Below are 72,089 nucleotides of genomic sequence, written 5' to 3' on the forward strand. Positions count from 1 at the left end.
TGTCGAAGATGGATGATGCTACCGTTCATGGCTTCCATCTGGGTAGCCATAATCTTCAGTTGTTCTTGGAGGCTTTCCATGCTTCGTGGGCTTGAAAATTTGCGATTCTAAGAAGATGGTTGGAAGTAATGTAAATTTTGAGTAGATGAATTTCCAAGAAATTCGATCCACAGACGGTGCCAATGTAAAGGTTATATTTCGTCTAACCTTATAGGTGTGGGTAATTTGGAGGAGATAGAATGATTGATTAGGTTTGACCAAGTTCGTATGGACGAACTGCCTACGTATCAAGTTCTCTCTCTCTGGGTGGAACTTGAATCAGGTCAGATGTAGTTCTTCATCCTCTTTATATAGGCAAGGGGTTAGCCTCCCCTCTCGTAGCGTCGAGTCAAATCCAGTCTTGTCGCTCTTTGAGATATGATGGCGAGTTATTGTGAAGCGTGCACGAAGCTCCGGCTTGATGGTAGTAATAAAGACATACGTTACCGGCCGTTGAGATGAGTGAGAGTCCGGGGAGATCGCTACCATGAGAAGTCGTTAGATGCGTAGCAAGTTACTATGAAGCGAAGCTCGTGTGTGCGAAGACTTCCGTGGGTTGACTATAGATTAGTCGGATCGATTGACCTAGTTGAGTCGCTATGAAATGAGCTATGAGGACCGAGGATCGGGGTTGATCTACATTCATATTTGTGTTGGACCGTGCTTGATATTCATTGGATGAATATTAATCCCTCACAACTAGCTTAGGATAACACATTTTTGGCCACTTATTATTTTAATGTCTTTTCTTTGCTTGAGGACAAGTAAAAGTCTTTGTTTTGGGGTAGGCGTGATAAGCACCCAAAACTGTAATATTAAACCCCCGAGACATAGCATTTTGGTTAATTATGTGTTTAATAATCATGTAATAATTATATTTTTGTACTTTTGCAAGTTTCCGCAGTTAACGTGAATATGATAATAAAACATGCATCGAAGTACGGGAATACTGAAACTCTTGAAGTCTCCCCACTAAGCCCCAGTGAAGCCTAACAAAGCCTAACTAGAGCCGAAGTTTCCAAAGGAACAAAACCAGTGCAGAATGGGTCCACATGTAAAGAAGCAGCAAACATCCGAAGCTCACATCTTCCAAACCTGGAAAGCCAACTTCGGCTAGTGAACTGCCAGAGCAACCCAGGGCGACGAACTCTACGCAAAGACAGAGAGTTGTAAAAATGCCAAAATCGGTGCTTGCCCTTTGGACACACCACGTGGACCCACTCTGAGGCCCAAAAGGCATGACGAGTCGGCATATCATGGTGGCAAGTGATGGTCACAATTTTGTGCCACCTTGCAAAAAGGAAAAGACACGTATCAATTCAATGTTTGAATTGAATTGGGCAAAGGGACAAAACAAAACACAAAAGAACAAAACATTAAATGAAAGATTTGTTTAAGTAAACAAAACTTTGGACCAAATACAAACAAGAAAAAAACAAAATGAAGAAAAAGCGAAAAGGAAATTAAAAGGTCGCATGAGAGGAGACCCTATATATATATATGGGGTCTCTTCAATATTTCCTCTTAAAGCTTTTACGGCTTTAGCTTTGGCTCATTAGTCAGTTAGTTTTAGTTTATAGTCCGTAGCCTTCATTCCAAAGACGTAGTTTACATTCGTTATTTTCCCTTCCAACAACCGCTATTGTAAGTCTTCTTTCTTAATAAAAGTCATTTCTTTTCAATTTTAATTTACGTTACGCATTTACTTATTTATTTTATACGACAAGTTCAATTATTCATCCAATGACCATGAGCTAAACCCCCACCCCTCTCGGGGGAGAGTCTTTGCTTCGTGTGAGAATCCGGATTAACAATTTAATGTTCTAGAATCACTACTTAAGAATTAGGTGTAGATTATACATCCAGTCCCAAAATGATTGAGACTGTCCAAGTTTGGATACTGATGCTCCAGAACAGTCTCGCGAGAGACTTAAAATGTCTCACGCGCGACTCTATGGTGTCAGACAGCTCTCCAATTTGTCCAGCTGATGTAGAATTGAACTAGGAGCTGAAATGATATTCTAGAGATGAAATATTAGTTCAACTCCTTATGCTAGTGAGATGCACCACTACTACAGAAAGACACATATACCACGGTATGTATGAATTTATATAACACTGTTTTTGTAATAACAAAGGCTAATATTTGTATACCACGGTAGAAATTGATCCCATTTTTGGGATCTTAGTTTATACCACTAATTTACAAAAATCGTGGCATCTTGATAGTTTATACCACGACACATTCATTTTCCACTAATCGGTTAAGGAGTATCCCACGGTTTTACGTGACAATTAATGGTTTATATTTCGCAAATTATAATTACGTGGGGATAGAAGTTATATCAAACCAAAAAAAAAAAAAGTTCCACTTGCTCTAAAACCGTTGGTGCTCAAGTTGCAATTTTCTTCCTGCGATTTATTACGTAGCTTTTCGTTAACTTTTAGGCATAATTCTCAAACCGAACTTCACAAGATCGTCTTTGCTTCTTTTTTAAAAAAATATCTTCATTCTCATTTGGTAAGAATTTCTCGATTAGACTTGAAATTGAAAGTGTGTTTCCTTTAATTACGTTATGTAAAATCTATTAGTTAAATTTATAATTTCCACTTTAAAATTTCCAATATTTAAGCTCTGCTTGTCGTCAATTTAATCGGTTTCTTCAAACTTTTCGGTAAGAATGGATATTTGACAATGGTGTTTTATTTGATTTTGGGAAGTTTGGTTTTCTTATTTCAGAGAAGTGTGAAATGGATATTTGACAATGCTTCATATCCACTCTACAATGAATTGGATTGCCCGTATATTTTTGTTCGGTTAGCATCTTTGGAAGCATGGGAGGACAGATTTAGAGTCTTGGAATTGGAGATGGGAACCTCATGACTACAATCTCAAGAGGTATTAGTTACATTTGTTTAGCAGTCTTATGCTAAATACCGAGAAAATTGCTTTCTCTTTTTGCTTGTGTTCTTTGGCATGTAATATTGCCTACCCGGATACCTAATAGGTGCTATAAAATGAGATTGAAGTTCATTATTTCTTGTGTCATTTAGGTGGAATGCAACTGAGATGTTAGGAGAAATTGAGAGGCAAGAGTCTTATGTTTGTGGGGATTCATAGCGAACAGAGGTCGATGGATATCAATGGTCTGCATTTTATACAGCCGGTAATTCCAATCCGACTAGATATCCATGTAAGCCTAATTACCCACTAACCATTTTCAAGGAAGAGGTAAGCCAAACTTTTCTTTTTAAGTTTTGTGGTAAATTTCATGTAGTCGGAGCCGCGATACTAACAATTAGTAGTCTTACTTGGCATTAAAAACTTTTACTAATTAAATTCAAGAGGGGGTTTTTTTAGAGGGTTGGATATTTGGCAATTTAGGTTCTCTTTGTGTTGTTTCTTTGTGATGATTCATTGTAGTTGGTTGGTTGTTCTCCTAAATAGCGCTTGTCTTGCTCTTAAATCGTTCGATAGAATGAATGTATGGGTTGGCCGGTGTGGTCTTGAAGCAGAAACAATGACCAAGTAGCACCCTCTAGATTCAGGACTTGGAGGTTCTTGGATATAGACATCTCTACGTCGTTCTTGGAAGTATCAAGAAAGAACTACGTCTGAAGAAGTGGTAAGTGATACGGATCTAATACTGTCAACGGAAGAGAACCATTCTTCTTCCTGTGCCGAGGAAGCTTTCTAGTCTCTCTTTAACCATTTACCACCAGATGTGGCTTGGTTTAACTATAAGTACAACACAAATGCCTCTTCTTGAATTCCGCCTGCGAGATTCAAGCTCCTCGTATTTGAATAGAATGGTGGCGGTGAGACAAGGTGAATTAGTTTCACTTATGCCGAATGGATCCAGTGCCCTCTGCTCTCTTGCATGGTGTCCCTCTGTCCTCCCCTTCGAGAGGAGTTCACGCCTTGAACAAATAGGGACCTGGGAGGATAACCGCCAAGCCGAACCCGGGAGACGCCACCAAATGAAATGAAACGAGGGACACCGGACAGGACCTTCTCCCCACAAGTACGAAGCCTTCCTTTCTCAAATTCCACTAGCGCGAATTCAAAAGCAGTCTTTCACTTTTTGAGTGATAGAATGAACTTTCCTTTCAAGCATTAGCTCTCAAAAAAAAAGAAACCAAAGTCGGTCGATAATAGATATCATTGAGCTCCTCAATTGTCTCACTAAGTAAATTGAATCTTGAATAGTCGGGCGGCTAATCTTGTTTCTCTCGGGTCATTCCCATCGGGTGGTTTTTATTGATCTCTTGCCGCTGCTAGAACGACCGGCTCTTTCTAATGTTTTGGTTTCTTCTTAGAAAGGGTCAATTTGCAGTTAAAGTCTGACTTGGTTATAGCATTTCTTGCTCCCGCTCTTCCTGTCCATCCAAAAGTGAAAAAACCCTCGCTCCCCGACTTCGCCTCCTCCTTCGATCTTGGGTAGATCAATGATTCTTCAACCGACATCGATCAAATCTTAGATTTTGTTCATTTTTTACCCCCATTTTAATTGATGGTGCTACTGAAACCACCGCCGATCATGAGCCCTTTAATATAATAAAGTGGTTCTTCAACAAATAGAAAAAATAGGCCAACTCGTTTCGTACTTATTTATAAAATGCTTACATCGATAGAGTGTTTTACAACAACTCACACTAATGTGGAAACAAACTAATGATTTTCTTATCCATTTTTGTTATGTCCCTCTTTGATGTAGCATTTTAAGTTGTCTTTCTTTTCTTTTCTTTTTTAGCTTTCTTTTAGTTTTCCTTTAGCTTATGGTTTGCCTTTGTAAAGATTGAAATTAGCACTTTTTCTGTTTGGGGTAATGGAACCCAGGCAAAAGGGAGTGAGCAATCAAGCACAATTCTTGGTAGGTCGAAGGTATGTAAGTCTCTCGGGATCCGATAAACCGAACAATGTGAGTGTCATATTGAGGCAAAATTGTCATATTAAGGAAAACAACATTTTACTCCACGGATCGTCAAATAATATGTTGGTGATACCATGCATATTAGATTTCCGTTTTTCGATGTTTACTTTAATTTCTGAATTTAATATGTTTTCGTTTTAAATGTGAATTTGTATGTGAAAATTGATTCCTTTTCGCTGCGCTATGTCCCTACATCTCTATAGGCGCCACCTTCTCCCATATATTTATTTGATAGTATCTACATTTTTGCAAAACTTTGAGAACACCATTCCCCCGACAAGATAGTTTTAATCGAGTTCTTATTGATGCGGATTTCTACAGGGGAACGACTTGCCGTTAGCCATTCATTCATGCTCCACATCTTAACACTCTTTCCATTGATGATCTCAATCACTTAATAGATGTAATAATTTGAGAAGAAATGGGTAGAAGAAAACATCTCTAGAACTTTTTCCCTTTGCACTAATTCATCCTTTTGGTTCACATCAACCCTCGTGATCTAAGCCTCCACATTTCAAATGGATTGAGTTCTTTGTTTTCATCGATTAGTCAAACTCTAACTTGCAGAGATGGGGTTAATCATGGGAGTGGAATGAAAACAAAAGCCGACAGCTTGGACTGAATGGTCCTAATGAAAGGAACAAAGTTAAGCGTGGGAAGTCCAAAAGTGAGATATTAGCAGATTGTCTAAACTCAGGTTGAAACTTTAGAGAACCAACCAAATAGGTCTGCATGAAATGCTTTCAAAACTATGTTTCTTTGAAAAATATGGGTGAAGACTTTGGATTATCGAAGCTTTCAGTACATTGCTAAAACTCTGCTGAGATCATTTAGGGAATTTCTAGTGGTTTGGGCATATTCTTGTAAAATTGATACAATGCACTCATTGAAAGCGAGGTAGTTAAGAACTCCGTTTTTGGTCACTTATTCTAATTTCTCATCTTTGCGAGGAATTGAGCAAAATCTTTGTTTTGGGGGTGGTTTGATAAGAGCCCAAAACTGTAGTTTTAACCTTAATAATAATCATCTTTATTAGACCAATTATGTGAATAATAAGTAGAGTTATCGATTACGTGTTTTATGTATTTGAGGGCTTCAAAGTCCATTTAATGCTTGAAATGTGCCACTTTAGCGAGATAAAAGGAGCAAAGTTGTATGAGGAGACTTCGAATGCCATATCTTTGGACTCGGACCTCGGAATGGGGCCTACCTTATGTCAAAACAGCCGGCTCGGAAAAGAGCTTTGCAATGGTCAAGCCTTATTGTCAATGAGGAGGAAGAAGTGGGACGAAAAGTCTGTGGGAAGCCAACTGCGGTGAAGAGGCCTTTTTGGATTTGGAAAAGAATTGGGTTTTGGTCGATTCTGCGGCCCAAAACATGGCTCCAAGCCCATGCACGATTTTGGATCTGAATGTATAAGAACAAAAGCTTTAACTTCAGTGTTAATGGAGTCAATGGCAGTTAGGTTAGGTAGATAGCTTAGAATAGAAAGTAGCCATTAGAATAGCTTCTAGATCTAGATTTAATTGTTTTATTTAATTAGTTTCAAATCCTTGTTTAGATAAAACCTTTGAATCTTTGTTCTTCATTTCATTAGACAAATAAATAGTTATTATTATTCAATTTCTTTTTGTCATTTTACAATTTATTAGATCTAATTTCAATTCTTGTTATCATTCAATTCTTAGTTATTAATTAGATTCCATTATTGTTTCATTAAGTAAATTTCAATGCTTTTATATTATGTTTAGTTTAAATTTAAATGGAAATGATTATGAATGATTCAAGGCTAAACCTCCATTAGAGGGGGTTGAGAAAACCTTGATGAAAGCTTGATTCCAATTATCGGAGATCATTTAGTTTCCTTCCACTCTTAACGCTTAGTTCACCATGAGAATGGGTTTAATCGCTCACATGCTAATTATTAATTGGTAGAAATGCCATGTGTAGTTAGGGATTAGGAAGAACCGATTGTCTGCGGAAGCTAGTTCAATTCGATTCTTGATCCACTGCCGCTAGTGGATTGTTGAAGTTCAGGTGGAATCAATCCCCTCTAACTCCTTAACATCGAATCAACGTGAAGATTCCCTTAGTATTCGATAACCGACTAGTGCATTTTCAGCGGGTAGTTGCATCGTAGTCTAGTCCCTTTTGTAAAGCTCTCATTGACTTTAAGTAGAGTATTGAGACTAGAAAACAAGCATCACGGAAGGACTAAAGAGTGGAACGAATCCTTTCTACTCCACTATATCTCATAGGATTGAGTAGAAAATATCTTTGATAAATAAGCAACAAAAAGATAGTTGTTAGTTTTTACTTACGTTGGAATTCATCACTCATTTCAGAGTAGGTAGACTAGTCATTTTACAATTATCATTTTCTTATTCATGCTCCAAAGTATCTATACATCTCACTAGCTATGAACAAGAATAACCAAGTCAAAAACCTCAGCTAATATATGCATAATAATCAATCATCTACAATAAACATATATACAATGAGTAATACTATGAAATGCAATAGCAGGTCCGTTTCTGAAACTCAGAATAGCGTCCTCAAGTAGGTTCTCACAATAATAGTCAAGATACAACACTGATTTTTCCACTCAAGTTTTCGGCTACTCTAGTGTAGTGGGCACACTTTACCTTACAATCCTCAATGACACATAAGAAAGCCGGAGTCCATCAAACACATCCGCCACTTTTTACTATCACACTAACCTATTCCTAATTGAGCTAGAGGTCTTTATTAGGTGTTTCGGGATTAGGAGATGGTTTAAGAAGGAAGGAAATAGATATTCAAAAAGGACAAGTCCTGAGATAATAAAGTCTTCATATTATGTAACTAGAGAAAACCTTGTTATTTACTTTTGTTTCTACACTTTGTTTCCATCCTTAGCCATATTTTTTTTTTCTTTCGCTTTTGACTCCTTTTATTCTATTTTTGGAGTTTTTATTTTATTTTTATTTTTATTTTTCTTTTCTTTGATGGAAACTTCTTTTCTTTTTATTTTCCTCAAGCAACTAACTAATTTTTGTTTACATTGTGTTTTTTCTTCTTCTTTCTTCCTCATTCTATTCTTTGACTTATTCTAAATTGGGTAGGTTGATTTTTTTATTTTGTTTTGTTTTTGTAACAGGTAAAAGGATTTGTGGTTTATGAAAGGCTAAAGAAAGGCTCGAGGGGTGACTAGCGGAAAATAATTCATAGGTTTGAATTTCTGGCTATATCGATCCAAAGAGGGCCTAAATTCTTTTTAGGATATGGTTTAGTGATCAAGCAAGTGGACGGGTGATTTCTCTATCCGGATTTTACTTCTCCCTTGTGTCATTTCTCAAATGTTTCCTCTTTATAAAGCTTTTAGGCTATATTCTCACGGGGATTTGTAGAATAAGTACTCTAGCCTAGATTTCAGAAACTTCATCGCTAACAATCATAGATACTCATGTAATATATTTTTAGATAGATGCAAAGATTATTACCTACATATTAACCTAAGTTTCTAAAAATTATTCTAATGCAAAAGCTACGGAGACTTCTAGATTGTTAAGAGCATAGAGAAAGAAAACAATACCAATATTCCTAAGTGTATAGCATAACTTATTTATTTATATTTTTGAATTTTAAAATTTTAACTAGAAAACAAGTGCATATTATACATATCTATATCCTAACAGATTTTAATTACACGTGTTTCTATGCCCACCCCCAAACAAGAAGCATGCTTTGTCCTCAAAGCATTTAAATAAAAAGGGTAGAAAAATACCATGGAAACGCCGGAAATTCTAGAACATCCGCGAAAACAAGGTTAAAACATACTAATATAAAAACTTGCGAACTCTATAAGAGTTCCACCCATTATGGGGTTAATGTAATTAAATTGTTGGGACATAAAGGCACACTAAATGGAATTAAAACTTACCTTATCTCCGGACATGCATATTATCTACCCAATAGCACCATGGGTCTTGTATTTCATGGCATGGCCACCCAAGAACAAATGCTAGCAAGAACCATAAGCGGTTCCCAAACCTACATGTGTGATCACCTTCATGAGACCAAGCACCATAAGTAGTGCTTTTGGAACAAATCTTTGAAAGACTGTTCTGGTATTATTATAGGAGATGTCATCTCAAACTACGCCTAGAACAAATTCGAAATGACCGGGAACAATCCGTAAAACCGGAAATTTTCGGGTCTACGGAAGTCGTGGCAGCTTTCGTGGGGGCTTTTTTTTTTTTTTTTTGACTTACAGTGTTTTGGCACCAGGCGCCTTGGTTCAACTTGGGCGCAGTGCTAAATTTCAGAAAATGTGTAGCAGCGCTTCTACTTAGGCCGTCGGGCCCCGAGGTGCCGATGATGGTTGAAAATTGAGATGAACAACGGAAACGGGGGAGTGAAAGGTGAGTGATGGAAGTTAGGGTGTAGTGTGGGTTGTGAGTGTAGAATGAATGAAGTTTATATAGGTTTTAAGTTGCTAAAACGAATCGAAGTTGCCAAAAAGCTTTTTCCGCAATTTCCGAAATACTAAAATTTAACCAAAACGGAAACAACTCATATTCTTGATTCTAAAACAACCCTAATATCTTTTAGGTTGAATTTAGGATAGAACCTACCTATTTTATCGAGATTTCATCCTACCATGATATTTATTCATAGATATGCCTATTCGCAATATTCTCACCCCTCGACCAAATAACTTCTAAAAAAGGAGGTCTTATAAAAATCATGTTGACTACATAATACCACCCCCAAACAATTTGGGAAAATGGGATCAACATTAAACAACCACGACAATGAAAATAACCACATTATATTAATATTGTCATTCAAACAACATTTCACTACAAAAAGTCAAAATTAACTACTTAAATTTAACAACGAACATCCTATCTACTAAATATAAAAACAACATCAAAACAACAAACAAGAAGAAATCTAGCTACTCTTCAAGGGAGCGAGGTGGGGGTAAGAATAGGAATTTGAGTGATCAAGAATGGAAAACTAACACTTACCCCCAAACAAATTTTTGAAAAACAGTTTGTAAAAATTTGTTTTAAAACGGGTGTTTTAAAGTCGATTCCCCGAGACTTGCTAGATTACTATTTTTATAGCTTTTAACTTTTTAACTTTTTATGAATTAGGTTTAATATAAAGGAAAACAATAAGCAAGAAAGACATAATTCACACCATAGAGAAACATGACTCAAAACCAAGAAAACATGCAAGAGTGGAAAACGCGGAATTATGTGGAACGTGGACTTAGGATCCGTACTTACAACCACACACTCCATCCGGGAGGTCCCGTTACCTGAATGGTGCATTCACCAATATATGGAAATGAAAGGAAATGCACCAAACACAAAATTGAGTGGTTTATAGTCGATACTCGAGACTTTATCTAAACATATGTATGAATATGCAGCTTTATCATATATCAACAACCTAAATAGTTGTGGATCGCTTTATAAATAAATATCACAGAAAACATATCCAAACACAATCAAGCTCCAAGATTTCCTACGACGCAGCCTAGTGGAATGAAAGCGAAGTCGGATAGACCTATAACATAACCGATCATGCACCTTATGTTTCATCTTTGAACGGTAGGTATCCTAGTGAACAAGTGTGGAAAAGTGAATGGTCATGGGAAGATATGGTGGATTGGGATAAGTTTTAGATGGAAAGCATGGAAAAAATGAGGATGTGGGTTTAGCACAAAACTCATTCATGGTGTAGTTATGGACTGTCTCAAGTCTGAAAATGAAGGTGTCAAATGGTTTATCCTTGGAAAGTATTTGTTTACTAGGTGGATTTAAAAAATCATGAAGCATGAGAGAAACTAAAGGATCGAAAGTGCAAACTCGAGGTTCGCTTTGAAAAGGTGGAGGGTGGGGAATATTGGTGATGGAAGGTGAATGATTCTCAGCCTAGAGCTCTCAAGTCCATATCATCGTAAATCTTGATATACGCAAGACATTCCTCAATAGGTGGGTCAAAAGGATCATTGGGATAGAGATTGAAAAATTCATCTTCCATCATAAGCATCAAGAGATGAATGGTTGTTGGCAAGGGGGACTCCTAAAGTGGTAAAAAGCCGTGCAAAAGAGTTGCGTGAATTCTTCTTCGATTTTGTCTACTACCGTGGAGTCATTGTTAACGCCGGATTTCCGGGAAAGGAATTTGTTAATCTGTTTCTCCGAAACATGTTTTCGGTAATCTTGAGCTAAGCTCTCGATCATGCTAACCTCTCCATTTGTAGATGAATCGATACCGTGGTCCTCATTTTGAATACATTTATCTCAAACGTAAAGATGGCCATAGGACAAGGACATCTAACCATCGCGGCAGCTTTATGAGCCGCTGGCAGAGCCAAGAAGGACGCCCTAAAATGATAGGTACAGAGTCGTTAGTGACTTCGTGGTCGAGGATAACGGTCGGCCGGGTAGTAAAAAATTTTAGACTTTAACCAAAGACGCTTTCAACCACACCCTTAGGATACTTAATAGACCGACGCCTAATTGCAATGTCATTTTAGTAGGTTGCATCTCCTCTAGACCTATTTGTTTATACAAATAAAATGGGAGTAGGTTAACACTAGCCCCCGTGTCTAGTAGCCGGTCGCCAGGTGAGAATCTCCTAAGGTGCATTGTACAAGAGGGATCTACCAGTGGTCCTTGTACTTAACAATTCCATTATTTTCGATAAAGTTGGGAACCGCTCAGTTAGAAAGGCGCCTTTAGGTATGTTGGTCTTATGCCTAGTAGTGCACAACTCCTTAAGAAACTTAGCTGGTTAGGTAGTTTTTATAGCTTCGAGAAAAGGAAGGTTTATCAATAGATTTTTGAAAACGCTCCTAATCTCCTCAAAGTTAGTATCCCTTGTTAGCATGGCTAATTCTCGAGGGAATGGTGGTTTCGCTTCTATATTTAGCGATGGCTCGATTTGATGTGTAACCTTGGCTTTCGCTTCTTAGGTTGTGGTTTTAACCGGTACCTCTACGATTGGTAGGTTCTTTCAGTTTCTATTTCGCATCTAGTTCGATATCCGTGTGGAGTAATGATGGGGTAACTATAGGTATAGTTACTTTTGTTATCAACCACTCTTCCAGAACGGAGAGTGGTGATGGCATTTAGCTCATCTACGGTTGTAGTTTCGCATACTAGTATTACCGCTTTTACCTCAAAGCGCTGTGGTTTGCTGTTCTAGGGTTGGGTATCGCTTGGCCCGAAACACGCCTTTTGGTTGGGCTTTTCTTGGGCTAACTATCGGGTTTAAATTATTAACGGATTGTAGAATGTGTTGGTTAGATTGAGCCATGGTTTGGAAAAGTTGTTGGCTCACTTGTATGAAGGTGTCAAGACGATCCGGTTGTGTGGGTGTAGTAGTCACGGGTGGTGTGGACTCGAACTATCTCGTGTTGATTATTTATGGGCGGATTGTGATAGTTATTATTTACCGAACGATACCTCTATTAGCATTATAATTATTATAACTACATTGACCTTGTGCTTGACCTTGTCGAGGTTGGCGCTTTGGTTGTTATAATTATTATAATTACCTTGATCCTTGTCCCTTGTTGTGGTGGAGTTTGGTTATAACCGTGCGCTGGCCTAACATATTGATTATTGTACCTCGCAGGTGTGACTTGTTGGTTATTTCTCCAACCGGTTGGGATTTTGTCTCCAAGGGCTGTTAGGTCCACTATTAATGGAACAAGAATGTTCATAGTATAGGACGGGGAGTCGGGATGCTCGGGGACTCCAACAGTAAACTACATGGATTTGAATTTACATTCATGACGGGATATGCTTTTGTTGTACGTAAATGGCCTCTACCTTTTTGTGAGGGATTCAATTAGAGTTTTAAGCTCGGGATCTGATTTAACATCAAACATACCGGTAGCTTTAATCTGCTGTTGAAGAAGAACTAGCTGAGCGGAGTAATCGCCACTACCCCCATTATTATTACGCTTTTAGTCCGATCTTCCAAAATTTATATGCCTCCGAGGCTCCTTTACTTAGGAAACTACCCCATTCATTATGTCTAGGACTTCTTTATGGTGGTGGTGTAGAAGTCCTTTGAAAAGGCACGAACTAACGGTCTTTTGCTAGGTGATGGTGTGGACACTTTATAAGGAGATCGGTGAAACGATTCCAAGCCTCTCAAAAATGATTCATGAGGATTCTGGCCGAAGAAGTGAATCTTGGAGAGCATTTCATCTGTCTTTAGGGTGGGTAAAATGTTCCATAAACCGCTGAACAAGTTTGGCCCACGAGTCCATTGAATTAGGGCTGGGCGCAGTTAACCAAGACGCCACCTTTATCAGCCTAAGGTGAAAGGAAATAACCTTTAATTTAATTTGTTCCGCACCAACCATAGGATGGTGGAATGTTGTAAGGACTTGTTCAATCCTACGACGTGTGTTGGTAAGGTTTTTCATGGTCTAAACCATGGAAAACGGGTAACAAATTAAATATGTTTGGGGAATTCAAAACCCCAATCGGGTCTACTAGAACGATGCAAGATTTAGGGCTATCGCCAAGGCTTTGTAAAAGTCGGAGAGAGGAGTCTCTTTCTTCAGCCATTATGTGGTGTGGTTGGTGGGGAAAGTAGCTAGAGGTGTAGTGATTGGTATACTCGATAAATTTGTTTGTTGACGTTGACGGTTAATTACGCTCGTGTTTTTCTCCCACTGCACCTTAATCTCATGCAAGTCTAAGTCTAAACCGACAACACTCCAAACAATCTTGATATAATAGTATAAACCTCTAACCGAGATGCGAGGTATGGAAGAAAGGAATACCTGACAAGGCCTTGTTTCGCTTTATGAATAGCGCCTTGTTTATTGTTGTTGTATATAACAAGTTAGAACACCAAAAAACTTAAAAATCGGGTTCAAAACAAACTTGTTGAACTGAAAATTTTAGCTTTAGTGCTGGTGTGTTTCGCTTTGGGCGCTGTCAGCCCTCGGTAACTTCAAGTTACAAGTGTTTTTTATGGTCTTAAAGGTTCCGTGTGTTTGGGCCTGTAAGCTTCCTTTTGAAGTCGAGTCGCTTCGTTGTAATTTTTCGCGAAACTTTTCAATGCTGAAACGGACAACCACAGTATGAATCAAACAAGGGTGGGTGGGATTAATGGGACTTAAAAATGACTAACTATACTATGAAAACAATGCTAAAGTGAAACTAAGATGGTAGCGACGCCATTTGATAAAACATAAAAATGATAGTTTACCTACGAAATGAATGATGAAACTCAAAACGTAAGTAAACTAAAACTTAATACGAGTCTATATTTATCAAGTTTTCCACTCTCAATTCTATCGAAATTGAGTGGAGTAACAAATTCGTTCCACTCCTAGTTCTCTAGCATGGAATGATTTCATAGTTAACTAATCGGTCTTAAGTCTAATGAGAGTTTTACGAGGGGGAATTATACTACGATGCAACTACCCACAACATACAAACTATAATTGATTCAACTACGGAAATACTACGTTGATTCTATAATAAGGAATTGTGGGGATTGATTCCACCTTAACTCAACTTAACTCACTAATCCACGAATCGTCAGAATCCGAATTGAATCGCTACGCTAACAATTGGTTCTTCCTAATCCCTAATTACACATGACATTTCTACCAATTCATAACTAGCATGTGAACGATTAAACCCATTCTCATGGCTAATTAATCGCTTCTAGAGTGGAATAGAAATTACTTACGACTCTACGATAATCGGAATCAAGCTTTCATCAAGGCTTTTCAACCCCCTCTAATGGAGGTTTAGCCGAGAATCATTCCGCAATCATTTCCATATGAATCTAAACTAAACATAATATCGATATTCGAAATTTACTAATCTAAATTAAACAATAATTAAAATCTAATTAACAACTAAGAAATGGTAACCAACAATAATTAAAACTAGATCTAATAGATTGAAATAACAAAAATTGAAATGACAAGAATAATAACTATTTTATTTATCTAATGAATGATATTCAATGATTCAAGAAATTAATCTAAAACAAGAAATGAAATTCTAAAACTAAGTTCTAAAACTCATTAATGGAGGCTAACTAATCTAATTCTAATCTAGGTCTAACTATCTACCATTAACAAAGAGCTAAGCTTTTTTTTTATACTTTCAGATCCAAAAATCGTGCATGGGCTTGGAGCCATGTTTTGGGCCAGAGAATCAGGCCCAAAACCCAATTTCTTTAGTCCAAAATGGGCTCTTCAGCTGCAGTTGGCTTCGACAGATGTTTCGTCCACTTCTGCTCCTCTGATTGGGTCAAGGCTTGGACCATTGGAAAACTCTTTCCGAACCGGTCGTTTTGACATAAGGTAGGCCCAATTCCGAGGTCTGAGTCCAAAGATATGGTCTTCAGAAATTCCACTGACTTTGTGTGTCAAGTTTCGCCGCGTCGACTTTTGACTTTTCAGCTTTGACCGGGCTTTAGAAAGGCTTTGTCTTCTTGAATCTTGGCCTTTAATCACAGAACTCCTTAGCAACCAACCATTGCTCCTTTATCTCGCTAAAGTGGCACATTTCTGCACATAATGGACTTTGAATCCTGGAATGCATAAAAACACGTAATCAGTATTAACTCTTACTTATTATTCACATAATTGGTCTAAAAGTATGATTATTAAGGGGTTAAAACTACAATTTTGGGCTCTTATCAGAGAGTGTTTGAGTTTGTTTGAATGTTTTGCTCTTAGAGAGCGTTCTGCACTTAGTTGACCCTAGAAATATTGGTCTCCAACTAGCGAGAAGTGTTAAGGCTAAGTAGCATGTGAGTTATGTAGCCCTGAGCTCTAGTGAGTGTTTTAATGAGGAGAACGTTTAAGCTCTGTAGAGTGTTTTAGTTCATAGACTTGACATCATTGGGATATTACAGTTCATTGATGCTGAATAAAACTATATGGATAATGCTAAGAGAAAGAATTCATGGAAATGGAGTTTTTATCGATAAAATTTCTTTAACAAGAAAGTATTCTAAGGACGGAAGTGCCTCGCCCATCCCGGGTTTTGATCCAATATGCTCCATTGCCAATGACTCGCTCCACTATATAAGGGTCATCCCAAGTTGGTGCCGGTTTCGAAGTTATCCTTAGTTTTTTTCAAGACTAGGTAGCCTGGTTGGAAACTACGAGGGTTAACTCACTTGTTGTATGTCTTCCTCAGAGTTTGTTGGTAGGATGCCACTCGAATGGCTGCTAGGTCGCATCGCTCTTCAAGTAAGTCGACCTCACGAGCAAGAATGGGGTCGTTCTGTCTAGATTCGATGATCTCCGATCGAGTCATTGTAATTGTCAGCCCAATAAGGATGACGGCTTCAGTGTCGTAGCATAGTGAGAATGGTGACTCGCCTGTACTAGAACGAGATGTCGTTCTATGAACCCATAGGATGTTTTCTAGCTGCATTGGCCACTGACTTTTGTTCTTTTCGATCTTCTTTTTCAAGTTTTCCAGAATTGCTTTGTTACTAGCTTCCGCTTGACCATTGCTCTTAGCGTATTGGGGAGTGGAGAATGCGTGAACGATCTTCCATTTGGCCAAAAATTCTTTGACAGTTTTTCCTTTGAACTGAGAGCCATTGTCCATTGCCAATGTGTGGGGGAGGCCAAATCTGGTAATGATGTTGATCCAAATGAAGTTTTCCAGAATTGCTTTGTTACTAGCTTCCGCTTGACCATTGCTCTTAGCGTACTGGGGAGTAGAGAATGCGTGAACAATCTTCCATTTGGCCAAAAATTCTGACTGTTTTTCCTTTGAACTGAGAGTCATTGTCCATTACCAATGTGTAGGGGAGGCCAAGTCTGGTAATGATGTTGATCCAAATGAAGTTTCTGACATTAGACTCTTTGACATGAGCCAAGGGAATTGCTTCCACCCATTTGGTGAAGTAGTCTATTACAGCAAGGATGAACTGAAAGCCTGTGCTTTTCTGTGGAATGAATGGACCCATGATGTCCAAGCCCCACATGTGAAATGGCCAAGAGCTAGCAATGTTGATCAGTTCACGAGCTGGTTGAATGATGTTGTGGCTAAGTGTTTGGAACTTAATGTGTTTGAGGATATATTTTTTGGCATCGATATGCATTCGTGGCTAGAAGTATCCTTGTAAGATCGCTTTGTGAGCCAAAGAGCAACCTCCTGCGTGGTTTCCACATTCTCCCTCGTGGATTTCTGTGAAAATTGCCTGACCCTATTCTGGGCATATGCACCTCAGATGGGGTCCTCCAGCATATTTTCTAAAAAGTTTGTTGTTTACGAGGTAGTAGTGACCTAACTAATATTGAACTTGTCTAGCCTTTGTGTGATCTATTGGTGCCTTGCAGAGCTGGATATAATCTATGATAGGTTGCATCCATGTTTGACTCATCTAAGTGTCAGAGAGTGGGCATAGGTCGATAACTTCTAGAATGTGCTCCTTTTGGTAAGCAAGCCTGTCAACTTCTTCGATTAGTAGTTTCCTAGGGTCACAGTTCGGTGTTTAGGTCGCGAGGTAAGCCAAGCTGTCAGCATGGCGATTCTTTTCCCGTAGGAAATGTTGTATGGTGACTCATTTGAAAGACGGTAATAATTGATCTACAACTTGAAGGTACTTAGAAAGGTTACCTTCATTGGTGGTATACTCATAGGCGACCTGGCGAACTACGAGTTGTGAATCGCTAAAAACCTTGACCTCCTGCACATCAAGTTTTAACGCCATACGGAGTCCCATGATCAGGGCTTCGTACTCTGCTTCATTGTTGGAGGTTGTGTAATCGATGCAAATTGACTTGTCCACCATAGAGCCATCTGGTGACACTAGGACTACTCCGACTCTACTGCCCCCTGGATTGCTAGCTCCATCCACGAATAGTGACCAAACCGACGGGTCTAGTTGTTTAGAAGTCGGGGCGTTGTCTTATGGTTCCCAATTCAGGTCGTCAACTGGGAAATCTGTTAAGAAATCAGCAATGACCTGACCCTTCTGAGAGGTTCTTGGGGTGAATTCAATGTGGTGTTCACCGAGTTCTTCTGCCTATATTGCCATGCGAGTTGTCTTGTTAGCTTTAAGAAATATTTTCTTTAGTGCCAAGTCGGTGAGCACTTTGATTTGGTGTGCTTGGAAGTAAGGACTGAACTTTCTTCTTTGAATAAAGTAGTGCCAAGATCGCCTTTTCAATGTGGGAGTAGTTCTTTTTTCGGTGGCAACAATGTCTTATTAGTGAAGTAGATCAATTTCTCTGCGTTCGCGATTTCCTCTTTGAAGAGAACCGAATCGATAACTAAGTCGAAACAACTAGGTTAGGTAAAGATTTTGCTATCAATCGATTTTGCCATCACCCGTAGTGTTGTCAAATAGTCCTCGAGTAGTAGAGAACACTTGGTGGCATTGGTCATTCCATGAGAATTGTTCACCTTTCTTGAGAATTTGTAGGAAAGGTCGGTAATTTGTCCGATACTCGATATGAATCGGGTTTAGGGCGCCACCATTCCTGACAATTTCTGTATTTCCTGCTTTGTTTTTAGGTCGGGCATATCCAAGAATGCTCGAATCTGATCTGGGTTCGCTTCTATCCCTCATTGAGATACTTGATACCCATAAATTTCCCAGAGGACACTCCAAAGAGGCATTTCTCTGGGTTGAGCTTTATCTGAGTTCGCCTGAGTCTGGAGAAAGCTTGTTCGAGATTATCTAAGTGATCTCCAGGTTTCTTGCTTTTTACAACCATGTCGTCTATATAAACTTCTATGGTGTCTCCTAACATGTCCTAGAACATTTTGGTGACCAATCGTTGGTAGGTCGCTCTAGCGTTCTTTAGACCGATGTTTTCTCTTAGTCTTCTTCTGCCAGTGGAATCTGGTTATAGCCACTGTAGGCGTCCATGAATGACATGAGTTTGTGGCCAGCATTTTAGTCCATGAGTTGGTCGATTCTTGGTAAGGAGAAGCCATCTTTAGGGGTTTTTTGGTTGACATTGGTGAAGTCGACACATAGGCTTAATCAGGATGTTTCTTTATTGGGATCGCTACTATGTTAGCAATCCATTCGGGTATTCCACCTCTCTAATGAAGCCTACTTTTTGAGATTGCCAATCTCGTTGTTTATTGCTTTTTTGAACCTAAGAGATAGTTTCTAGGTCGTTAGCGAACTAGCTTAGCATTAGGGTTAACATTTAACTTATGGCATGCAATATTGGGATCAATTCCAGGCACATCGATATACAACCAAGCAAAAAGATCTTTATTTAATGATAAAAAGCTTACAAGTTGTGCCTTGAGAGTAGGATCAAGGTTAGCTCCTACATAAACGAACTTGGGGTCGTCCTCAATTCCTAGGTTGACTTTTTTCTTCATCTCGGTCTGAGTAGCGGTTTCAGTGGGCTGAGCGACCTCTGGGGTCTTGGTCTCTTACGGTGTCTCTTTCACTTGAAGGGGTGGGGCGACCTCTGGGGTCTGGACTTCGGGAGGGACGTTTTTTACCGAGCCCCCAGTGTTCTATTTAGTGAGGTCGCTGCGGGGGGTATTAGTCAAGGTCTTGACCTCAGAGATGAAGTCTTCTGCCAGCTTGGTTTTGGCGATCTCGCCTTTGTTTTTGAGTGAAGCCCCAACGAGCTTGCGAACTAAGTGGATCTGATTACAGTTTTGAGCGTTGAGCTGGTTGCTGCAGAGCTCCATTATGCCTCTGGGGTCGGGGAAACGCAACACTTGATGAAGTGTTGATGGGACTGCTTGCATCTTGTGGATCTAACGGTGTCCTAGTATAGTAGTATAGGATGAGTTGACATCCAAAACATTGAAGTATGTGTTGATGCTGACTTTATCTTCTTGTGATCTCACCGAGACAGGTAGAATGATGTCACCTATTGGATCAGCTCGTGATCCGTTGAAACCATAGAGGGAGGCTATTGGATCGACCTCATAACCGAAATGGGCAAGTTCATCTTCTTCAAAGTTCGATAGAATAGGATATCGCGATGAAATCGCCTGGATTGATCAAGACACGCTTGATGACCCGGGCCAATGATTTTGATGTGGACTACCAAGGCATCATTATGTGGGAGGCACACCTTGTTGAGGTCGGCTTCAGTGAATGTGATGTCTCCCCGAGATGCGCTATTTGTGCATGGGATGGGGGCAGCAAAGCGGAGAATTGGTAGACTTCTCAGATGGCTCTACTTGTCTCCTTTCCTCTCTGGAGGACGTGACCGAGTCGTCTTGGAAGGTGATCATGTTGATGGTTCTGTTGGTGTCTCTGTCAGAGGAGTGTTGGCAATGCTTGTGACGCGATCGCTCATTTGAACGTCCTCTTGCATGAGAACGAGCTGTGCTGCTCGGGCGTGGTGGAGTTCGGCTTCGCTCTCTGTGAGCCATGAATTTGTGACACAGGTCGCCATCGGGTATATCAGTATATTGTTTGATATGCCCTGCCTCGATGAGGTCTTGAAGGTAGTATTTTAGCCCCCAGCATGCATTCGTTGGTCTCATGGCACTTTGCTTTATGGAAAGCGCAGTACGGCTTCCCTGGTTTGTCTTATGGTCGCTTTACCTCAGGTTGGTAATAGGCCGTGTTTTTTTATTTTCTCCAGTATGTAACTTGGAGATCTTGTAAGCACAACGAACTCTCTTTTGGTTTGGTTTCGAGTGCTGGTCTGCTGATCCTGTTGCCGTTCACTTGTTGGAAGATGGTGCGTTATCTGAGTTCGCAGCAACCTCGCCTGCTACCTTTAGCCTTTCTTTTTCAATTCCTTCAACAAGCTTGATGTACTTCTCCACGTGTGTATACAGTTCGGCTAGTGTTTCAGGGTGCTCTTTCATGAGTGACCGATGACGTTGTTTTTCCCCGATTGCATCGAGAAGGCCACCGTGGCGAAAAGACTCCTTGAGGCGCTCTCCATGGACGATATCGCCTTTAAAACGTCCCGTGAAGGTGCAAATTGGTTAGTCATTCTTTTGAGACAATTGGAAGAGTGAATTGAGGTCGATCGCCTTACGCCCGTTGTGGACGCATTTAGCCGGGCTTAACGGGTCGCTGAGCTTTCAAGGTTGCCGATTGAGTTTGGTCCTAGCGAGTAGAACCAGTCGAGAGCTCCATCCTTTAAACTTGCTGGGAATAAGCAACATTGTAGGTGGGTACCTCGAGTGTGAAAGGTGATGCCCGGCACGCCTTCAAAGCATTTTATGGACGACCTAGGTGGCGTTCTTCTTCCCAGTGTTCTATTTGATCCGCTGGGAGAGGTTGTTGATCTGCTGGTTGACCTCGTTGATCATGTCTTCAACGGTGACACCGTTTAGGTTCTGGGACTCGACCTGGGTTTGAGAGCGGCATTTTCCTGTCGAAGATGGATGATGCTACCGTTCATGGCTTCCATCTGGGTAGCCATAATCTTCAGTTGTTCTTGGAGGCTTTCCATGCTTCGCTTGAAAAATTTGCGATTCTAAGAAGATGGTTGGAAGTAATGTAAATTTTGAGTAGATGAATTTCCAAGAAATTCGATCCACAGACGGTGCCAATGTAAAGGTTATATTTCGTCTAACCTTATAGGTGTGGGTAATTTGGAGGAGATAGAATGATTGATTAGGTTTGACCAAGTTCGTATGGATCTAATCGTTTACACGATCAAGTTCCTCTCCGGGGGAACTTGAATCAGGTCAGATGTAGTTCTTCATCCTCTTTATATAGGCAAGGGGTTGCGCCTCCTGCTCTCGCGCGTCAGGTCAAATCCAGGTCTTCAGGTCACTCTTGAGATATGATGGCGAGTTATTGTGAAGCGTGCCTGAAGCTCCGGTCTTGATGGTAGTAATAAAGACATACGTTACCGACCGTTGAGATGAGTGAGAGTCTGGGAGATCGCTACCATGAGAAGTCGTTCGTGCGTAGCAAGTTACTATGAAGCGAGCTCGTGTGACGAAGACTTCCAGGTCGGTTGACTATAGATTAGTCAGATCGATTGACCTAGTTGAGTCGCTATGAAATGAGCTATGAGGACGAGGATCGAGGGTTGATCTACATTCATATTTGTGTTGGACACGTGCTTGATATTCATTGGATGTGAATATTAATCCCTCACAACTAGCTTAGGATAACACATTTTTGGCCACTTATTATTTTAATGTCTTTTCTTTGCTTGAGGACAAGTAAAGTGCTGTTTGGGGGTGGCGTGATAAGCACCCAAAACTGTAATATTAAACCCCGAGAGACATAGCATTTTGGTTAATTATGTGTTTAATAATCATGTAATAATTATATTTTTGTACTTTTGCAAGTTTCCGCAGTTAACGTGAATATGATAATAAAACATGCATCGAAGTACGGGAATACTGAAACTCTTGAAGTCTCCCCACTAAGCCCCAGTGAAGCCTAACAAAGCCTAACTAGAGCCGAAGTTTCCAAAGGAACAAAACCAGTGCAGAATGGGTCCACATGTAAAGAAGCAGCAAACATCCGAAGCTCACATCTTCCAAACCTGAAGCCAACTTCGGCTAGTGAACTGCCAGAGCAACCCAGGGCGACGAACTCTACGCAAAGACAGAGAGTTGTAAAAATGCCAAAATCGGTGCTGCCACTGGACACACCACGTGGACCCACTCTACGGGCCCAAAAGGCATGACGAGTCAGCATATGCAGGTGGCAAGTGATGGTCACAATTTTGTGCCACCTTGCAAAAGGAAAAGACACGTATCAATTCAATGTTTGAATTGAATTGGGCAAAGGGACAAAACAAAACACAAAAGAACAAAACATTAAATGAAAGATTTGTTTCGTAAACAAAACTTTGGACCAAATACAAACAAGAAAAAACAAAATGAAGAAAAAGACGAAAGGAAATTAAAAGGCTGCATGAGAGGAGACCGGTCTATATATATGTGAGGGTCTCTTCAATATTTCCTCTTAAGCTTTTACGCTTTAGCTTTGGCTCATTAGTCAGTTAGTTTTAGTTTATAGTCTGTAGCCTTCATTCCAGTACGTAGTTTACATTCCGTTATTTTCCTTCCAGCAGCTTCAGTATTGTAAGTCTTCTTTCTTAATAAAAGTCATTTCTTTTCAATTTTAATTTCTGTTCTGCATTTACTTATTTATTTTATACAGCAAGTTCAATTATTCATCCAATGACCATGAGCTAAACCCCCCCCCCCCTCTCAGGGGGAGAGTTATGTTGCTCGTGTGAGAATCCGGATTAACAATTTAATGTTCTAGAATCACTACTTAAGAATTAGGTGTAGATTATACATCCAGTCCCAAAATGATTGAGACTGTCCAAGTTTGGAGTACTGATGCTCCAGAACAGTCTCGCGAGAGACTTAAAATGTCTCACGCGCGACTCTATGGTGTCAGACAGCTCTCCAATTTGTCCAGCTGATGTAGAATTGAACTAGGAGCTGAAATGATATTCTAGAGATGAAATATTAGTTCAACTCCTTATGCTAGTGAGATGCACCACTACTACAGAAAGACACATATACCACGGTATGTATGAATTTATATAACACTGTTTTTGTAATAACAGTGGCTAATATTTGTATACCACGGTAGAAATTGATCCGATTTTTGGGATCTTAGTTTATACCACTAATTTACAAAAATCGTGGCATCTTGATAGTTTATACCACGACACATTCATTTTCCACTAATCAGTTAAGGAGTATCCCACGGTTTTCTGGCGAACAGTGGTTTATATTTCGGCAAATTATAATTACGTGGGGATAGAAGTTATATCAAACCAAAAAAAAAAAAAGTTCCACTTGCTCTAAACCGTTGGTGCTCAAGTTGCAATTTTCTTCCTGCGATTTACTTCTGTAGCTTTCGTTAACTTTAGGGCATAATTCTCAAACCCGAACTTCACAAGATCGTGCTGCTTCTTTTTTTAAAAAAAATATCTTCATTCTCATTTGGTAAGAATTTCTCGATTAGACTTCGAAATTGAAAGTGTGTTTCCTTTAATTACGTATGTAAAATCTATTAGTTAGAATTTATAATTTCCACTTTAAAATTTCCAATATTTAAGCTCTGTTTGTCGTCAATTTAATCAGTTTCTTCAAACTTTTCCAGTAATGGATATTTGACAATGGTGTTTTATTTGATTTTGGGAAGTTTGGTTTTCTTATTTCAGAGAAGTGTGAAATGGATATTTGACAATGCTTCATATCCACTCTACAATGAATTGGATTGCCCGTATATTTTTGTTCAGTTAGCATGCTGGAAGCATGGGAGGACAGATTTAGAGTACTGGAATTGGAGATGGGAACCTCATGACTACAATCTCAAGAGGTATTAGTTACATTTGTTTAGCAGTCTTATGCTAAATACCAGAAAATTGCTTTCTCGCTTTTTGCTTGTGTTCTTTGGCCGCATGTAATATTGCCTACCTGGATACCTAATAGGTGCTATAAAATGAGATTGAAGTTCAGTATTTCTTGTGTCATTTAGGTGGAATGCAACTGAGATGTTAGGAGAAATTGAGAGGCAAGAGTCTTATGTTTGTGGGGGATTCACTTAACAGAGGTCAGTGGATATCAATGGTCTGTTTGTTACAGCCAGTAATTCCGACTGACTAGATATCCATGTCGCCTAATTACCCACTAACCATTTTCAAGGAAGAGGTAAGCCAAACTTTTCTTTTTAAGTTTTTGTGGTAAATTTCATGTAGCTGGAGCACGATACTAACAATTAGTAGTCTTACTTGGCATTAAAAAACTTTTACGAATTAAATTCAAGAGGGGTTTTTTTTTAGAGGGTTGGATATTTGGCAATTTAGGTTCTCTTTGTGTTGTTTCTTTGTGATGATTCACTGTAGTTGGTTGGTTGTTCTCTAAATAGCCGCTTGTCTTGCTCTTAATGCGTTCGATAGAATGAATGTATGGGTTGGCTGGTGTGGTCTTGAAGCAGGAAACAATGACCAAGTAGCACCCTCTAGATTCAGGACTTGGAGGTTCTTGGATATAGACATCTCTACGTCGTTCTTGGAAGTATCAAGAAGAACTACGTCTGAAGAAGTGGTAAGTGATACTGGATCTAATCTGGTCACTGGAAGAGAACCATTCTTCTTCCCGGAAGCGTCAGGAAGCTTTCTAGTCTCTCTCATTAACCATTTACCACCAGATGTGGCTTGGTTTAACTATAAGTACAACACAAATGCCTCTTTACCGAATTACGTAGGGATTCAAGCTCCTGTATTTGGAATAGAATGGTGGCAGTGAGACAGTGTGAATTAGTTTCACTTATGCTGGAATGGATCCAGGCCCTCTGTCTCTCTTGCATGGTGTCCCTCTGTCCCTCCCTTTCTGAGAGGAGTTCACGCCGCCCGCCTTGAACAAATAGGGACCTGGGAGGATAACCGTCAAGCCGAACCGGAGACGCGCCTCAAATGAAATGAAACGAGGGACACTGGCGGCAGGACCTTCTCCCCACAAGTACGAGTTTCCTTCCTTTCTCAAATTCCACTAGCGTGAATTCAAAGCAGTCTTTCACTTTTGAGTGATAGAATGAACTTTCCTTTCAAGCATTAGCTCTCCAAAAGAAAGAAACTAAAGTCGGTCGATAATAGATATCATTGAGCTCCTCAATTGTCTCACTAAGTAAATTGAATCTTGAATAGTCAGGCCGAAGCTAATCTTGTTTCTCTGGGTCATTCCTGTCAGTGGTTTTTATTGATCTCTTGCCGCTGCTAGAACGACTGGGCTCTTCTAATGTTTTGGTTTCTTCTTAGAAAGGGTCAATTTGCGGTTAAAGTCTGACTTGGTTATAGCATTTCTTGCTCCCGTCTTTCCTGTCCATCCAAAAGTGAAAAAACCTCCTGTTCCCGACTTCGCCTCCTCCTCGATGCCGGTAGATCAACAGATTCTTCAACCGACATCGATCAAATCTTAGATTTTGTTCATTTTTTTACCCCCATTTTAATTGATGGTGCTACTGAAACCACCGGCCGATCATGAGCACTTTAATATAATAAAGGGTTCTTCAACAGCAGGAAAGAATAGGCCAACTCGTTCGTACTTATTTATAAAATGCTTACATCGATAGAGTGTTTTACAACAACTCACACTAATGTGGAACAAACTAATGATTTTCTTATCCATTTTTGTTATGTCCCCTCTTTGATGTAGCATTTTAAGTTGTCTTTCTTTTCTTTTCTTTTTTTCGCTTTCTTTTAGTTTTCCTTTAGCTTATGGTTTGCCTTTGTAAGCATTGAAATTAGCACTTTTTCTGTTTTAGGGTAATAGAACCCAGGCAAAAGGGAGTGAGCAATGCAAGCACAATTCTTGAGTAGGCTGAAGGTATGTAAGTCTCTCAGGATCCGATAAACTGGAACAATGTGAGTGTCATATTGAGGCAGCTTATTGCTGTGTAAGGAAAACAACATTTTACTCCACCGGATCTGTCAAATAATATGTTGGTGACACTCATGCATATTAGATTTCCAGTGTTTCCAATGTTTACTTTAATTTCTGAATTTAATATGTTTTCGTTTTAAATGTGAATTTGTATGTGAAGAATTGATTCCTTTTGCCGTGCCATGTCCCTACATCTCTTATAGACGCCGCCACCTTCTCCCATATATTTATTTGATAGTATCTACATTTTTGCAAAACTTTGAGAACACCATTCCCCGACAAAGATAGTTTTAATCGAGTTCTTATTGATCCGATTTCTACAGGGAACGGCTTTTGCAATGCCGATTGCGTAAGGTCTATGCTCCACATCTTAACACTCTTTCCATTGATGATCTCAATCACTTAATAGATGTAATAATTTCTTAGAAGAAATGGGTAGAAGAAAACATCTCTAGAACTTTCCCTTTTGCACTAATTCATCCTTTGTCTACATCAACCTCTGCATCTAAGCCTCACATTTCAAATGGATTGAGTTCTTTGTTTTCATCGATTAGTCAAACTCTAACTTGCAGAGATCGTTAATCATGGGAGTGGAAATGGAAACAAAAGCACGTTGGATCAGAAAGTGTGTTCTAATGAAAGGAACAAAGTTGCTTGTGGGAAGTCCAAAAGTGAGATATTAGCAGATTGTCAGAAACTTGTGCTGGAAACTTTAGAGAACCAACCAGCAGGGTTCGGTATGAGCTGCTTCAAAACTATGTTTCTTGAAAAATATGGGTACACTTTGGATTATCAGAAGCTTGGTTACCCGAAACTGTCAGGCCTATTGGAAACAATCCCTGGGATAGCCGTAGAGTTCAATTTTGTTTTATCTTTAGCAAAATCATCAAAAGCTATTATCCCCAAGAGTGTATGGGAGAATGATGGTGCCAAAAAGGCAAGTGACTTGGATTCTGATAGTGCGTGGAAGGACAATGATCCTGATAGTTAGTGGAAGGAACTTGGGCCTATCTCTAAGCCCAAGAACTGCATGAGGTTAGAGAATAATGCAGAAACAAAGGAAGGAAAGGAAAATTTAGATTTTGATGACAATTCTTATTTGTCAGATGAGTTTTCAAATTCCGATGGAGAGTCTCCCGTTAGAGATTGATGGATTGGATGGAAAAAGGGTGACCAGGAAGAGTGAGGAAGACAGCTCGCTCCTACAGCTTCTTGATTCATGGCACAAGGATGACAATGGAAAAAAGAGTAGGTTAGATGACAGTGACTATCTTGTGGATTCTTGTAGGAACAAGTCTAAGCTTTCGTCTGAGGTTTGGGTGGATAAAACCCGAGAGATTCTCATTGGAGGACGACGGAAGAAGCCTTCTAAGACCTTCTCCTTCATTCCGGATGAAGTCGGACTAGTTGTGGATGATAAGGGGAAGCTTCTAAATAACATACTGGGAAGTTTGAACAATTCATCTGACTCAAAAATCCAGACTTGAAGACTGTTGAAAGCCCTCTTAGGTTGAGTTTAATATGAACATCATGAAGAAAGATTCAGACACATCATGATTAAGATTATTTGCTTTATGAACTTCATAGGGCCCTTTTGATACTTTGAGTTGAAGATTACCACTGGAAGGTGAGTCTTGATTTGCTTCCATTGTCTCATTAACTAGATTGGATTGTATTTTTAACTTTGAGGCTCCTTCCTCCTCTTCTTCTTTTGAAATTGTTGGCATTGATATTCCTGCAAGCTATGAACTTTTGGATAACTTCTGGATAATTAAAACCCTAATGGTGCAGACCTATTATCTTAACAATAAGATATTATAGTTTTTTGCATTGTTCAATAGAGATTGTAAGTGATAGAGAGATGGAACAAGAGTTTCGGTTGCTTATTAAAAAGTGCTAAAATTGAATCTATTATTTGTTGTTTCTCGTTATATTCTTTTGTTTCAGGTTAAAAGGCCAATCAAGGGATCCTCAATCAGGTTTGTTTGATTTTATATTTCTACAATCTTTTGTATACTTAGTTAATTAATTTCTATCTGAGAACATAAATTTTCAGTAGCACTCAAATCTAAAACACCTATGACAGATGCTGAAGGTAATTGGTGAAGAGTGTTAATTGTGTTGAAGATAATTAGTAAAGAGTGTTAATTGTGAGCCACATACACGCGAAAGAAAATGTTCATATACACTTGAATTGTGCGCTCTAGGATTCGAAAAAGGATTAATTTCTTGAAATTTGCATTTTGGCATCGTCTTGCCCAAGGTGATGTAAATAGCTCCAATCCATCAAAAGATTTGTTTGAGGCAGTAGAGAGGCTCTTTAATGCACTTTTTATAACATACATGGCATTTTTTGTGGATGGGTTGGCCTAGCTTGTTTATGCATGTACTTAAGTTTTGGTTCTTTGTATGTCATCTAAGCACCATCCTTGGAGCATGTGACTGTTTCATGTACGTTTGGAGTTTATCCTCATGCCAGCATTGATACCATATATGTGAATTAAATGTTTTGCATTTATCTTATTGTGAAGTGCGGTCCTCAAATTGCAAAGGGTTTATGGGAAACGAGTTCCGCTGAAGTGGGACAAGATCAAGGTAAACAAATCCTACACATTATTGTCTTTTTCTTTGAAAAGTATATGTTTACATATGTTGTGAGTCTATATGTTAGGGCTCATATCAACCAAGTGGCACAGAGTGTAGGTATTATACAATGAAGTTTATGAGGGAAATCGTAGAAGCTTGTTCAACTGGATCATTTGAAAATAAGGTATTCGAAAGTTTTGACAAACACTTTATTTGGCTCAACGACTTTGCCTTATTCTTATATAGTAACTCCACATGTTGTGCTTTGACTCATCCAGATAACAAATTTAGAACTGAAGGAGACATACACGCAAGATGAACTTGACGGTGTTCGACTCGATATTATTCAGTTCATCCAGGAAAATGGGGTGTTTTAGTCGGAAGTGAATGAGGATGAGTTTTAGCTATGTTCGGACCCCTCCAGTTTAATTTATGAGTCTTACCTTTATAATTTATGAAAAGGAATTTGAAGTTTGTTTTCTTAGTGCACTCAAAAAATTAATGGAAGTTTTTTTTTTTATTATTATTATCTTTTTTTGCAATGTTTGATAGTTATTGTATATTTTGGAATTTGTTGGGAAGATGGAAATGTTGTATGTAGGCAGGCTGTGTAAATTTTGTTAATGCAGGTTCGGTTTTTAAGTGGAAGACTGTTACTAGCATTATTATTAAAAAAAAAAAAAAAAAAAAATAATATATATATATATATATATATATATATATATATATATATATATATATATACCACGATTTGGCATAAACCGTAGTGTTTAGTATAACTATATACCACGGTATTATAACACATACACTAATATAAACCACGGTTTCAATAGCTTATATGCCACGGTTCTGTTGACAACCGTGATATATAATGGGCATACAAACCACGGTTCTTTGAAAAACCGTGGTATCCGTTAAACATATATACCACAGTTTTGCTATTATTATATACCACACCACCTATTGTCACGGTTGTATAACAGTGGTAAATATATTTATACCACACTTAAAAACAGTGGTATAAGTGTCATTCTGTAGTAGTGCACTCAGAGATGCGTGTATTTCACTAAGGATCGATACTCGACGTCGTCTCAGGTTTGTCTATGAACTCAAGAATGATTAGAGTTGTAGTGATGTGGTAGTATAAACTATTCAAAATGATTCTTGCATGAGTACGATTAATCCTCTCCCTGTTTCTCTATCTTTATTTATTTACGTCGAAATCATCATTATTAATTTACATTACTTGCATTACCTTTAATTTACTTAAGCCAACTAAATAACCTAAAATCCAACTCACCAAAAGTTGTAAATCCAGTTGTACACCTTGCCGAGCCCTAAGGTATGGATGATCCCTTACTCGACCTATCCTACCAAACCCACGTGAGTAAGGTAACTTGACTAAACGGACGACTAACGGACTTTGGACTTTGGACTTTGGTCTTCGAACTTTGGGCTATGGACCACGGACTTAAGTAAAAACCAAAACGTGAAATTAACGTTTATCAAAGGTCAAAGGTCAAGGACTCATAACAAAGGAGTTAAAAGTCAAGTCCTCAACACCAAAGACCAAAGATAGATGTCCTTAACTCAAAAGTTGGCATTCTCCCAAAACCTATCTTGGTGAAGAAGAAATCAAAAAAACAAAAGTAGAAGTTGAGTGTGAGGTGTCTCAAGATCAATGGAGAAGGGCAAATAAGTAAAAAGCAAAATGAGGGGTATATGAACAAAAAGCAAGGGAGAGAGAAGGCATCTATTATATTAGGGTCCAAACCATTTGGTTTGTAGGAATTAGTCTTGTTTTCATTTCAAATATGTTACTTTATTGTTCTTCATTTTCTTTTATTTAAATCTTGTTATTTTGCTTTGTTTGTTTCAAACCATTTAATCTTATCTTGTTGTTCTTGTTTCAATCTTCAATCAATAATTATTTCAATATTTTCATGTCATTTACATACCAAACAACTTGAGTTTTCATATTTTCATTAGCCTAAACTAAACCAATCTATACCAAGAGTCTACCTTCTTCCCTAACTCCAATCATTTAAACTCTAAACAATCTAGGATGAACCTCAACTTCTTAATCTTTGAAGTATACTCACCACTAAAAAACACCTTATTGGGCAAACCCAAAAAACAATTTATTACAAGTTTGCCATTGACCTAAAAAAACTGTTTTATGTTGGGCACCCCCCAAATACATCAAGTTAACCTGTTAGCAACCTTTTATAGCCCTTCTCCCCCCACATTTAAAACTCAAAGTTAAGGTTTACATAAACAAGATGAATAAGAATGATTATAATCAACATTTGCAAATTTCAAATAATATTTAGTTTTAAATCTAAACTTATTATTTTCCATTTTGTTTTGTGCAATTGTGAATCAACAACTAGTTTATGGTTAACAAATTTTGTACCAAAGTCTCATGTAAATTGTTCTCAATAGCTATCTTAATTTCAAATTTTACTCAAAATTTCTACAAATGTTTGAAATTTTGTATAAATATCAATACAAAATTCGGTGATAGTTTGGTGAATGCAGTTGGAGAATGGTCGAAAAGAGAAGAAAGACACGAAGAGAGAAGAAAAACACAAAGGCTGAAACCGGTTAGTACTGGTTTCTCAGTTCTTGGTGAATTGGGTGGGGGGTGTACGCGACTTTGCATAGTGCTCAACATAAGTACATACCCCAAATTGGGTTGGGGTCTACCCAACACAATTTGGGTGGTGTCAATAGTAGAACCCATCTATCTATATATAATGGGTCTTTTAGGTATTGGTCTTAGTTGATAATAGGGAATTAGACATTAAGGACTAAATAATGTAATTTAAGGATTGATCCTAGTTCCGTCTGTGGACAAGTTTGGCCATGAGCAATTTGTTATTTTTTTGCTTTTTTTACAATATCAGGATTTAATATTTTTTATATCCAAAATACCCATGGGCAGTCATGTGCACAATCACGTGTATTTTTGAAAAAAAAAATTAGGTCACATGATATCCACAAATAGCCGTTAGGAATTGTCACCTTCCTTATTCACCTATAAATACCATTATTTTTCACGACCTTTCTTCCCCAACACACTTCTTCTCCATAACCCTTCTTGTGAAACCCCATTTTTATTTTGGTTGTATGCGTATTTAATATAATGATTAGAGTTATAATTAATTTCATTTTCTTTTGTTAATCTATTTTGATATGTGGGCTACCCATGACCCATGTAGGACTAACCCGGCCCATAAGTGGAATAGAATTAAAACTCATAATTCATTCATCCTTCGAGAGAGTTCTCTTTCTCTTCTTTTACCGACTTAGTACCGACCACTTAAAGAAAACAAAGCTTGTAGCTATCATGGGTTGGCTTTGGGAGCTATTAGAGATGGATTTCTCACTGTTTTAGGCTATCCATATCTATACTGCTTAAGGTAAGTGATTTCTTACTTACAATTCTTACTTTAGATAGATGAATGCTTAATAGAGGTATACCAAACTAATTAGTTTATTTGGATGTAGTAAGGGATGGTTTTAGGTATTTCGAGTTACTCTGTATGATAGTTTAACTGATTTCTATTCTACATGCTCATTGATTTTAGTTATTTCACTAACCTTCTTACCTATTGTTCTTATATAAATGGTTTAGTGAATGTTTCCCTTGTGTATGATATGACGGAAGGTTGATACGCCATTAGAAGTGATATTTGGGTATTGATATATCTTAGTGTGATGTTACGTGTAGTGAAAGAATTATGACAGATGATTTAATGGATGGAATTGGTTCCTTATCCTGGATATATTGACTATATGAATATATGATAAGGTTATATGGTAAAATGTGATTATGGTATATATGGTTTAGTGGGAGGTACTTGTGTGTGCGCCTGCAGGGCCGTACCTCTCAACTTTCAAGGGGGGAAGATGACCGCCAGGAGGCCATATAGGCTTAAAGTGACCCCTGAAAGCTTTGTAATATTTTCAGGAGCGTGTATATTATTGTTTGCCACTTGTGAGTCCATAGGGCATTACCTCATTGGAGGCTGAAAGTACGTGTTGCCCCTGAAAATATCTAGTAAAAATATATATATATATAATTTAGTATGTGTGGATGATCAGTTTAATTTTATTGCATTGTGGTTATTTACTTGAAGTTATACTATTGTTTGTTGAGGTTAAGATCTATTTATGAGGCATGATACTATCTATTCACTTCTTATATGTTTTGGGCTTTGGTTATTACTATTGAGACTTTTGTCTGCTTAAGGTAAGTATTGGCAGTAGGTTATCACTTACACGAGCATGTGGCTTATGTTTGTTGTTTTATTCCTTTTTCAGGGGAATTTGCTATAGATGGATGACGGAGTGCCGTGAGTCCCAAAAGTGTTGAAGTTGTAGCTAGATTAGGGGTTGTCTATAGTTCTTTTTGTGTAAATGTGGTTTAGGTTGGTAAACGTTTTGCTGGAGTTGTAGTCATGTATCATATGGAAGACAATAATGTATTTTGTTGTTTATAAATGTATACTTTGTTTTAAATCTATTATGTTATTGTGCGTGTCTTAGGTCATTGTTTTGATTCCTTTATATGTACACCATTTGCTTGATTGTTCTGGCAATTATAAAGACACTCAAGTAAGCAAGTGCTTTCCAGCTTAATATATCCTAGAGTGGCCAGCTAGGTTATATCAAGTTGGAGAGCGTTACAAAGTGGTATCAGAGCCCTAGGTTTTTAGGTCCTTAAATTGATTAGGGTAATAGGTTTTGGGACTCACAATTAGTATGAATAAATAAGTAAGGACAAATAGTGTTTTGTTATCATTTTTTTTATTTTTTTATTTTTTATGTTATGTTATTTGTAGGTTTGGGACATCCATAATTCACTAACTTTAAATGCAAGTATGGATATTTATTTATTCTTTTCTTTATATTCATCCAGAATGTCTAGTAGAGGACGAGGAGATGTTAGTCGAGCAAGTCGAACTGCTCGTCTTTCTGATATAGGGACTAATGTTCCGGCTGGTCCTGCACAGTCTACACTTGCAGCTAATGACAACATACCTGTTTGGGTAGATGATATGTTGGGTTCATTTCAACAGATTGCCTAGAGGGTTACGCAGTTAGAGAGAGGAGGCCTAGCAACTCAAGTAAACCAAAATGTACAAGGTGAACCTAAACAAGACATACCAAGGTTGGAACAAGAAGCTTGGGAAAAGATGTTGGAGAGGTTCATGAAGCTGAATCCTCCTAGATTTGGAGGCATTTCAGATCCTAATAAAGCAGAAGAGTGGAAGGAGGACTTAGAGAATATATTTGATGTCATGGACTATTCCGAGGTACAGAAAGAGAGACTTGCGTCCCTTTGTTTAAATGAAGATGCTTTGATATGGTGGAAATCAGTAACTAGAGGGGAAGTTCGCCATAATATCACTTGGGGAGAATTTTGTAGGCGTTTCAGCTTACAATATTTTCCTAGCATTGTTAGAACTGTGAAGGTGAGGGAGTTCCTTAACTTGAAGCAAGAGAGGATGTCAATTCTGGAATATGAGAAGTTCACCAGGTTAGAGCATTTTTCCACCGACTTGCACTTAAATGAGGATCAAAGGGCAAAACAGTTTGAAGAGGGTTTGCAAAATGATGATCTTAGGTTTGTGGTTAAGGGTCAGAATATTTCAACCTTGAGAGAAGTAGTTGATATTGCTAGAAAGCTGGAACAGGATTACCAGGAGCAGGCCTAAAGATTATCCCAAAACTGAGAGTAGTGATAAAAGGAAGCAACTATACAATAAGTCTGATAGTTAGCAACAGTATATTCAGAAGAAGTAGAGGATCGGGTCTTCATCTACACCTTTCTTTAGACGATGTCATAGATGTGACAGGTACGATCATAAGCTCGAGGACTGCAACGTGCCTGAGAAGACTGTAGAGTGTACATCCATCCTTATTCTACACGGTTTGGTTCTGCACTGGTGGGAAGAATATTAGTCTCAGATGCGGCATTAATTGAACCGGATTGAAGAAAGCATAAGGTGGTTGTTATTTGTTGAGTTAGTATTGTTTGCTTGGTCATTTCCTAGTTGAGTTAGTCTGTGATAGATGGTGGAGTCGGATATGAATTTGATATGGATGGTGATGTGAATGGTAATGGTGGAGCGACATTAATTGTCTGTGATATGGATGCTGGAGCGGCATTAATTGTCTGTGATATGGATAGTAATATGAATGGTAATGGGCTTTCTGTGAAACCACACTCTAACTGACTATATACATGCATGGTGGTTGACTATTTGTGATGGAACTTCATGAATTGTCAGCATGATTAGAAAACTCTTGAGTGTATTGGGTACTCGGGAAATTTGAAAATTGAGGTTCATAATCGTAAGGATTTGCTGTAGTAGACTCGAATACGGTATATGATGGATAATGAGATAACCAGTGATAAAGACTACAGCAAAAAGAACAAGGTTTTGGGTTTGCATTGTAATTCCATGACGGTTGCGATGCATATTGATAAGCCATGGATGCTCAATCAAGGATACTGCACAAACAACAAAAATTCATTTTTTTGGATTTTTGAAAATATATGCATGGTCTATAGATGCCCTGTTCAAGTGAACAGTTGGGCTCGAAACTAGGATAGATCTACTACACGGCTCAGAAGAGTAAGCAATCACTTCACCAAGTGGTGTGCTACCAAGAATCTCACTCACGATGAATCTGGGGGAGGGGAGTGAGGAAGGTAGTTGGTCCACCGAAATCTAGTAACTGATTACTCTAAATCCTCGTGGCTATATTTTTTTCCTTTTCTGGAGGAGCATGACTAATTTAAGCTCTAGTTGATTGATTTTAATTTGTTAGTTTGGTCTAGGCTTCATGAATCAAGCAACGTCCGATTTATCTACATTAGGTAATGACTTCCCAATGGTTGTTATGTGGCTCGGGTTTTGCCTTATGCATGAATTGAAAATACAGTGTGAAAATTAAAATCCAAACAATCATGTAAGCATGCTTGAACAAACAAGTTATCCTCTTACATGGGCTTCGAGGAGGTAAGCCGTGCTTACACGTTGCTTTGAGGTGAATGCGACGTTAATTGGTGCGTGATCAGAGAATCAGGCCCAACCGTTCTAGCGTTCCCTGTTTTATGTTTACAAAATACCTACTTAAAAAGCCCACAATCCGGTTTTTAATAATTATACAACTTTGCATTCAAGAGCCCAAAACATAAAAGTAAAGCTAACACTAATACTAAGACTAATACTTAATTATGATATTAACTAGATTAATTCGATCACCTAGATTAACTAGAGCTAATTGTAATTAGAGTGTTGATTACCAAATTGATTCAAAGTGCGCGAGCGTATGATTCACGACTCGCCTCGATACTCGAACTTCCCAAGGCAATGAAAACTCTAATTTTTAGTAAGTTGCATAACTTCAACCAAGTGATCAACTCATGTTAACATAACATCACTAACATTAACTAATTTTTTGATATTTTCATTTTTTTAATTTTTTTTAAGTGAAAATTTTATTCATAATGATAACGAGTTTTACGAATAATTAGGACAAGCGTACAACAAGGTACGCCGCAAGTTCTTTCTGAATAGCAAACCCTATCTTTCTAAAAACAAACTCACTAGACCCATCTGTCATAACTTTACTATCCATAACTTTCTAAAGTGTCTTGAGGAGCTCAACAGACTGTTGTCCCAAGAACCCAAAAGTGTCGAAACTGAACGAAATAAAATAATGCTGGTTAGCCATACAAGCTTTCTCATGCTTCTCTATCTTCCCTGTTGTTGCTCTCTTATCTACTTGATAAGCGGCCAAAACTGTAGTTTAAACCCTTTAATATTATTTCTATTTAGCCAATTATGTTATTAATAATATAGGTTTATCACTAATTACGTGCTTTTGAGTATTTCAGGCTTCAGAGTTTAATAAATGTCAATTTGTTACTAATTAGGCACTAAAAGAAGCTAAAGTGGTTGCTAAGGAAGTTCCATAAAGAAAGCCCAAGTTTAATGGAGAAAAAGCCCTTAAAAAGCCCAAGTCAAAAGTGTTAAGTGAGAGTCAAACCGGATTAGAGAGCTGAAGTAAAGTCAACAGAACTTCAAAAGGTCATATCTTTGGACTCATGCCTCAGATTTGGGCCCATATTATATCAAAATAACTGGCTCAGAAAGCCTTTTCCAATGGTCTAGGCCTTGACTCGATCAGAGCATTATAAGTCGATGAAAATACGTTCTATATTAACACAACTAGAATTGGAAGTCTTGTATTCAACCAATTGGGTTATGGACTTCATTTATGGGTCCATAACCTAGCCTAAAAACCCATGCACGATTTTGTATCATGGTATAAGAGAATAAAAACCCTAAACCCCATATCACTCCTACTATTAGCTAGAATAATCTATCTGTTTAATCCCCCATTAGTTTAGGGTTAAGTAATTTAGGGTTTATTCTTGTAGCCTCTATTAAACCTTCTTCAATAAAGTTTTAGTTCAATTTCAATTCTTGTCTTTATTATTATGTCTTCTTCTTCTTACTTTAGTTTAATTAATCCAATGATATTATGCTAATCCCCTTATTAGAGAGAGTGATTATGAAGCCTAATGAGGAATATATTGCTTAGTAGAATTATTTAATTGTGTATGTGTTTCAATGAGTTTAGTTTATTGTATGACTTCCAAAATAAGCATATAGTAAATTAAACTAGAGATTATCATAATTAAGTCGAGAGACTTGGTTGTAATAATCCTACATGCAAGTACTAATGACTATAGAGATGTATGTTGTTGCTAGGGATGATAAAGTTTGAGGCTTTAGGTTGAATCATTGTGTGAAAACCTAAAGATGATCTCTTTTCAATGAATAATTCGATTTTTTGCATGAAACTAATCATTAGGTGGATTGATTACTCTTTTCTATAACTTTCTCTTCCATCAAAACCCTATTTCTATTAGTTTAGTTAATTTAGATTTATTTGAATCCATAGTATAATTGTAGAATAGAAATCTCTCAACACAATATTACTCTCACCATTGTTCCTTTTGTTTGATTAGTTTAATTCATTAAGTCTAGAGAGTTAAGAGTGGAACGATTCCGTACTCGTTATATTACTTCATTATTATTTGAGAGTAGGAATATTGATCTAAGCACTTGTTTAGTTGATTGATTGTTTGTGTTTACGCATAGATAGTTAGTTTACATAAACTTGTAATTATCACTACTCTCCCACCTCAAAGTCACCATTCCCCAGCCCCTACCAATGGAGAGACTCCAGTTACATCAACACATGCATGCTTCCCCTCAGACCAACTATAAATCAAGACATCTGCAGGCCAAAGTGTCGATCTTCCCTCATTCAGATAAGTGAGAAAGTTAATAGGACCTTCTTTCTTCACTTGTACCCCAGCCCTCCAAAATGCATCACATAAAATGTCTCTAACATGGTCATGTCGGTATTTAAAATTAGGGAAATTTCTATAATGTGCTGCATGGTCCCCAAAAGCATCTAATCTTCTCTTTTTGCATATAGGGCAAAGACCACCATCAGAGTACAGAGGAATCATAAGACGGTACCGGAAAATGGCACGATACCGCCTACCTGTGACATATGATGTCCAAGTATCTCCATTGGAATAGCAAGTAGGAAATCTTTTGCATGTTCTGCCTGTATACACCTAATGACTACTTTCTGACGAGCAGATATCTCATACTCCCTATTAAGATCCAAATTTTTTTTTCTATTACAACAAAGTCCACAAATTTATACTACTCTATTACAAAATCCGGATCTATAGTTACAACCATAAGACAAGCTGGATCAAGCTGTCAAAAACCCGTCACCAAGTGCATGGAAGTGATTGGGTGGTCGCGCGACGAATGAGGTACGGTCGCCCCAATGGTTTCGGCGAAGTTTGATCGGCTTCCGTCAGCAACTTCAGCTCCTCTCCAGTAGCTCAACCCCGAACCTGGATTTGAAATAAAACAGATCAGTATTGAAAAATAACTAAATGAAATGATGAAAAAAAATGAAAAACAATAAATCGAATGATGGAATGATGTTTCCCTCCTTAGATGCTCAACTAATAATCCATGTTCTTTCAATCCATTAAGGCGGTGCCATTTGATGTTGTGTATAGTGGGAGTAGAGTTTCAAAAGAGTATTGAAGAGGTTCACCATAAATTGTTTAGAACTTGGATTGAATGGGAGTCGTAAAGGAGAAAAGGTAGCACTCTTAACTAGAACTCATGACTTGTTTTGAATGACTCAAACTTTGTATTGAATGAATAACTTCAAATGAAACAACTTGATTGATGAAAAGAAAAACTTTGATTGAATATTGAAACATAAACTTGAAAAGAACAACTTTGATTAAGATTGAAACATAAACTTGAAAAGAAACAAAGATTGAATTGAAGAACAAAAAGTAAAAACAAGACTTGAATGTAAATGACTTGAAAATAAAGATTACACTACTCCTACATGACACTACTGACACTAGAATAAGTCTAGGTGCATTCTCTCATCCTACTTTTGGGTTCTTATACCCTATTTTTACAAAAGATTGATTTGCCCTCCCCCTCTACAATCAATACACCTCACCATGTTGTTTTATGATTTTCCTTTATGCTATTGCTTTTTCTTTTTTCTATCTTACTTCCAAGCACAACATAATAGCGCACCATAATTGCTTTTCCCACCATATATAGTTGTTCCTTTGAGTAGTCAAACACTCTTTAGTAACCTGAAATATGTGACACTTGATCTCAGTAAGGTAACATAATTAATAAAATGTAAGGTATCAGATAGTGCAGTACCATCTCTTCCAACAGTCGCCAAATACGATCCATCTGTTGAGAAAGATATCCTATTAATTGAACCCTGACAAATATACCATCTAGCAATTGGGTTACTCTGCAACTTAAGGGAGAAAAAAGTCAACATCCAGGACAAGATTAGTCACTGCTATGTTTAGAGGAGTTTAATGCAAAGATGATTATAATAAGGTGCCAAATAAGTCTGCTCCTTAATAAGTTAATAACATTTAGTATTTAGGAAGGTGAAAGAGACATAACCTTGAGGCAAGGTATACCATATACAAGCTAAACCTAACATGATTAGGTATAGGAAAGGCTTATGCCTAGAACAACAAGGTTAAAGCCTCAAGGCTCTATGATTATTTGGAGCCACAAAATAAGATACACAAAAATAAGAACAATGAATATTTCAAAAAGAACACAGAAAACACCTTAACTAGTTGACTGAATTTTAATCTAACAATATAAATTTCCCCCATCACAACTACTAGTTTCCAATAAAACCCATAAACTACATTCAACAAGAAATGAAAATAAACCTATCAAACCTATTAGCAGAACTCAGAAACAACTAAAATCAAGTGATAAAACAAAACAAATGGAAACTAAAGTTGCGTATCATGCCACTTATCATGAAAGTTGTGTATTAGCACAAAAATGATCTCTAATTACACTTATTATGAAGATCCGAAGCTGCCATGAAAAAGTGCTGAAAAAGTCAAAGTCAAAGTCAAAGGTCAAGAGCTCATAACCAAGGAGCTGAAAGTCAAGTCCTTAACTTAGAAGACTAAGGATGGATATCCTTAACTCAAAAGATGGCTTTCTCCAAAACCTATCTTGATCAAGAAGAAATCAAAAAGAAAAAGCAAAAGCATAAAGCAAAAGGTGAGGTATCTCAATTGTAATGGAGAAGGGCAAATCAGTAAAAGTCATAAAGTAGGGGTATAAGAACTAAAATTTAGGGAAAGAGAATGCACCTAGACTTATTCTAGTGTCATGTACGATTTAATTTCTAGTTTTTTTTTTTTCATTCAAGTTATTTACTTTATTGTTCTTTATTTCAATCTTGTTATTTTCTTTTACATTTCAATCAATCAATTTTTTTTTATAGTTGTTATTTCTTCAATCAATCATTTCCTTTCATTTGCTTTCAAGTTCATGTATTTCAATCTTTAAATCAACTTAAGCTTTCAATATTCTTCATAGCTAAGAAACCAAAACTTGTCCTAAACTAAAGATCCTACCTTCTTTTCTTCAACTCCAAAAAATTTATAGTAGAATAATTATATATGTAACTCCTTAATATAATAAACCATGTATTTCTCGTTCCATATCAATCAACCCACACCCCAAATTTATTTGGGGGTGATATATTTTCATCATGAAGAATAGAATACAGAGGTATCGCCATTTTTGCTCATGTTTCTATGGTAATCTCTTTCCTTATCTCTTCATAGTTTGAGGACAAAGCATATTTTTCTTTGGGGGTGGGATAGTAACATTTTCAAAAACTAGGCAATTCTTCTAGTAGTAGTAGTATATTTTCTTATATATATATATATTAGTATATTTTCTTCCTTTCTAAAAAAAAATCGAAAAAGACAAAAAATATTTTTTTACATTTTAGTATTAAAAAGTCTTGTTTTCTTTTTCTAGGATGAATAAAAAGTGTAAAAGTCTCATTATAGCAACATAGTAAGGACTTGTTCTTCGAACTTAGACTAATATACACACATTAGTTTCTGCATCTTTTCATGAATGACATGCATAAAGCATTTGATTGTATATAGCAGTGAGTTTCGAGACCAAGGTTAGAACAATTAAGTTATATATCCTGTGAGAATCAAGCCAAAAGCCTCATCTAAATGATTATATTGAGTGATGACACAAAGGATGTTTAGATAGAAAGACCAAACGTCCACTTGCTTGATCACCACATCATATCCTAGGAGAAAATTTAGGCCCTTTTTAGATCGATATAGCCAAATAAACGTTAAAAACCCAAAAAGATAGATTTTTCCTCTAGTTACCCTTTTTGAGTCTTCACCATTTTCTAAAATCTTTTTTATTCTTCACCATAAATTCCTGACCCATTACAACACCCAATAAAAACTTACCCAACTGATGAGTTGAGAATTGGATGGATATCAGAAAAAGAGAAGATAATACCTTGTACAAAATCAGATAAGTTAGTTGCTTCAAAAAGAAAAGAAAGAAAGAAAAAAAAAACACCTATCAAAAACCAAAACTCCAAAATAATCAAAGGAGTAAAAAAAATAGAATCTCCCAAAGTTCAAAATCAAAAGGAGAGGATATCAAAAAAAAAAAAAAAAAAAAAAAAAAAACCAAGTTAGAACTCCCAAAAATTCAAAATCATATGGAGTCACAAAGCCAAACGGATAAAAGAATGAGTCACAATTCGGAAGCAAAGAACAAAACGAGGTTCTTCTCTGGTTACAAGTATTTTGAAGACCTAGTTTCTCAACTTATCATATTTTGTTTTTCTCCTCCTTTTTCTTTCTAGACCATCACCCTAGCCCCGTAACTCCTAATAAAAGACTGCTAGCTGGATTAGGAATAGGATGGTGTGATAGTAAGTGGCAAGCGTGATCAATCGATCCCTGTTTCTTTGGACATCATTTGAGTATGTGAGGAATATAAGTGCCCGCTACACTTGAGAGAATGAAACTTAAGTGAAGCTATCAGAGAGTTGTGATTGCAACACACCCCTGTGAGAACCCACCTTAAGGACGCTCTCCAAAAGTCTCGGAAACAACTCTGCTTTTGCATTTCACCGCTAATGTTTTGTACAATTATATTTAGATGATTAAATTACTATACATATGTTATTCTAATTTCAAAGGAGCTTGTCCTTATTCCCTGCTAACGAGATATATAGACTTCGGAGAATAAATAAGGAAACAAGACCCTTTGTACTAGATAGAAGAAGTTTGTGAGTACCTTCTCTAGAAAACTCTCACGAGATTTAAAGCTCGTCCATTAGGGAATTTCTAGTGGTTTAAAGCCTTGTTGCAAATGGTCAATGCAATAGCACTTAGCGAAACGAGATTAGCATAATTAATAATAAATCACACATTTGTGATCCTAGATTTTTTTTCTTTCATCATTGCTTAAGGACAAGCATGATGCTATTTGGGGGTGGTGATCAGCTCCCAAATATGCATTTTCTTATCCTTACATTACTGCATTACAGCCCTCCTTACGCATAATCAAAAGACAACTCATAGCTTTTATTGTCGTTTTCAGGTTATTGAGAAATTCATACCACTTATCATGAAAGTTGCATATTAGCACAAAAATAAGCTTTAATTACGCTTATAATGAAGATCCGAAGCTGCCATAAAAAAGTCAAAGTCAAAGTCAAAGGTCAAAGGTCAAGGACTCATAACCAAGGAGCTGAAAGTCAATTCCTCAACTCAGAAGACTAAGGATGGATGTCCTTAAGTCAAAAGATGGCTTTCTCCAAAACCTATCTTGATCAAGAAGAAATCAAAAAGAAAAAGCAAAAGCATAAAGCAAAGGGTGAGGTGTCTCAAAAGGGCAAATCAGTAAAAGTCATAAAGTAGGGGTATAAGAACTAAAAGTTAGGGAGAGAGAATGCACCTAGACTTATTCTAGTGTCATGTAGGATTTAATTTCTAGTTTTTTTTCATTCAAGTTATTTACTTTATTGTTCTTCATTTCAATCTTGTTATTTGCTTTTACATTTCAATCAATCAATCTTTTTATAGTTGTTATTTCTTCAATCAATCATTACCTTTCATTTGCTTTCAAGTTCATGTATTTCAATTTTTAAATCAACTTAAGCTTTCAATGTTCTTCATAGCTTAGAAACCAAAACTTGTCCTAAACTAAAGATCCTACCTTCCTTTCTTCAACTCCAAAATTTTTATAGTAGAATAATTATATATGTAACTCCTTAATATAATAAACCATGTATTTCTCGTTCTATATCAACCAACCCACACCCCAAATTTATTTGGGAATGATATATTTTCATCATGAAGAACAGAATACAGAGGTATCGCAGTTTTTGCTCATGTTTCTATGGTAATCTCTTTCCTTATCTCTTCATAGTTTGAGGATAAAGCATATTTTTCTTTGGGGGTGGGATAGTAATATTTTGTAAAAACTAGGTAATTCTTATAGTAGTAGTAGTATATTTTTTTTATATATATATATTAGTATATTTTCTTCCTTTCTAAAAAAAATCGAAAAATACCAAAAATATTTTTTCTGTTTAGTATTAAAAAGTCTTATTTTCTTTTTCTAGGATGAATAAAAAGTCTAGAAGTCTCATTATAGCAACAGAGTAAGGACTTGTTCTTCGAACTTAGACTAATATACGCACATTAGTTTCTTCATCTTTTCATGAATGGCATGCATAAGCATTTGATTGTATATAGCAGTGAGTTTCTGAGACCAAGGTTAGAATAATTAAGTTCTATATCCTGTGAGAATCAAGCCAGAAGCCTCATCTAAATGATTATTGAGTGATGACAGAAAGGATGTTCAGATAGAAAGACCACACGTCCACTTCCTTGATCACCACGCCATATCCTAGGAGAAAATTTAGACCCTTTTTAGATCGATACAGCCAAATAAACGTTAAAAACCCAAAAAGATAGATTTTTCCTCTAGTTACCCTTTTTGAGCCTTCACCATTTTCTAAAAGCTTTTTTATTCTTCGCCTTAAATTCCTGACCCATTACAACACCCAATAAAAACTTACCCAGCTGATGAGTTGAGAATTGGATGGATATCAGAAAAAGAGAAGATAATATCTTGTACAAAAATAGATCAATTAGTTGCTTCGAAAAGAAAAGAAAGAAAGAAAGAAATAAAACACCCATCAAAAACCAAAACTCCAAAAAAATCAAAGGAGTAAAAAAATCAAATCTCCCAAAGTTCAAAATCAAAAGTAGATGATATCAAAAACAAAAGCGAAAAAAAACAAACAAAAAAAAAAAAAAAAAAAGTTAGAACACCCAAAAATTCAAAATCATATGGAGTCACAAAGCCAAAGGGATAGAAGAATGAGTCACAATTTGGAAGCAAAGAACAAAACGAGGTTCTTCTCTGGTTACAAGTATTTTGAAGACCCAGTTTCTCAACTTATCATATTTTGTTTTTCTCCTCCTTTTTTTTTCTAGACCATCACCCTAGCCCCGTAACTCCGAATAAAAGATTGCTAGCTGGATTAGGAATAGGATGGTGTGATAGTAAGTGGCAAGCGTGATCAATTGACCCCGGTTTCTTTGGACATCATTTGAGTATGTGAGGAATATAAGTGCCCGCTACACTTGAGAGAATGAAACTTAAGTGAAGCTATAAGAGAGGTGTGATTGTAGCACACCCCTGTGAGAACCCACCTTAAGGACGCTCTCCAAAAGTCTCGGAAACAACTCTGCTTTTGCATTTCACCACTAATGTTTTGTGCAATTATCTTTAGATGATTAAATTACTGTACATATGTTATTCTAAGTTCAAAGGAGTTTGTCCTTATTCCCTGCTAACGAGATGTATAGACTTCTGAGAATAAATAAGGAAACAAGACCCTTTGTACTAGATAGAAGAACTTTGTGAGTACCTTCGCTGGAAAACTCTCACCAGGTTTAAAGCTCGTCCATTAGGGAATTCCTAGTGGTTTAAGGCCTTGTTGCAAATGGTCAAAGCAATCACACTCAGCGAAATGAGATTAGCAAAATTAATAATAAATCACACATTTGTGATCCTAGTTTTTTTCTTTCATCATTGCTTGAGGACAAGCAAGATGCTATTTGGGGGTGGTGATCAGCTCCCAAATATGCATTTTATTACCCTTACATTGCTACATTACAACCCTCTTTATGCATAATCAAAAGATAACTCATAGCTTTTATTGTCGTTTTCAGGTTATTGAGAAATTCATACCACTTATCATGAAAGTTGAATATTAGCACAAAAATGAGTTTTAATTACGCTTATTATGAAGATCCGAAGCTGCCATGAAAAAGTCAAAGTCAAAATCAAAGGTCAAAGTCAAAGGTCAAAGGTCAAGGACTCATAACCAAGGAGCTGAAAGTCAAGTCCTCAACTCAGAAGACTAAGGATGGATGTCCTTAACTCAAAAGATGGCTTTCTCCAAAACCTATCTTCATCAAGAAGAAATCAAAAAGAAAAAGAAAAAGCAAAAACATAAAACAGAGGGTGAGGTGTCTCAATTGTAATGGAGAAGGGAAAATCAATAAAAAGCTTTAAAGTAGGGGTATAAGAACTAAAAGTTAGGGAGAGAGAATGCACCTAGACTTATTCTAGTGTCATGTAGGATTTAATTTCTAGTTTTTTTTCATTTAAGTTATTTACTTTATTGTTCTTCATTTCAATCTTGTTATTTGCTTTTACATTTCAATCAATCAATCTTTTTATAGTTGTTATTTCTTCAATCAATCATTTGCTTTCAAGTTCATGTATTTCAATCTTTAAATCAACTTAAGCTTTCAATGTTCTTCATAGCTTAGAAACCAAAACTTGTCCTAAACTAAAGATCTTACCTTCTTTTCTTCAACTCCCAACCATTCAAACTCTAAACAATCTAGGGTACAATCTATGGTGAACCTCACTTCAACATATTTGAAGCCCATACTCCAGTTTACACAGCTTCACAAGCCTTCTTTAGTAGCAAGGTCATCCATATCTAGTCTTATGAGTTAAGGACATGACTTTCAACTATCTGGTTTTGAGTCCTTGACCTTTGACCTTTGACTTTGACTTTTTTCAGCATTTTTCCATAGCAGCTTGAGTCTTCATAAGAAGCATTTATAAGGCTCATTTTGGTGCTAAAATGCAGGTTTTATGATAAGTGGTCTGAAATGACATGTAACCTAGAAAAGGCAGTAAAAGCTATAAGTTGTCTTTTCATTATGCGTAAAAATGGCTATAATGCAGTAATGTAAGGGTAATAATTAAAACGCATATTTGGGAGCTAATCACGATGCAAAAGTTATTCTTCTGCTCTTGAAGAATCCACAAGATGTGGATCATCGCCTTACCGATATCATAAGGCTTGGCTGAGCCTATCAAGTTGTAGGTTGTCTATTAAGATATTGCCAACTGATTCCTTCAAAGCGAAGTTTGAAATGCGCAGTGTGACGTGGGGTTTTTTCTACCCTTGAGAAGCATTTCTGCCATCATAACATCGATGGTCTTGTTGTCTGGGGACTATTCCGTCTATGTTTAGACCTTCAGAGGAATCCCCAGAGCCTCACTCACCACCTCCTTAGTGAGCTCGAACGTGTTATCCTCCATGACAATCATGATGTGGTCATCCTCCCCTCGTTGAATGTTGTTGTAAAACGAAAGAGTGAGAGAGGGAGAATAACTCACATCCCCCAACAAAACCAAAGACTCCCATCCTCTTCTTCTAATCTCAGCCTTAAAGTGCACTTTAAATAGATCAAAAAAGAAGAGGGGTTCAAAATTTTGCTCTGGGACTACTTTTAAAACTCGTGCCATTTTGGGTAGGAGTTGAAGAAATCGGGGTTGTTAGTTGTAATGAGGGTTGAAAATGGAGTGGTCGCGAGTTGATATGGGGCGGGCACGAGATGGTTTGGTGCAGCTAGAGTTTGGGAAATTTGGGGATGATGATTAGGTCAGCCGGTCGCGAGGGTTATAAACGATTTGATGGCATGTGCCCAAGCACAAATGAAATTGGGTAATTCCGATCATGTCCTTAGTGCCTTGACAACTTTAAAAGCCGATCCGCGTTTCGTTACTCGTTCGATCTTGACCCATGAGGTACCAAAACAATCAGCATTGAAAATGCTATGTAAGGATATAGGGTACAGTCATATCCCATGGTGGATAAAAAATAGATAAAGGAAAGAAACAAAAAAGAACTGAAAGGAAATATATACAAACAAAATATGGAAAATTTTAATTAATTTTTTTTTTATGTTTTGGATATTTTTGAACTGAAATGTTAAAAGTTGAGTCATTTTAAGTCAGATTCCCAAGACTTTTCAAAGATCGGAGTTAATCCCAACACGATGGTGGAATAACGCGATGAGACTGAGCGTGATGCGCTGGAGGAAGACACGTGTAGACTTTAAAAACATAATTACTATGAGGTTGAAGACCAGGGCAAGTTGGTGTTTGACAATTCAAGCACTAGCCTTCTCTCATAGCACGTCTCTTACATGCGTATGAACTTTTACCCAAACCAGGAATGGTTTTTGGTATAAGTGTCCATATCTTTCGCTTCAGCTCTCTAAGAAGTGCTTGCATTTTTTTGCAGGCAAAATGTGAATATATTAATATAAATATAAGGTTACAAGAGGAGACAAAGTCTTCAAGTTACAGGATAGGTTCCCACCATAAAGCAAAAGAAGTGAGTGTACTCAAGAGAAATCTAAAACACAACTGATTTGGACTCTCAATTTTGGATACAAAATATGGTCTTGACGTACTCCATTCTGATACATATTTATCCAGTGTTGCACCATGCTTTGCTGTCGAGTCCGCACTGAAATTGGCTTCCCACCAAGTATGTGTTATCCTATAGGAAATCAAGTTTTTAGTGGCCCTTTCCCATCTCGTTTTCAGTTTCCAAGGAATGTTATCATTTGTGAAAGAATAAGCAACTAATTGTGAGTCAGTTTCTATCCAGATTTTCCTCTAGTCATGAGCAATGGCATTCTCTGCTGCTAAAGTGAGCGCGATGCTTTCTACCTCATAATTTGTAACCACCCTGAGACCTTGTGTTAGAATTCCAAGTAAATTGGATTGGTGATCTCTGAAAGTTAAGCCAGCACCTCCATCTCTCGGGCTTCCAAGTGAGTTTCCATCACAGTTAATTTTAATCACTCTTGTTCAGGTGGATACCAGTTAACTTGTTGGATTGCACTAAATGGTTTAGGCTTGCATTCGATATCAAAAGAATGGAGAATAGCAAGTTTAGCAACAGTGTTGTACATGTAACTCTTGGAAAGACGTCCAGTAGTTTGAATAGCTTTCCTTACCCATTTTCTTATGTGGCCTTAGTTGAAGCTTGAGTCATTGTATCGTTGAGGGAATAACCAGAGTTTCGATCACCTTTAAGCTCCTCTTTGATGCATGCTCTTTGTTTCCACATAGTTGCTTCAGTGTGCATGAGGTTAGAAATGAGTTTTTCAGTATCCACTTCTTGTAAATGGAGCTGGACATCAAAAGACTTCTCCTCTTGTTGTTTCTGAATGTCTTTAAGGGATTGATTTGCTTGAACAATTTTATCTCTAGTGCCCCAGTAGGTATTTTTGTGCCAAACCTTTAGAGTACCCTTGAGTCTTTTGAGCTTGCGCATAACTAGACGAATAGGTCCATCGCACATTGGCCCATTCCATCTTAACTTTAACATGTTCATGAACTGATTGTGCTCTAGCCATATCTTCCTAAACCTGAAAGGGACATTGTCAGGCCTAGTGTTTTTGTTACTCCATCCAATAACTGGTAAATGGTCAAAGAACTTGCATTGCAATATCTTGCATCTCTAGTTAGGATTCGCAAGCAGCCAACTGTTACTAATAAGGGCTCTATCTATCTTCACCAAAATCCTCTTATTCCCTATTTGTCTATTGCACCAGGAGAAGCTAAGACCCAGAGTTGTCGTGTCCAGTAGAGAATTATTGTTTATGAAATCCACAAACTCATTCATTACTCTTTAAATCAGATACCTTCCACCTTTTTTCTCAGTTCTTATGTAATGATGTTGAAGTCTCCAATTGCAATCCAGGAAGTGTTAAGTGCGCCAATGGCCCCAAGTTCTTCCCAGAAAGATCTTCTTTGTATGTAGAAACATTTAGGATGGACAAAAGAGATGAAATGATGATTAAGATTCATAGTGATATGTTGGTTATTAATGGCAATCACATTCACCGCCAACCCATCCTTCCAAAAAACCCATATATTGGCTGTTTTGTTAACCGTGTGGTTATGAGCAAAAGGATTGATGTAGCCCTTGTTAATCAGCCATAGAGGAGTATCAATGGGAGCTATAAGAGGTTCTGCCAAACCAATCATGTTTGGTTTGTACTTCTGTATGATTTCTTCTAAGTATAAACGAGGAGATGTTCTTCTCATTCCACGAATGTTCCAGAATATGACATTCGTCATTTATTATGCTGAGTTGTTTTCCTTGCCCTTGTAGATGGAAGAGAATGCTCCTACAACATCCATTCTGGCTTATATTTTTTCTTTGCTATCGTCTTCCATGTTTCTTCACCGGCCTCAGCATTATCATCATCATTCGCGAAATCAGCCCAGTTGACCAATCTCAGCAAAGAATTAGTCTCGTTTAATAATTTGAACCTGTTTCCGTCTCCAGAGGAAGGGATGGGTGGCTCAATATGTCCTGTCGATGTAGATGAATAGGAGTCTAAGCCTCAACTATTCATGCCCTCAACTGCAATGCCCTTATCAGGAGGAGATGTTAAGTTAGTAGCTCTTTGGTCCAACTCATCTCCCCATTTGTCAACAATATCCGCTGTAAAAGGATCCTTACTAAGAATATTGTCAGGAATTTGAACTTCCCTAGCTGTAGCTATCGCCTCAACAATTGCTTGCAATCTAATTACATTAATCGGTGTTTCTATGATAATTGATTCTACTTGTTCCCTTGGTTCATCTGGTATATTGGCTTGTTCATTTACTAGTGCTTCAACCAAGACGGTGGAAGCAATAGGATCCTCCTGTACATAAATGGACAAAACTTCTAATGGGCCTTCAGCCACATCATTTTCAAGGTCCCCCAATGCTATAGAATCCTCTTGAATAGGAATGGGTAAAGCTTCTGATGACCCTTCAGCCACAACATTTGCAGGGTCCTCCAAAACCTCTGGAATGGGCAAACCTTGTGTATCCTTGGTTCCACTAGTTTCTGCATCCTTGTTTCTCTGCTTGTTACTTCCTTTGTTCTGTCTTTTCCTTTGTGTTGGTGCTTCTGTGTTGGCCTGAGCCATAGTTTTCTGGTCCTTATCTGGCCTCATGTCCTTCTCAGTTCTCATTTCCTTTTGTAAAACTTTGCAGTCACTCATCAAGTGACCAATGGATTTGCAGTGCCCACAAAACTTTGGAAGTCTTGATAGTTCAACCTCCAGCATAAAGTCTACTCCATTAGGAACTTCCACAAGAATTTGGTTTGGAATGTGCTTAGACAAGTCCAAATCCACTAAAACACTAGCGTAGAACCCGAACTCCCTTTTAGCAGTTGGTTTGCTTATGCCTATAGGGTATCCCGTGCATCTACCCATTGACATAAGAATTTCATAGTCCCAGTATTGTTGCTTGAGCTTCAGAAATTTAACCCATACTATAGCATGTGTAATGCACTGAACGCCAAGATCAAAGTCTGGTTCCCATTTCGATAACCTTAAAATTTGTTTTTCAAATTTCCATGGTCCCCCACTCCAAATTTTAACTGAGATCATCTTCACAAGTGGGCCTAATCATGAAAGAGCTTTTCCCAAGCGGAACAATTTTCCAGTTCCCTTTTGGACTCCATTTCTCAGCTACTATCACTCGAACCACATCAAGCTTAATCCTTTGGAAGTCTAACCGGCCTACTAAGCTGAACTTATAGAAACTGATACCTCTTTCTAGCGCTTTTTATGGGATTCAAATGGAAGGTATGTTTCCTTTCAAACCAGGAACCGACAATTCAGAGACATCAATCTCCATGGAAGCGTTAGCTTTAACCTTTTCAGCAAAAGAAAGCCTTCTAGTTCCAGCATCCATCTCGTTTTCAAGCTGGGGCCAACCCGCAGCTGCTTCCACTTGAGGAGTGGGTGTACCCGCGCGACTGGGGTTTTCCAAAGCATAAATATCCATGCTTCTATGATTCCCACTAATGAACTCGCACTGTAGTCACTAGAGGATTTTACCAATAGTGGAAAGAAAAAAGTGATTGAAAGAGATAAGGTAACTCAACGAAATGTTTTTTTTTACTATACTTGGTCAGAAAATAGGGCACTCATCAGAAAACAACATAAGTTATCTCACTACCAGTCTCCCTAAAAACGTCCCAATTGTTGAAAACTTTACTAACTAGTCCCCCAGGAAGTGCTTGCACACAGTCAATGAAACTGATCCATCTAGTCTTCCTAGGTGGAAGGTTTTTGTTCTTAACATAAGACATTTTAGAAAAATTTTGAAAATTTTGAGAAAGAAAGATTGAGAAAGGGAAAGAATTTGAGAAGAAAGGGAGAATTTTTGAAAATTTGTACAAGTTTAAGTCTTTAACGTCAGATTCTCGAGAAAAATAGAGAGGTAAAGGTAAAAAATAGAATTAAACAGAGAATAGTATCACTTTGGGTTACAATATTTGTTTAATTCGAGTTTGAAGACGCCTTGTCTTTTTTTTTTAGTTGGTTTTCTCATGTAAAAGATATCTCTAACTATATATAGGTTTTGACAAGGAGATAAAATTATACTTGAATCCGGTATCATTTTGGTTACTCCAGGGCATATAATTTTCATTTTTATATCCTCTAGTTTTGAAAACTATGGAGAGATGTTTTAAGATACTCGTACTAAAAAAGCTGTGATTCTTGACTTTAATATTTAAAACAAACCATAACAGGTAATCTTAGGCAACTTTCGTGTCAGCTCTAGGGTGAACCCAATCCAGACAGACAAAGCTTCAATTACGCGAGTTAAGGGATTTACTGCACAAGACATAGAATGTCCTGACCCATGCAAATAGCGCGGTGATATAGGCGACCCTTAGTAAGCAAAACTAATCTCAAACTGCCCCTAGATTGTGTTTTTCTATGGGTTGGTCTGTGTAGAATCCATTTCCCATTTTGTTTTTAGAAAATTTACACAATTATTTAAATATAGAGAATCTTTCATTAATATAACAGAGAAAACAACTGTTTTGAAAAAGAAGTGTGAAATAAAGAAAAGAAAAATTGTATACTCACTCCACAAATTCACACTTACTCAAACGATGAGTAAAAAGTGTTTTACAAAGAATATGCAAGATATATGATAAGAGCCCAAAACTGTAGTTTTAACCCCCCTTAACAATATCGCTTTTTGACCAATTATGTGATTAATAAGTAAGAGCTAGTACTGTTATCGTGTTCTTATGTATTTCAGGCATTGAAGTCGAATATGTGCAGAAATGCGCCCATTTTGCGAGATAATAGAGCAAAGGTTGGTTGCTAAGAAGTTCTATGATTAAAAGCCAAGATTCAAGGAGAAAAAACCTTTTTAAAGCCCAGTCAAAGTCAACGTGGGAAGAAATAGAGCACAAAAGTCAGTAGAACTTCCGAAAGCCGTATCTTTGGACTCAGACCTCGAAATTGTGCCTACCTTATGTCAAAATGACCAGCTCGAAATGATATTTCTAATGGTTTAAGCCTTGACCCAATCAGAGGAGCAGAAGTGGACGAAAAGGCTATTGAAGTCAAATCCAGCTGAAAACCCATTTGTGGACTGAGTAATAAGGTTTTGGGCTCGATTTTCCGACCCAAAACATGGCTCCTCAGCCCATGCACGAAAAATTGGATCTTGTCTCCTCCATTTGAGGACACAAGACTTAGCTCTTAAGCATCTAGTTTTTTACTTAGCAAGAAATCCAAGAACTTATTTTGGAGACCTAGATTAGAAAATAAATTAGTTTAGACTCCATTAATTAGTTTTATTATCTTGTTTTGAATTCAGTTTTGAATCAGTTTATTGTTATTATTCATTAGATCAATAAAGTTAGTTAGCTATTGATAATTCTAGTTTCATTTCATTAAATCATTTTAGCTTTAATTCATAGATGTAGTTAATAATCATTACTAGTTTTAATTCAATCTTGCATGATTAGACTTTCATTTTAAATCAAATAAGTAAATTTATATTCTTTTATCATGTCTTGTTATTGTTTATATATAAATGATAGTTTAATGATTCAAGGCTAAAATCTCTATTAGAGAGGTTTGAAGAAGCCTTGATGAAAACTTGATTTCGATTAGCGTAGAATAGTTCGTAATATTCTATTCCATTCTAGAAAAGTAATTAGTTCACCATGAGAATGGTTTTGATTGCTTCACATGATAGTTGTTAGTTGGTAGAGATTACCATGAACAATTAGAGATTAGAAACACCCAATTGTTATGCGGAAGCATTGCAATTCAGATTACGACAATTCTTCGTTAGTAAGTTAAGTCGAGTTAAGGTGGAATCAAATTCCCCTAATTCTTTATTTAGATTCGAACCTTAGTATTTGAATTGCCATCTTAGTATTTCAAACATTTTGATTACGTCATTTCCATCGTTGTTAGCATAATTATATAATCCGTACTCTCATTGATTTTGATAGAACTGATAATCTTAGTTAACATGAATTCTAAAGAACTAGGAGTGGAACGAACTTTCTATTCCAACTATAATGCAATAGCATCGAGAGTAGAGAACTTTGATAATAAGCAGAAAAAACTATTCGTTTTACTTGCGTTTGAGTCTCATAGCTTATTCGTAGGTAAAATTATTCGTTTAATATATTATCAAATAGTGTCGCTGCCATCTTAGTTCCGTTTAGAATTGTTTTCATTAGTATTGTTAGTCTTCCCAAAGTCCCATTAAACCCACCCACCCTTGTTTGGTTCTAACAGTGATTGTCTGGTTTAGGGAAAAAAAAAATCCTAGAAAAAGCCTGAGCGCGACCCGCGCCCATACAAGGCTACTTCTGAGTGCGCCTAACGCTGAAACGCCTAGAACTCTAAATAGACCTGAGCGCGACCAGCGCCCTACCAAGACCATTTCTGAGCGCGACCCGCGCCCTCTTCTGGGACAGCCCGATTTTCACAGGTCAGTTCAAACTTCCATTTCTTCAAGTTATTCAGTGTTTCTAACTTGTTAAATATACTGAGCTAGCGTATACAAGACATTATTCATAAGCGAAGCAAGGAGGCATTCAGGTACTTCTTTCTTCCACTCCTCGTATCTCCTGTTAGAGTTTTATACTAGCATATCAGGATTGTTTTGACGATTGTCGTGTTTAGTTAAGATTGGTTTTAGCCTTGCATGAGATTAATGTCAGGTAGTAGAAAAATGCCTAACGTAATCAAACGTCAACGTCAACAAACATGCCTTTCTAGTATACCACTCACTACACCTCTAGCTAGTATACCACACACTACACCTGATATAATGGCTGAAGAAAGAGAGTCTCCTCTCTTTGACTTTTGCAAAGCCTTGAATGATAGCCTTTCTTACATCATTCTTGCAGACCCAGTGGGGGATTTCCTAATCCCCCCAAATATATTTAATTTGTTACCCGTTTTTCATGGATTAGACCATGAAAAACCTTATCAGCACATGCATAGGATTGAACAAGTCCTTACCACATTCCATCATCCTACGGTTGGTGCTGAACAAATTAAACTGAAGGTCTTTCCTTTCACCCTAGCCGACAGGGCGGCGTCTTGGTTAACTGCCCAAGAGCCCAATTATATAAACTCATGGGTCAAACTTGTTCAACTATTTAAGGAACATTTTTACCCACCACTAAAGACAGATGAAATGCTTTCCAAGATTCATTTTTTTCGACAGAATCCTCATGAATCCTTTTCAGAGGCTTGGAATCGTTTCACTGACCTTCTTATAGAGTGTCCACAACATAACCTTGTGAAAGATACATTAGTTTGTGCCTTTTTCAAGGGACTGTTACACCACCATAAAAAGGTCTTTGACATAATGAATGGGGGTAGTTTCCTCAGTAAAGGAGCCTCAGAGGCTTATAAATTTCTAGAATATCAAACAAAGTGTAAAAATAACTAGGGGGTAGTGACGATATCTCCCGCTCAGCTAGTTCTTATTCAACAGTTAAGGTCGCCGGTATGTTTGAGATTAAACCCGATCCTAAGCTTAAAACTTTAATCGAATCTCTAACTAAAAAGGTAGAAGCTATTTCTATTCAACAAAAGCCTATCCCCATCATGAATGTCAACTCTAATCCATGTAATTTTTGTTTGAGTCCTGAGATCCCGACTCCTATTGTCCTCTCGCTTATAACAACAAACAACACAACCAGATAATGTTTGCTCACTTAATAGCTATCCTATTCCTAACGGCCCTTGGAGACAACATCCCAACTTCAGTTGGAGAAATAATCGACAAGTTTACACCTCCAGGGTATAATAATCAAAATGTAAGGCCAGCAAACAATTACAACCAAGCTCCACCACAACAAGGACAAGGACAAGGACAAGGTCAGGGGAATTATAATAATTATAACAATAATAATTATAATGCTAATAGAGGTATCGTTCCGGTTAATCATAACTATCACAACCCATCTGTTAATAATCAACGTGACATAGTTCCTGTCACACAACCTGTAACAAACACTCCTCCATAACCGGATCGTTTTGACGCCTTTATGCAATCCTAACAACAGATTTTACAAGCCATCCAACTTTCCTTACAGCAGTTAGCCTAAGAGAAAGTACAACCCAAAGGTGTGTTTCCAGGTCAAGTGATACCTAATCCTAAAACAACAAACACAGCCTTTGAGGTAAACGGTAATACTAGTAAGGACAATGCAAACGTAGGTGAGCTAAATGCCATCACTACTTTCCGTTATGGTAGAGTGGTTGATAATGCCATAACTATGCCTATAGTTATCCCACTAGTAGTCCCTACACCAGATATTGAACTAGGTACAAAAATAGAAACTGAAGATCCTACCCTTATAGAGGTACCAGTTAAACCACAACCTAAGAAACAGAAAGCCAAGGTTAGACATCCTGTTAATCCATATGCTAAATATAGAGAGAAACCACCGTTTCCCCAGAGGCTAGCCATGTTAAATAAAGATACAAATTTTGACGTGATTAGGGAAGTTTTTAAAAATCTAACGATAAACCTACCCTTTCTTGAAGCGATTAAAAAGTTACCTCACCATGCTAAGTTTCTTAAAGAGTTGTGCACTACTAGGTGTAAGACAAATATTCCTAAAGACGTCTTTCAAACTGAACATTTTCCAACTTTAACCGAACATAATGGGATCGTTAAGTACAAGGACCCTGGTCGTCCTATTGTATAGTGTAGCTTAGGAGATTCCCATATAACGACCACACTATTAGACCTGGGGGCGAGTATTAACTTACTCCCGTATTATTTATATAAACAAATAGGTTTACAGGAGATGCAACCTACTAAAATAACGTTGTAATTAGCTGATCGGTCTATTAAGTATCCTAAGGGTGTGGTTGAAAACGTGCTTGTTAATGTTCAGGATTTCTACTATCCTGCTAATTTTGTTATCCTCGATATGAAAGTCGATAATGACTCTATTCCGATCATCTTAGGGCATCCCTTCTTGGCAACTACCAACGAGCTTATAAATTGCCGAGATGGTTCGATGTCCATGTCTTTTGGCCATCTTTCTGTTGAGGTAAATGTTTTTAAAACGATGAAACAGTTCCCAGATACGACTTCGGATGGAGAGGTTAGCATGATTGAGAGCTTAGCTCAAGATTATTTCAAAACCACGTTTCCTAATAATCAGATGCACAAATTCCTTTCCTTTGGAAGTTCAAACTTTGACGAGAACTCCCTGGAAGTCGAGGAAGGTTTCCATCAACTCTTTTGCAACTCTCCATTGCCACCTCGCGAGTCCCTCCTTGTCAATATCCATTCATCCCTTGACGCTATAACGGAAGATGAATTTTTCACCCTCTATCCCAATGATTCTTCTAACCCACCTATTGAAGAATGTCTTGCATATCTACAAGCTTCTAATAATCTAGACCTGAGAGCTCTAGCTGACCACCATTCACCCACCTCACATCATTCTGTCACTCATTCACTTTCCATCACCAATTTTCCCCACCTTCCACCTTTTCAAAGGAACCTTGAGTTTGCATTTGACCCTCTTGCTTCTTTTGTATTTAATGATTTTCTAAATCCTCCTAATACAAAAATAATTTCCAAGGGAAAGGAACTTGACACCTTCATTTTCAGAATTGAGACAGTTCACCTACACCATGAATGAGTTTTGTGCTAAACCCACATCCCTATTTTTTCCATTCTTTCCTTCTAAAACTTATACATATCCAACATATCTTCCACAAACATCCATTTTCTCACGATCATTCACTTGGACACCCTTTCGTTCAAAGATAAAGAAGAAGGTGTATGCTCGGTTACGTTCTAGGTCTATCAGACTTCACTTTCATTTCACTAAGTTGCGTCGTAGAAAATCTTGGTGCTTGATTCTGTTTGGGGGTGCATTCCATGTTAATTATTTATGGCAAGATCCACAACTATTTTGGTTGTTGATATATGGTAAACTACATGTTCATTATATATATGTATATATATATATATATGTATATATATATATATATGTTAGAGATGAAGTCTCGGGAATCTGACTTTAAAAGACACACGTTTAAAACAAATTTTCTAAACTCTGTTCTATAAAATTTGTTTGAGGGTGGGGTGTTGGTATTTCCATCCTAAACTTTGTTCTATAAATTTGTTGTTTTGATGTTGTTTTTATTATTTTTAGTAGATTGGATGTTAAGTTGTTAAATTTAGTAGTTAAATTTGAATTCTGTAGTTAAATGTTATTTGAATTTCTATTTTAATTTAACTTGGGGTTTGTCTAAGCATGCGATGATTTTTTGCGTAAATCCCACCTTTCTAAATTGTTTGGGGTGGTATTATTATTTTTAGCATTGCTTTTATCTGATCCACCATTTGAGAAGTAATTTTGCAATGAGTTGGTTGAGAATGTTGTATTATTAGTGTGGCTATGATTAGATATTGTGGTAGAATGAAATTTCAATGAGTTAGGAAGTTGTTATTCTACATTCAATCTAAAAGATATTAGGTTGGTTTTGGAATAATGAATATGGGTTGTTTCTGTTTTAGGTTTTGGAAATATTTTGTTTTCGGTAATTGCCTTAAAATTTTGGCAACTTGTTAACTCGTTTTAGAAACTAAAACCCTATATATACTTGATTCATTCTACACACAAAACCCACACATCTCACTTTCATCTCTCACCTTGAACCTCTAATTTTTTCCTTTTATTTTTCACTTCACCGTGCTCTTCACACACGAAGCGCGCCCTGCGCCCTACATAGGTTACTTCTGAGTGTGCCTAGTGCTGAAATGCCTAGAGCTTGAGTTACACAGGAGCGCGACCCGTGCCCTGACCTTCGTAGCCAAAGAAATTTTCTGATTTTTTGTGAGTTTTCCAAAGGTCGTTTGCAGCTCTTCTAGAGAATAGTTATTGTGATGACATCTCCTACAATCATACCAGAACAGTCTTTTGAAGATTTGTTCCAAAGTAACACCTATGGTGCTTGGTTTTGCTAGATGATCATACACGTAAGCTGGGAACCGCTAATGATGATAAATGGCGTGAAGCCTGGCAAATCATCATGGCGTTGCAGGATGCGAAGGAACCTCATTTCTTCCTATGAAAAGGATGAGGATGACACTTAAACGATAGAGTTAAGGTAAGTTTTTAGTGTCAGTTCGTGTCTACTTATGTCCCAAGAAATTTGATTATTGTAACCCCATAACGGGTGGAACTCATATAGAGTTGCGTCTGTTTTTCTTTATCTATATTAGTATGTTTTAACTTTGTTTTGCAGATGCTCCAAAATTTCACGCGTTTCCATGGTATTTTTCTACCATTTTTATTTCAATACTTTGAGGATAAAGCATGCTTCTTGATTGGGGGTGGCATAGAAACAAGCGTAATTTAAGGCATCTGTTAGGATGTAGATATGTACAATATGCACTTGTTTTCTAAAAAAATTCAAAAATTCAAAAATAAATAAAATAAATAAAAAGTGATGTTATACACTTAGGAATATTGGTATTATTTTCTTTCTCTCTGCTCTTAATAATCTAGAAGTTTCACATTAGCTTTTGCTTTAGAATAGTTTTTAAAAACTTAGGTTAATATGTAGGTAATAATTTTTGCATCTTTCTACAAATATATTACATGAGTATCTATAATTGTTTGGTAGCAAGTTTTTGAAATCTAGGCTAGAGTACTTATTCTACAAATCCTGTAAGAATATATAGCCTAAAGCCTTATATGAGTGAAACATTTGAGAAATGACATAAGGGATAAGTAAAATCTGGATAGAGAAACCACACGTCCACTTGCTTGATCACTATACAATATCCTAAGCAAGAATTTATGCCCTCTTTGGATCGATATAGCCAGAAATTCAAACCTTATGTTTCCAAAACCCGGAGATTCACACATAAATTATTTGCCACTAGTTGCCCCTTTGAGCCTTTCCTTAGCCTTTCATGAACAACAAATCCTTTACCCTTTTATCAAACAAAGTAAAAATAAAAGTCAGCCTACCCACTCTTTGAATGAGTATGAGAATAGAGATGAAAAATAGAAAAAGGAAATACCTTTGAAATCAAGAATTTGTTAGTCGCTTCAAATAAGAAAAGAAAGTTTTCATCTAAATAAAAATAAATAAATAAAGAGATAGAACTCCAAAAATAGTTACAGAGGAGTCAAAAGAAAAAATGGTTAAGGATGGAAACAAAGTGTATAAGCAAAGTAAGAACAAAGGTTTCTCTAGTTACATAATATGAAGACTCTATTATCTCATACTTGTCCTTTTTGAATATCCATTTCCTTCATTCTTAAACCATCACCTAATCCCCGCAATACCTAATAAAGACATCTAGCTCAATTAGGAATAGGTTAATGTGATAGTAAGTGGCATATGTGTTTGATCGACTTCGGCTTCCTTGTGTGTCATTGAGATTGTAAGGTAAAGTGTGCCCACTGGATACTGGAGTAGCGAAACTTGAGCGGAAAAATTAGAGTGTTTTTGTATTCATATTTATGTGAGGACCTACTTAAGGACGTTATTCCAAAGTTTCAGAAACGGACTTCTTAGTGCATTTCATAGTATTACTCATTGTATATATATTTATTCATAGATGATTGATTATTATGCATATATTAGCTTAGGTTTCGACTTGATTATTATGTATTCATTTCTAGTGAGATGTATAGATCATTGAAACATAAATAAGGAAACAATAGTTTTATTTCTTAGTCGTTGTAGTATAGATGAAGTTTGTGAGTACCTTCACTGGAAAACTTTCACAAGGCTATAACTCGTCCACTAGGGAATTATTAATGGTTTAAAGTCTTGTTGCATATGGTCAATGCAATTGCACTCGGCAAAACGAGATTAGTTAGAACTCCATTTCTTGTCACTTATGCTAATTTCTCATATTTGCTTGAGGACAAGCAAAATTCTGTTTGAGGGTGGTTTGATAATAGCCCAAAACTATAGGCAATATCGCTTTTGACTAATTATGTGATTAATAAGTAAGAGCTAGTACTGTTATCGTGTTCTTATGTATTTCAGGCATTGGAGTCGAATATGTGCAGAAATGCGCCCCTTTTGTGAGATAATGGAGCAAAGGTTGGTTGCTAAGAAGTTCTATGATTAAAAGCCAAGATTCAAGGAGAAAAAGCCTTTTTAAATCCCAGTCAAAGCTGAAAAGTCAAAGTCAACGCGGGCAGAAATAGCGCACAAAAGTCAGTAGAACTTCCGGAAGCCGTATCTTTGGACTCAGACCTCGGAATTGGGCCTACCTTATGTCAAAACGACCGGCTCGGAATGATATTTCTAATGGTTTAAGCCTTGACCCAATCAGAGAATCAGAAGTGGACGAAAAGGCTATTGAAGTCAAAGCCAGCTGAAAACCCCTTTGTGGACTGAAGTAAGAAGGTTTTGAGCTCGATTTTCCGGCCCAAAACATGGCTTCTCAGCCTATGCACGAAAAATTGGATCTTGTCTCCTCCATTTGATGACACAAGACTTATCTCTTAAGCATCTAGTTTTTTACTTAGCAAGAAATCCAAGAACTTAGTTTGGAGACCTAGATTAGAAACTAAATTAGTTTAGACTCCATTAATTAGTTTTATTACCTTATTTTGAATTCAGTTTTGAATCAATTTATTGTTATTACTCATTAGATCAATAAAGTTAGTTAGCTATTGATAATTCTAATTTCATTTCATTAAATCATTTTTTCTTTAATTCAAAGATTTAGTTAATAATCATTACTAGTTTTAATTCAATCTTGCATGATTAGACTTTCATTTTAAATCAAATAAATAAATTTATATTCTTTTTTCATGTCTTATTATTGTTTATATATAAATGATAGTTTAATGATTCAAGGCTAAAACCTCTATTAGAGGTGTTTGAAGAAGCCTTGATGAAAACTTGATTTCGATTAGCATAGAATAGTTCGTAATATTTTAATCCATTCTAGAAAATAATTAATTCACCATGAGAATGGGTTTGATTCCTTCACATGCTAGTTGTTAGTTGGTAGAGATTACCATGAACAATTAGGGATTATAAACATTCAATTGTTATGCGGAAGAATTGCAATTCGGATTACGACAATTCTTCGTTAGTAAATTAAGTCGAGTTAAGGTGGAATCAAATTCCCCTAATTCTTTATCTAGATTCGAACCTTAGTATTTGAATTGCCATCTTAGTATTTCGAACATTTTGATTACGTCATTTCCATCGTTGTTAGCATAATTATATAATCCATACTCTCATTGATTTTGATAGAATTGATAATCTTAGTTAACGTGAATTCTAAAGAACTAGGAGTGGAACGAACTTTCTTTTCCAACTATAATGCAATAGCATCGAGAGTAGAGAACTTTGATAATTAAGCATATATTAGTTATAGTTTTACTTACGTTTGAGTTTCATTGCTTATTCATAGGTAAAACTATTGTTTTTACATTTTATCAATATACGTGGACTAATGTTCCGACACTTGCAACCACACACTCCAAATGGAGGGTCCGGTTACCTTATTGATGTACTCTTTTTAAGAAAAAGATAAAATAGAAGGGAAGGGGAAGGAATACATCATGGAAAAGAGGAGTTAATCCTCGTAGACAGGATTACTTATGAAAAAGGTTTTTGTGCTCCGGCTTCATTCACATCACTTGTTGCTTCGAAGGCTATGTTTGTTGTTTTACGGTTTGGTACTGCTTGTCCTGGGAACACACCTTTCTAGATTTTGTCTTGAGCTGACAAGTTTAAAGATTGTTGCATGCATGCTAGGCTTTGAGTTTGTTGTTGCATTATAGCATTATCTCGATTGGCTTATCTGTTTTGACACTAGTTAGTGGTGTAACTGAAACTAGGTCTCTTTAGTTGTTGATAGGTGGGTTTTGGTAGTTTTGGTTCAAATGGGATGGAACTAATATTCTGTTTTGATTGTTATAGGTACTTTGTCCTTCTCTGAATGTATTTGGTAGTTTGATGTGGTTGGTGAAACCTAAAGGTGGTTGGGCTTGTGGATTAGTAGTCCATGTGAAATTTGGGTGTTGTCTCCATGGTGCATTTGGTACATTGAAAGCACAAACTTCTTCTGGTTGAAGTGATGATATGTTGGTGAGCAAGGGACAAGAGGTATCTAAATGATTTAAGCTTAGATAGAAATTACATGGTGAGGTATTTATGTTCATGACATGATGAGGAGTTTGGTCTTTTTTTTTGGTTGTGAGGGAATCTACCTTTCTTGTTAGGGATTCAATTAAAGTCTTGATTTTTGGATCAAATTTCACCTCGAAAATACCATTGGCCTTAGATGTAATGGGTTGGGTTGTTCTAGAATTTTTTATGTTGCCCTAATGGATACTCTTTTAAGCTTGGTTTTCAAAAAAGGTTAAAACGTCAGTTGCACCTCTATCCAAAAATTACCATTACTCATAATGTTGAGTGTTACTTTGTGTTCTTGGAGAAGACCTTTGAAGAAACATTAGACAAGAGTGGATTTTTCTAGTTTATGGTGAGGACATGAATGGAGTAGGTCAGAGAATCTATCCCATGCTTCGGAAAATATCTCACTCGGACTCTATCTAAAGAACTGTATCTTACTTCTTTTCTCTTCTGTTTTCTTTGGTAGAAAATACTTCTTCATGAAAGAGAACACAACCTTTTCCCAAGTATCGAAGGAATCGGGGTTCTCAAATAGAAGCCATGCGTGACTTTTACCAGCTAGAGTGAAAGGAAACACTCGTAGCTTTACTTGATTGTCTGTGACGCCCAGATTGTGGAAAGTATTGCGTACTTCATGTATCCAGCGTAGATGTTCGTATGGTAGCTCATGTTCAAACCTATGGAAAATAGATAAAAGATAGAACACATTGGGTGGAATGCGAATTTCACTCATGAGCGGTGTGAGGTGTATACAAGATGGAGGTCCATCTTGCAACGGTGTATAGAAGTTGGAGAGGGGCTCTTCAACTTGCACAACTCGTAGCCCATCTTAGCAGGTGGAGGACGAGAAATCGGAGATTGTCAAGGACGACGTGCTCTCCTACGTGAATAAATTTTATGCTCGCAAGATCTTATATTTCCTGAATGTAGTATCATGCACTTTAGCAAAACTAGAAAAACTACCTAAAAATGCACAAACGATGCAGTGGATGCTCAAACAATCGAAATTTGTTTTTGCAATTTGGATTTTCGAAAATGTTTGCTTGGTCTATAGATTATTATGCCCCATTTAGATGAACAGTTGGGCACGAAACTAGGATGGATCTACTACACTACTGAGAAGAGTAAGTAATCACTTCACCAAGTGGTGTGTTACCAAGAATCTTACTCACGGTGAATCTGGGGGAGGCGAGTGAGGAAGGTAGTTGGTCCACCAGAATCTGGTAACTGATTACTCTATATCCTCATAGCTATTTTTTTGTCCTTTTCTGGAGGAGCGTGACTACTTTAGGCTCTAGTTGATTGATTTTAATTTGTTTGTTTGGTTGGGCCTCAAGTAGCAAGCAACTTCCGATTTATCTACATTGGGCAATGACCTCCCAATGGTTGTTATGTCGCTCGGGTTCAGCCTTATGCGTGAATAGAAATTACAATGCAAAAAATTAAATCAAACAATCATGTAAGCAAGCTTGAACAAACAAGCTATCCTTTTACCGCTCAAGCCATACTTACACGCTGCTTGAGGTGAAGGCGACGTTGGTTGACATGTGATATGAGAATCAGGATCAACCATTCGAGCGTTCCCTATTTTATGTTTACAAAAATGCCTACTTAAAAAGCCCACAATCCGGGTTTTTATAATTATACAACTTTGTCTTCAAGGGCCCAAAACATAAAAGTAAACTAATACTAATACTAATACTTAATAGATTAATTAAAGCTAATCGCAATTAGAGTGTTGATTACCAAGTTGATTAAAAGTGTGCGAGCGTATGATTCACGACTCACCTCGCACACTCGAACTTCCCAAGGCAATGAAAACTCTAATTCTTGGTAAGTTGCACAACTTCAACCAAGTGATCAACTCATCCTAACATAATATAACTAATATTAACTAATTTTTTTGATATATATATATATATATATATATATATTTATCACAACAAAGTTCATTGATTTCTACTACTCTATTATAATATACGGATCTGTAGTTGAACCCACAAGAAAAACTAGATCCAACTGTAAGAAAACCATCAAAAAGTTACTGGAGGTGGTTGGGCGGTCGCGGCCTAGTTAACGGGAGGTCGCCCCTCCAGTTCAGGCAAAGTTTTGTTGGCTTCCGTCACCTGCTCCAGCTCCTCTCCAGTAGTTCAACCCCAAACCTGGATTTGAAACAAAACAGATCAGTACTGAAAATAAATGAAATGAAATGACGAAAAAAATGAAAAACAAGAAATGGAAGAGGTAGAATGTTGCTTCCCTCCTTAGAGCTCAACTATGAATCCACTTCTTCCAATCCATGACAGCGGCACCATTTGAACAAGTTGTTGTATAGTGGTAAGTTTAAAGTTTAGTTTGATGAGGTTCACCAGAGATTTTAGAGATGGAAGGATGGGAGTTTTTTGAAGAGATAAAGCTACTAGTAATCTTAAACTCATGACTTGTTTTTGTATGAATGAAACTTGTATTAAAACATGACTAAAACATGAATGAAAAACTTGGATTGATGAAGGAAACTTGTATTGAAGATTGAATGACAAACTTGAGTGTAAACATGTATTGAAAAACAACTTGTATTGAAGATTGAAGAACAAACTTGAATTGAAAAGTTGAATTGAAGAACAAAAAGTAAAGAGAACAACAAAAACTTGAATGTAAATGACTTGAAAATGAAAGCTACACTACTCCTATATCACACTAGATTAATTCTAGGTGCATTCTCTCCTCCTACTTTTGGGCTTTTATACTCCTACTTTTACAATAATTGATTTGCCCTCTCCTGGCCTCTACAATCAAGGCACCTCACTAGGTTGCTTTTACTTTTCCTTTATGCTTTTGCTTTTACTTTTTCTCTATCTTCTTGAGCAAGCTAGGTTTTTAGCAAGTCCTCTTTTGTAAAAATGTCATCCATCTCTAGTCTTCTGAGTTAAAGACATGACTTTCAGTTATCTAGTTTTGAGTCTTTGACCTTTGACTTTGACTTTTTCAATACTTTTTTATAGTAGCTTGAGTCTTCATAATAAGCGTTAATAAGGCTCCTTTTGATGCTAAAATGCAGTTTTTATGATAAGTGGTCTGAAATGGCCCGTAACCTGCAAAAGACAGTAAAAGCTATGAGTTGTCTATTTATTATGCGTAAGAAGTGTTGTAATGCAGTAATGTAAAGGTAATAAAACACATATTTTGGAGCTGATTAGTCCCATCCAACATCGTACCCTGTAGAAATATATTCTCCTAAGTGATCATGCAATATATAACCATATCCTAATTTTCTTTTACTTTGATGCAGAAAACTAGCATCTATATTTAACTTTAAAGAAGGTGGAGGTGGCAGGGACCAATTCAATTTAATATGTTACTAGGACTGATACTAATCAAATGATTTCTACCACTTGTCAGGTTTTCATCAAATGAAATCTAACTAATAGTTTAAACACTCTATGTACATATGATGTCAGATTTTGATTGTGGAATATGTTACATCTTTCAGATCATATACTTGAGTATAAGAGCAGACACAAGTCCGTTAAGTTTTGTTGTTGTATAGGGATATAGGCCAATGTTTTGGTGGTGAGTACCAAAAATCTGTCCATTCTTAAACATTGAGGTGCTGCATAGAATCAAGTCTAAGTTGCCAAGGGTTATTAAACCAAATGTGTCTAGGAAAATCACATTTAAGTAAGAGATGGTGTAGAGATTCACAATGTCGGTAACATAACAAACAAGACTTGTGTTTGCGACTTGTGACTCAAGAAATATAATGACATTTTGCAAATCACGTGTGTTGTGAGGAATGTCAAACTTTCTATCATCCATGTCCTTATTGGACAATGGGATTGGCCTATCTTATAAACAAATATTTTTAGTATGCCCACCATCGATAGGAAATGTCTCGAAAAATGTAGATAGTTAGATAGATATGTCGGGTATATCTATATATGCGGTAATGTGGGCATGTGGGAATAGATTGAGGGCGACTATAACACATGGCCTAGCACAAAAAAACTTCGAAGTCAGCTGTGATTGGCTGGTTGAGAGAGAGAGAAGAGAGGAGAGAGAGAGAGAGAATTTGCCTCATTATTTCATTCCAAGCAGCCAATCACAACCGACTTTGCAAGTTTTTTTTGTGCTGGACCATGTGTTGTAGTTTTATCCATGGGAATAAGGTTCCATCTGATTTTTGTATTGGTTTTGGTTTTGAACTGTTGATCAAATTTCACTTGGAGTTATCATTTGGAGTTAAAGGCTTAAAGCACGCCATTATAGTTTATGATACAAACATACAACTCAAAAATCAAGAGTTAGGCTGCTGAATTATTAATCATTCCTTGCACGGAATTGCAATACATGAGTTAAGTCAGATGTCAAATCCCTCGTAGAGTGAAAAAACTTGTTTGTCGCGACATAACGGGATTAAGAAAAGGCACTTAAGAAAAATAAAAGGGGAAATACAATAAAATACAAACTGACAAGTAAAAATGAAGTCCACTCACAATTTCAAATCAAAAGTTTACAACAATTAAACAATAGGTCCACAGCACAATTCCCATTCAATCAATAAAGAGTGGTGCAATGCATTACGTCTACATGAATATATGATTATTTGATACGTGAAAGCAGTTAATCTGTTACTCGTTATCAAACTACATCAACGACTTCTGAGAAATAGTAAATTGGTAACATAATTTTGTCGTCTTCCACAAGAGCAAATCATTTTATAAGTGTGGGAAGGAAGATTACAATCACTCCTTTCAAATGTCTTCCAACTTACTAGATCTTTCTTCTCTCTTTTCAAGTTTTTTCTCTTTGCATGAGTTTCTTCTCAATTTTGGTTGCTCTCAAAATTGGGTTTCTCTCTTAGACTTGATTACTAAAAACCTAACGTTGGGTTTTATAATAATCTAAAATTAGAGAGAGAAGGCTATACAATGACACAAGTAAGAGAAGATCATAGCAAGAAGCAGTGCTGGAAACTTTTGAAGGGGCAAGAGTTTCTTTGGGCGCCATTCTTTAAGTCAACCTATAGCAAATGGTGGAGATTAAAGAATTCATAGCATATACCAGAAAACTGCTCTTATTATTGGAGGGGGCTTTGCAAGCACTTGAATGTCATTATTGATCATTCATAGCATTTTCACGTTCCGTCCAAGTCAACAGGTCTTGACTGTTATCTCGAAAGTCAACTATAGTGAAAAGACCACACTACCCTTAGCCACGAGTAATGACGCAAATAACCCCTTGACTTTGAGTCATCACACCAGGTCAAATAAGTCACATGTCACGATCTCCGATGAAAATATCAAAGGTTAGAATTGATCCAAAGAAAAAGACACCCACTACCCCTGATCTTTTAATTACTCATTTGCCACCGTACTATTTACTATGGTTTGAGCTCCAAAACACGTGTCGCCATCTTGTGAAAATAATCCAACGGTCATGGTAAGTTACTAAAGAAATTACTTCTCATTCATAATAGATAGACACATGGAGTCATCCAGTGCATTCTATCCAACGGATCAAAGCTAAACTGCAGTTTTACGTCCAATCACTTGTATAAAGAACCAAGTATATTTTTTAGCGGGAAGATGCTCCATTGTTGTTAGAACATCACTGATCTAGTGTTTGAGCGTGCTTGAGCAGCAACAACACTTAATTATTGTTATATAACTGTATTTTTAAAGTTGTAGGCTTTTTAATTTGTCAAAGGTGATGTAGTTATATACATTTTTCAATAGAACCGTGCAAGCCTCATCAACTTGAAGGTGTTATCAACTACAAGGCATCATCTTTATCTTAGATCTGAAGGTAATCAAGTGAAATTCACCATTTATTAATGCTTTTAGACTTGTTTGCTTCTAAGACCATATGATGAACTTATAAAAGTTTGGGCTTTGTAGTTAAAATAGTTGTTTAACAGTGATTTTGTTCTTCATTTTGTACAGTCATGGTTGATGATGAAGTGAGAAACCTGTTAATTCACTATGGGGGTCTTTAAGACACCTCGTAGAAGGTTAACAGTGTCAAAATAAGATTTCACTGGTAAAAAGGAAGTTTGGATGATGAATGTAGATGGTGATAAACTAAATATGTTAGACATGCAATTAGACTTGAATGATTTATTGTTGGATGTTAACATGGAAGAGGTCAAACTGGCTTACATTGTTGGTGGTAAAGTAGTTCATGTAGTGATTGATGCTAATTTATTGGAGATGTGGAGACAGTTGGTTAGCAATTTGGATGGGTATTGTGATGTTTATGTTGAAAATAAAGTTTAAGACATGACTGAAGCCATACCTGAAGTAGTTGAAGACCCCATAGTTGAAGAGACCATAGATGCAAAAGTTGGTAGTCATTCTGAGTTGACATTAGCACACATGAAAAGAGAATTTAAGAGGGCATACAATAAAGCTTTGAAAGGCAAAGAAGTTGTGCAAGAAGAAGTTGGTAGGAAAGGAAAAAGGAAGTAGTCCACACCAACAAAGAGACAACCAACTAAGTATGCCAAGTCTGGACAGACAAGTACGAAGAGAACGGGTAGGAGAAAAGTCAAAGGAAAGGGTGTCATTGTTGATGAAGATGACCCTTTTTGGTCTAATATGGGGACCTTTGATGTCAACACATACAATGTCTTGTCTGAAGACGAGCTAGATGATGATGAAGGTATTGAAGTTCCTATAGTGAGAAAAGTAGCAACAAAGCTTCCACCTCCAAATGTTGAAGAATTGGAACATGACGAGGAGTATCAAAGTGCACACTCATCTGAAGATGAATTAGAGTATATGATTCCAATTTCTGTAGAGTACTATAACTATGAAGGTGAGACTGTTGATGTGTATAGAATTGAGGGAAATGATGTTAGGCCACACATTGTTGAAGATGAGTGGGAAAGAGATATGGAGTGGCCTAATATCAAAATATTGAGGCAGGAGATTAAGGATTACTGCATTAAGAATAAATTTGTGGCTAGGATGGTTGTGAATGAGTCTTACATAATTCTAGCTATATGTGAGTCTATTGGGTGTCCCTGGAGGGCTTACTAGAGGAAGAAGAAGAGTGATGGTTTTACAATGAGACTGAGCACCTTTAACAATGACCATAGATGTGCTGCTGATACAGACCACAAGAATAGAATGGTTGATGCAGTTTGGGTGGCCATTGTTATGTTGGAACATATGAAGGTACATCACAAGACTTGTACTCCAAGAAACATCATTGATGACATTAGGCAGAAGCAGCATGTGGCAATCTCTTACTGGACTGCATGGAATGCAAGAATTAGATGATTGCAACAGATTCATGGAGATTTTGCAGAGAGTTACAAACTAGTACTTGTGTTATGTGATCAGGTAAACCCTAAATGTTTTTATATGTTTATATATTGTTTGAATTGATAATGTTAGTTATCTATATGTGTGTTACTTATATATTGTGTGTACTCCATTTTTTATCAAATAATGAGAAGTAATCTAGAGTCAATTGCTTTTTGTTCTAGAAATGATCAAACCTTGCAGTTTAAAGATGTATGTGTGTGTTTTAATGCTTCTTTGTCAGGATTCTTGAATGCTTGTAGAGTGATAAGAGCCCAAAACTGTAGTTTTAACTCTGTAACAGTCATACTTTTAGACCAATTATGTGAGTAATAATTAAGAGTTAACACTGATTACGTGTTTTTATGCATTTCAGGTTTCAAAGTCCATTGTGTGCATAAATGTGCCACTTTAGCGAGATAAAAGAGCTCAAGTTGGTTATCAAGGAGTTCCGTGATTAAAGGCCAAGATTCAAGAAGACAAAGCCTTTCTAAAGCCCGGTCAAAAGCTGAAAAGTCGACACTTGAAAAAAAAAACACCTACACAAGTCAGCAAAACTTCCGAAGGCCGTATCTTTGGACTCAGACCTCGGAATGGGGCCTACCTTATGTCAAAACGACCAACTCGAAAAGAGTTTTCCAATGGTATAAGCCTTGACCCAATCAGAGGAGCAGAAGTGGACGAAAAGTCTGTTGAAGCCAACTGCAGCTAAAGAGGCCTTTTTGGACTGAAAATATTGGGTTTTGGGCTGATTCTCTGGCCCAAAACATGGCTCCAAGCCCATGCACGATTTTTGGATCTGAAAGTATAAAAACCAAAGCTTAACTCTTTGTTAATGGTAGTTAGTTAGACCTAAAACAATATAGATAATTCTAGATCTAGTTTAATTAATTAAATTAAGTTTTAGTTCCATTTTCGATTCTTGTTTTAGATTAAGTCTTTGAATCATTGTTATTGATTGATTAGATAAATAAAATAGTTATTTTATCAATTTCGAATTGTGTTATTTCAATCTATAGATCTAGTTTCGATTATTGTTGGTTACCATTTCTTAGTTGTTAATTAGAACTTAATTATCGTTTAGTTTAGATTAGTAAATTTCGAATCTTGATAATATGTTTAGTTTAGATTCATATGGGAATGATTGTGGAATGATTCAAGGCTAAACCCTCCATTAGAGGGGTTGATGAAGCCTTGATAAAAACTTAGTGGTATAATGTAGAAGCATTGTAGAATCTATTCCACTCTAGAAGGTCGTGATTCGCCATGAGAATGGGTGGACGACCTCACATGCTAGTTAGTACTCGGTAGAAATGTCATGAACACTAGGGATTAGAACTCAAATTTCTTGCCGTAAGAACGTAAGAATCGAGATACAAGAATCTATGCTAGGTTATTAAGTTGGATTCGAGGTGGATTCAATTCCCCTCTAATCCTTTATCTAGATTCAAAACAATCATATTTCCATAGCATTCGTAGTTTAAATTCAAATAATCAATTTCATATTGTATCGTAGTATAACACCCTTCGTAAAACTCTCATTAGACTT

The 72,089-nt window shown here is 37.0% G+C and overlaps 1 protein-coding gene and 1 long non-coding RNA gene across 2 annotated transcripts; both read left to right on the forward strand.

The window, feature by feature from the left end:
- The first annotated feature begins 24,108 nt into the window (after positions 1-24,108).
- LOC147505080 (uncharacterized) lies at positions 24,109-26,246 on the forward strand. Its single transcript, XR_015220534.1, has 3 exons — positions 24,109-24,245; positions 24,405-24,577; positions 26,190-26,246. It is a non-coding gene; the product is annotated as an uncharacterized LOC147505080 (long non-coding RNA).
- Positions 26,247-34,098: 7,852 nt separating this feature from the next.
- LOC147505081 (uncharacterized) lies at positions 34,099-34,620 on the forward strand. The gene has a single exon (XM_086605463.1). The coding sequence runs from the start codon at positions 34,099-34,101 to the stop codon at positions 34,618-34,620; it is 522 nt and encodes a 173-aa protein (XP_086461589.1).
- Positions 34,621-72,089: the final 37,469 nt, after the last annotated feature.

The sequence above is a fragment of the Coptis chinensis genome, chromosome 4 (genome assembly GCF_015680905.1).
Source record: "Coptis chinensis isolate HL-2020 chromosome 4, ASM1568090v1, whole genome shotgun sequence".
NCBI lineage: Eukaryota > Viridiplantae > Streptophyta > Magnoliopsida > Ranunculales > Ranunculaceae > Coptis > Coptis chinensis.

Bases quoted from the DNA above. Each gene is read 5' to 3' on its own strand.
- LOC147505081 (XM_086605463.1), top strand. From the start codon at position 34,099: ATGTTGGAGAGGTTCATGAAGCTGAATCCTCCTAGATTTGGAGGCATT.